This window comes from Aquarana catesbeiana, linkage group LG01 (assembly GCF_042186555.1).
Source record: "Aquarana catesbeiana isolate 2022-GZ linkage group LG01, ASM4218655v1, whole genome shotgun sequence".
In the NCBI taxonomy this organism is placed as follows: domain Eukaryota; kingdom Metazoa; phylum Chordata; class Amphibia; order Anura; family Ranidae; genus Aquarana; species Aquarana catesbeiana.
In genome coordinates, this window is record NC_133324.1 from 6,518,128 (window position 1) to 6,590,216 (window position 72,089).

At 44.6% G+C, this 72,089-nt stretch overlaps 3 protein-coding genes and 1 pseudogene across 3 annotated transcripts; 2 read left to right on the forward strand and 2 right to left on the reverse strand.

Moving 5' to 3' along the window:
- The first annotated feature begins 2,680 nt into the window (after positions 1-2,680).
- On the forward strand, positions 2,681-8,183 carry LOC141124154 (chymotrypsin A-like). Its single transcript, XM_073612228.1, has 7 exons — positions 2,681-2,732; positions 3,401-3,504; positions 4,695-4,774; positions 5,580-5,658; positions 6,735-6,915; positions 7,083-7,216; positions 8,022-8,183. Exons 1-7 carry the CDS (start codon positions 2,681-2,683, stop codon positions 8,181-8,183), a joined length of 792 nt encoding a protein of 263 aa, XP_073468329.1.
- A 6,829-nt stretch (positions 8,184-15,012) lies between these two features.
- Positions 15,013-20,311, reverse strand: LOC141129920 (chymotrypsin A-like). The gene is made up of 7 exons (XM_073617953.1): positions 20,260-20,311; positions 19,492-19,595; positions 18,222-18,301; positions 17,530-17,608; positions 16,278-16,458; positions 15,977-16,110; positions 15,013-15,174 (listed from the first exon to the last, which is right to left on the reverse strand). The coding sequence occupies exons 1-7, from the start codon at positions 20,309-20,311 to the stop codon at positions 15,013-15,015; spliced, it is 792 nt and encodes a 263-aa protein (XP_073474054.1).
- A 13,701-nt stretch (positions 20,312-34,012) lies between these two features.
- LOC141129931 (chymotrypsinogen A-like) lies at positions 34,013-40,761 on the reverse strand. The gene is made up of 7 exons (XM_073617961.1): positions 40,707-40,761; positions 40,159-40,262; positions 38,937-39,016; positions 38,280-38,358; positions 37,255-37,435; positions 36,111-36,244; positions 34,013-34,174 (listed from the first exon to the last, which is right to left on the reverse strand). Exons 1-7 carry the CDS (start codon positions 40,759-40,761, stop codon positions 34,013-34,015), a joined length of 795 nt encoding a protein of 264 aa, XP_073474062.1.
- Positions 40,762-47,261: 6,500 nt separating this feature from the next.
- On the forward strand, positions 47,262-58,776 carry LOC141124120 (chymotrypsin A-like; annotated as a pseudogene).
- The last annotated feature ends 13,313 nt before the right edge of the window (positions 58,777-72,089 follow it).

Genomic DNA, 72,089 nt, shown 5'->3' on the forward strand with positions numbered 1-72,089 from the left:
CTAGGTGTCATTAGTCCCAGGGACCTAGGTCACCTTTCTCTGAGTTTGGCTGGACCTCAGAGCGAGTCTCTCATTCCGATTGTTCGAGAGACATATTCCGTTGTATGCCAGGAGTACTTACAGGGTGATCTCCAGCACGACAGTGCCTGCATAGTTCTGGTGTAACATCACTCAGCAGAGATAATGGAGATGGGAGACAGCAGTGCAGGACATGTGAAGCTTTTACTGATCACTAATAAATGAAGCTACTGACTACTAACTACAAATGTTATTGGGCCACCAATATGTAGGTAGCAATCTCTACTGACCACCAACATGTAGGGGGCAAACTCCACTGGCCACCAATATGTAGGGTCAATCTATCACTGACCATTGACATGTAAGGGGCAATCTCTAATGACCAGCAGTATGTAGGGGTCACTGGCCACAAATATTTAGGGGGCATTCTCCACTGGCTATCAACATGTAGGGGACAATTTTCGCTCGCCACCAGAATGTAGAGGGCAATCACCACTGACCACTATTGACATTCATATGTTCACGCTATCGTTCAATTTGTTCTTTTTTTATGTAGGATAATATATATTGTGCAGGATGCAAGGGGTTGGTCCTGAATGGGAGATACATTTTGGAGTACTAAGGGATTCTCACCCATGGTGGACGATGGGTTCTGAGGAAGTCCACTCGGAGAGGAAAGGACTAGCTTACATTTCCCTCAAATTGGGTAAGTCCTTATTTAATACCTGGAATTTGGAGGCTCAGAGATACTTTTCGGTAGGAAAGAGTTTCCAAAGCCTGATTGCAGGGACTTAGCCCCAAAAAGGTTAACCTGCCATCAGAAGAGGCCTGAAAAGGAACATGAAGGGGTCAGCACCTGTCTGTGAGGTGGAGTGGAGAAGCTCACAGCAGTGAGGAAGTGTAGACTGTCTTGTTATCAAGTCATTGTTTGTTAAGCTCCCGAGACTTTTCCCGTACGCTGAAAAAAATGGGAACCCCAAACCCTGGTGTAGGACTGGTATAGCGGAGGTGAGCCATAGTGTTGTTTTTCAAAAACTTTCAGAATTATGAACTGCTTGTGTTTACTTTTGTTGACAAAAGCTGTTTTGTTTGAGTGAACTTTTAAAATAATAAAGAGTGTATTACTTTTACAAGTGGCTCCATATATTACAATATATATATACGCATTTAAACACCTTCCATAAGTGTGCATTTAGCTGGTTGTCAATTAAGGGTCCATTAACAAAGCAAAGCAGTGTGCTGCAGCTCATGCATTATTCTGTGTGTGGAAGCATGTTTTTACATACAGTATTTGCCAAATTATTCAGCCCAAAGCTCAAAAAATAGGTGCCATCTCCATGTTGAATATTAGAGTTCTATTCAACAAATGCTGGCTTGTACCATTATGTAAAAACAAGTGATAAAAAATATATAGCGCTAATAATAATGAACCAGTCAAAGGTAATATTCACTGAAACAAAAACGTGAGTGTGACTATTATAGCACAATAAACTGATGAAGTTCAATAGTATCCCAATGGGTGAAAATGAAATGATGATACCATAATGGCAAGTGTATAGAGTGAGTCCAACCAGAGTAGAGAATCTTCACATCTGTGTGTCAATGGTAATACGATCTTGAATGAAAAACTGATGAAATATGCTTACCAGAAATGGTGGATTCGGATGCCGGTGACACCAAATTGAACAGGCTCAGAGATCCACACTGGACATGGTGGGTCATGAAACCCCGGATCTCCAGGGGAATCTTCCCTCTGCTATCCTGGTCACTACTGCCAATCCAAAACGCCAAGTGGAAGTCCCAGCCACATGGAGGTCTCAGAGGAAAGGATGGTTCTCAAAAAAACATATATGGAAGCGCCAATAGTGCAGATCAAAAGGTGTTTTATTGGATGACACCAATAGTCAAAAACAGTTTAAAATAGCGTGATCACATAAAAGCTTTAAAATCAAGTGTAGGGAAGAGTGTAGCTCTCCCCACACGTTTCGTCCAATTGGACTTCATTAGGGGCATTTTATCACATGTTTTTGAATAATTGTCGTATTCGTATGTAGCTGCTTTTCTCTTACGTTTTGGGTTAGTGCAGTGTTATATATATATTTTGTACCATTATGTCCCTTTCTTCTATTGTGTCCTGAAGCTTCTTCTAGAAAGGTGGGTTCCCCACATTTGCTGAGCCGAAGTGGAGGGGAGAATCCCATGGTCTATGACAGATTTTGACCTAACTGATATGGGGTCCTTAGGAGACATGTGGGGAGCATTGGGGAGAACTTAGAATCCAACATATGTGTATTTTTAGTGGTGAAAACTTTACATTTTGGGAACAAAATATTCATTGATTTTTTGAGATGTTCCTCATCATAAATAAAATTCACTCTTTAGGTAATGTGGAGTAAATGACGTACTCTGATACATGGACTAATTATAGATTCCATCACTCAGCGAGAGTCTGGATAAGTGACGTTCTCCTATAACACCTGTTTCTTCATATCTTTTCCTCCAGCCCACGTCAGTGGAATATACGCAATTGCTAAAGGTTTCCTGATAAGGAGGTCTAAAATTGTCCTAATAACAAGCCTGGAGCTCTCCCCTGATTGGCCGGCTGAGCGTATATAAGCTGAACAGACCTTACAATCGTCCTCTTACTCAAGAATATCAGAAAATGACAACACTGTGGGTCCTGTCCTGCCTGGTCCTGCTCAGCGGAGCCTATGGTGAGTACATGTACTGGATGTTTGTGGCACATTGTGATATATCTAATTTATATCAGTTTTTTGCACATACATATGAAATTTTCTAGACACATACATTCATAGAGCGTATGTAAAATAAAGTACATTGATCTGATTATATGGGCGGCTTTTGGTAATCTCCATCTTATCGCCTAGCCCTGAAAATTTTGTTACTTTTTTGAATAGATAAAAACAAGTACAAATATAAAAAAAAAATGAAAATCTGCCTTATTGAAGACCATATGTAGACAAAGTGCAAAGACAATAAAAAGAGACTAAGGCTAGGTTTCCACTAGTGCGACTTTTCATGCGATTTGGGACTGAAAAGTCGCATGACAAGTCGTACCCCATGATTTCCAAAGGGTACCGTTCATATCTGTGCGGCTTCAAGTCGTAGCGACTTCAGAGTAGTCCCTGTACTACTTTGGTCCCGCTTTGATGCGACTTGAGATCCATAGACCTCAAGAATTCACAGGCACTGCTTCAAGTCGCGGCAAAAAATCGCGGTAAAGCCACGGCAAAAACGCACAACTTTGGGGGCGCAATAGTGGAAACATAGCCCTAATGACCATACATATTTTGTGTTGTATTATATGGTGCTGTGTAACAATGTATTACTGGCAGTTATAATAAGAATTTGTATTTCTCAGGTTGCGGTGTTCCCGCCATCAGGCCTCTTATCTCTGGCTACGCCAGGGTTGTGAACGGTGAAAACGCCGTCTCTGGTTCTTGGCCATGGCAGGTGTCTCTTCAGGTACGATCGTTTCTTACCACATTTTTATTTTAAATCATAACATTTCTGGGTTTAATGTCATCTCTAGAGGTCAGTCACCATAGAATGCCATCCATTGTGTACAAACACGTGCCCCCCCCCCCACCCCTCAGATCTAGGATTTTCTGTGGACACAATTTAGAATTTTGCTGAATGAACCTTCTACTTGTCAATTTGAAATTTGAAAGATTTGACAGAACACAGGCCTCTTGGAAAAGGAAAGTGAGAGAAGCCAGGGGGTAGGGCACAACCATCTTCGAGAAGCAAAAGGCGAAGATTAAGTGATAAAGATGTGTCCCACCAAAAAACATTATGGAGGAGAAAATTGTATTGAAAAGGCTCTATCAGCCGATCAGCAGGTGAGGGGGAAGGCAGATGCCAGCCAAACATCATAGGGGGAGGGTATGCCGAAGGTCCCCCCTTCTATTCCCAAGAGCAAAACCTCTCCAAAATGGACCTATATTTCAAAAGAAAGAAGTCTACAATCTTGCTGGCATGGATAAATAATAGCAATAGAAGGGCTGAAGGTGCTGTTTTTGGTTTCTTCCAGTGTTATTATTATTATTATACAGGATTTATTTAGCGCCAATAGTTTACATAGCGCTTTACAACTTGAGGGTAGACAGTACAAATACAATACACTTTAATACAGTGGGAATCAGAGGGCCCTGCTCCTTAGAGCTTACAATCTAAGAGGGAAGGTCAAGAGATACAAGAGTTAATAACTGTGGGGTGATGTGCTGATTGAGAGGATAAATGTACAGTTGTTAGGTGGGGGCCGGATAGGCTTCTCTAAAAAGAGATGAGTTTTCAGGGATCGTCTGAAAGTGGATAAAGTAGGAGAAAATCGGACGGATTGGGGTAGAGCATTCCAGAGGATGGGAGAGGCTCTGGAGAAGTCCTGAAGGCGAGCATGGGATGAGGTGACAAGGGAGTTTGAGAGCAGGAGGCCTTAGGAGGAGCGAAGAGAACGATTAGGTTGGTATTTTGAGACTAGGTTAGAGATGTAGCTGGGGGCATGTCTGACTGGCAATTATTCTGACACTAAACGTTGGTTGCCCGCCTCTGTAACTATCACATTGTTCACTTTTCCATGTGGAGGGGGGCATCTTCATGGGGTAGGTGAAGTGATCTGTATATAAAGCAATGACCTCATGACTCTTCTTCTACAGAACAGCACTGGATTCCACTACTGTGGTGGCTCCATCATCAACGATCTCTGGGTTGTCACCGCTGCCCACTGCCCAGTCAGGTAAGTCTCAAATGATAATATGCTACTACAAGGTCAGCATTCACTGGTCATCTGCTTATCAAGAGCTCTAGTTTATAGACCACATGCATCGCAAATAAAGAGCCAATTATCCAACTGTCCATACAGAGCCTCTGGTTTATAGACCAGATACATCCTAAATATAGAGCCATTTATCCAACTGCCCATCCAGAGCCTCTGGTTTATAGACCGGATACATCCTAAATATAGAACCATTTATCCAACTGTCCATCCAGAGCCTCTGGTTTATAGACCAGATACATCCTAAATATAGAGCCATTTATCCAACTGTCCATCCAGAGCCTCTGGTTTATAGACCGGATACATCCTAAATATAGAACCATTTATCCAACTGTCCATCCAGAGCCTCTGGTTTATAGACCAGATACATCCTAAATATAGAGCCATTTATCCAACTGTCCATCCAGAGCCTCTGGTTTATAGACCTGATACATCTTAAATATAGAACCATTTATCCAACTGTCCATTCAGAGCCTCTGGTTTATAGATCAGATACAATATAGAGCCATATATCCAATTCACAACTGACTGTTATCTTTCCTGTTTTCAAAATGTAGAAGGTAGGGGTTGTAGAAAGTAGAGAGATGTAGATAGTATGGGCTGTATAGTTTTGGACCCTTGACTAAAGTACTGTGTAGAAATGACCTTTCACTGCCGGACGTGTAAAATGTTCCCCATGTATGGAGAGAATGAGGTTGAGTCTGAAAACCATAGTCACGACACCCAACTGTTTACCAATGACCTGCCATGTTTCTCTTCCATCCAGATCTTCCCACCGCGTGGTCCTGGGTGAATTCGACCATTCCTCCAATGCTGAGCCCATACAAGTCAAGTCCGTTGGCAGAGTAAGTTCTTATTACTAAAGGAGAACTCTAGTTTTTTATGGGTTTTAGATGTGAGAAGGTCATCAACGTGTCTTCTAAGCTTTCTTCCTATGTAGAGATTATAGTGATATACGTATGGGTGGGCAGACTTATTTCTTATTACATTTAAAGGCTGTATTCCTGCATGGTCATGGTACAAATATTGGGACTTGCAATATTGACAAGTCTAACATGGGAGAATTTTTTTAAATGACCATTTTTAGAAAACAATGAACAAATAAATACATAAGTTAAATTTAATTAAAAAGACCCGAGTAGGGAAAACAGAATTTTTGCATGTACTGGGGTCCTCTGATTTGCCAAAAGAGGGGTCATCTAGACACAAGTTGTGCGCTCCGAGACTAAAAGCGGCCTTATAAATGGGGCTTTGTTTGCTCCTGAGTCCCGAAAACCATTAAAGCTGGCCTTCTCTTCAGTTTTTACTGAAATTGGTTACTCTAAATTTCACCGAGCATTGTGAGTTTCTCCCAATGTGCATTAGATGCTGCAGCAAGTGGGATAGAGCCCGCCCTTTTTCCTGGCTGGAGGACGTCCATCATCATCTAACCCAGGAGTAGGAAACTGTGGATCTCTAGTTGTAGTAAAACTACAAATCCCATCATGCCTCAGCCTCTGGTAGTCAGAGTACCGCAATGCTTCATGGGATTTAAAGTTTCACCAAAGCTGGAGTGCTGAGATTGCCTACCCCTGTGCTCTTTTATTTTTTTTAAAGCAGTGGTGTGGCCAAAGTAACTGCTTACTGTAAATTGTTGGCTAGCTGAGATTCCTCCGATTTACAAGTGACATGGTGTTTTGGCACTTCCATCACTTTATTAGACCTGGGACTTTTTTCAGCTTCCCTCAACTTAAAATGACATATGATGGCGGTTTAAGGTGGAGACAACTCTCAGTATAATGTAATAGGAGAAAAAAATACGAAAAGTAAGAAGAACAAACTACAAACTGAGAAGATACAGAGGGACATTTATTACAAGCTCTGTAGTAGATTCTGATTTAAAATCAATAAAAACATTAATCCTTACTATGACTTTTCTCAGTTCTTCAGTCACCCCCAGTACAACGCCCAGACTGATGTCAATGACATCGCCCTGATCAAGCTTTCCAGTCCCGCCACCCTCAATGACCGCGTGTCCCCCGTGTGTCTTGCTGCTTCCTCTGATGTCTTCAATGGAGGGGAAAGATGCGTCACCACCGGATGGGGATACACCAATGCTGCCAGTAAGAGAATTAGACGTTCTTCAAAAATGTAAAGCTTTAACTGATTAACTCTTGGGCATACAAATGTGGTCTTCTACAGAGGGCTGTACATAAAGATATCTAGAGCTTATATACATTAGTAGCTGTCTGTCTTTTATGTTAATCCTTCTTCTCCCTTTCTATCTCAGCATTGGCCTCTCCAGATAAACTCCAGCAGGTGTCTCTTCCTCTTCTGACCAACACTCAGTGCCAGAGATACTTTGGAAGCAAAATTCAAGCCTCCATGATCTGCGCTGGTGCCTCTGGTGCCTCCTCTTGCATGGTACGATAATTTTCAGATTTTCTTTTGACCAGTATTAGCTTTTTTTTTTTTTTTTTTTAGCCAACTTTTTAAACAGAGCTATAGCTTTTGGATCCAAACATCTCTAAGTTTGGTCACTTCGTATGGGGCAGAACAGCTTATGTAGCCTAACCTTCATTAATTTGTTAATGAATTTTTGTTTGAAAATATACAGTTGTTAGGTGAGGGCAGGATAGGCTTCTCTGAAGAGGAGGGTTTTCAGGGATCATCTAAAAGCTAACAGAGTAGGAGATAGACAGACAGATTAGGGGTAAGGTGTTCCATAGGATGGGAGAGGCTCTGGAAAAGTCCTGGAGGCGAGCATGGGAGGAGGTGACGAGGGAGCTAGAGAGCAGGAGGTCCTGGGAGGAACGAAGAGAACGGTTAGGTTGGTATTTTGAGACTAGGCTAGTGGTGTAGCTGGGGGCCGAGTTGTGGATGGCTTTGTAAGTTGTTGTTAGTATTTTGAATTTAATTTGTTGGGTGAGTGGAAGGTGACGGAGGGATTGACAGAGAGGAGTAGCAGGCATGGAGCCGTTGGTAAGGTGGATGAGTTTGGCAGCAGCATTCATGATGGACTGAAGGGGGGGTAGCTTATTTAAAGGTCAGCCAATGAGAAGGGAGTTGCAGTAGTCAAGGTGAAAGATGACTAGGGAGTGAATTAAGAACTTTGCGGTGTCAGTGGTTAGAAAGGGGTGTATTTTGGAGATGTTGCAGAGGTTGAGGCGGCACATACATTCATCACAATGAGAACTCCTCCATCATTTCTGTTTTTGTTCCTTTTCAGGGGGACTCTGGTGGACCCCTTGTGTGCCAGAGAAACGGAGCCTGGACCCTGACCGGTATTGTGTCCTTTGGACTCGGCACCTGCTCTCCATATTTTCCCGGAGTCTACGCCCGCGTCTCCTCCCTCACATCCTGGGTGGACCAGACTGTTGCCGCCAACTAAATGTCATCCATTGTCCTTCTGATACTCAATAAAGTAACTTTTATATTAATATATGTCTGTGGGGTTTTCTTTCGGATTCATACATTCACAAAATAAACAAGAAAACATAATAAACAAATCATATAAATTAGATGTGTAAAAGGTTTCATATCTATTTCTTGAGGTGGTGACAATTTGTGAGTCTTCTCTTCTGTTCCATTCACAGCTTGTCTCTTCCCCACTTCCACATTTTACTTCTGCACCCCATCTACATCTCAGCCCATCCCCCCACAACTCTCTTGCTTCTGCACTAATTTCCCCCTCCACAGCTCTCATTTTGCACAACCTGACAGCCCCGGCTCTCATCTCTGAAATAATCCTCCCCTCTTCTCAGTTCCTCAGTTCTCACCTCTGCACAAATCCCCCCAGCTATTACCCCCCACAACCTGCTGTCAGGTCACCTGAGTCCAGGTGACAGGTGCACTCCGCAGGAGTCAGGAGTGCACCGCTAAGGTAGTGGACCCTGGGGCTGACTGCTGCGGATTGAACTCTGGGAGGTTCATGAAGCAGGTCTACTGGAGCACCAACAGAGATCCCACTGGGAGCTAGAGCATAGATTCCCCAGGGCGTGGAGTCTAAGAGCCAGCAGGTGTTCACCAGAGCCTCTAGTGGTGAGGATGGACTGCGCTGCAGTCTGACTCCAGGTCGCGGCCCCCCAGGGTATCACTCATGCTCACGGGAGACTACAGGACAAAGAGGAAGGAAGCAGCAGGCTGGAACAACAAGGATAGTAAATGGATAAGCCAAAGTTCAGGGCAACTAGTAGACAAGGATAAACATAGAACAAGCCAAAGGTCAGGGTCACAAGCAGACAGGGATAGTCCAGAACAGGCCAAGATCGGTAACTGGAATCAGACTTAGGAGACACAGCAAGTTGCACATGAAAGCTAAACACACAATGGTTGATCAGCCAGGTTGGCTTGCAATCCCCAGGTTAATATAGTGTTCCTAATTAGGGATGAGCTTCGAGTTCGAGTCAAACTCATGTTCCACTCGAGCATCAGCTGTTCACCAGTTCGCCGAACAGCGAACAATTTAGGGTGTTCGTGGCAAATTCGAAAGCCCCTTTAAAAGTCTATGGGAGAAATCAAAAGTGCTAATTTTAAAGGCTTATATGCATGGTATTGTCATAAAAAGTGTTTGGGGACCTGGGTCCTGCCCCAGGGGACATGTATCAATGCAAAAAAAAGTTTTAAAAACGGCCGTTTTTTTCGGGAGCAGTGATTTTAATAATGCTTAAAGTGAAACAATAAAAGTGTAATATTCCTTTAAATTTTGTACCTGGGGGGTGTCTATAGTACGCCTGTAAAGGGGGCGCATGTTTCCCGTGTTTAGGACAGTCTGACAGCAAAATGACATTTCAAAGGAAAAAAAGTCATTTATAACTACTCGCGGCTATTAATGAATTGCCGGTCCGACAATACACATAAAAATTCATTGATAAAAATGGCATGGGAATTCCCCACAGGGGAACCCCGAACCAAAATTTAAAAAAAAAACGGCGTGGGGGTCCCCCTAAATTCCATACCAGGCCCTTCAGGTCTGGTATGGATATTAAGGGGAACCCCGAACCAAAATGTAAACAAAAAAATGGCGTGGGGGTCCCCCTCAGAATCCATACCAGACCCTTCAGGTCTGGTGTGGATTTTTAAGGGGAATCCCGCGCCAAAATTTAAAAAAAAATGGCGTGGGGTCCCCTCAAAATCTATACCAGACCCTTGAGGTCTAATATGGATTTAAGGGGAACCCCGCGCCAAAATTAAAAAAAAAATGGCGTGGGGTCCCCCCAAAAATCCATACCAGACCCTTATCCAAGCACGCAACCTGGCAGGCCACAGGAAAAGAGGTGGGGATGAGAGAGCGCCCCCCTGAACCATACCAGGCCACATACCCTCAACATTGGGAGGGTGCTTTGGGGTCCCCCCCAAAGCACCATGTCCCCATGTTGATGGGGACAAGGGCCTCATCCCCACAACCTTTGCCCCGTGGTTGTGGGGTCTCTGGGCGGGGGGCTTATCGGAATCTGGAAGCTCCCTTTAACAAGGGGACCCCAGATCTCGCCCCCCATGTGAAATGGTAAGGGGGTACAAAATTACCCCTACCATTTCACAAAAAACTGTCAAAAATGTTAAAAATGACAAGCGACAGTTTTTGACAATTCTTTTATTTAAAGTCTTCTTCTTTCCATGTATATATATATATATATATATATATATATAGGGAAATATCAAATATGATAATAAATAAATTATGTGAAATTATATATACATAGTACACACAGTAAGCTTTAGGAGGAAATAAATAAGAATTATGAATTATTGCATTTTTGGACCTCGACCTCTACCATGAGAATAATAAAATACACGCTAGGAACTTTTTCAAACCTACAGCAGGAAACTCTCTGTTACATTATAAGAGCTGTAATTCCAAAAAATGGAAAGACAATATCCCTAAGGGTCAATTTTTTCGATTACGGAGAAATTGTACCAAAATATCAGACTATCCAGAACAAAGTCATTTACTTAAAAACAAACTCAAAGATAAAGGCTACCCTGAATCATTAGTGGACCAGGCCCAACAATATTCTCTACAGCATACACCTTCGGCCCATCACAAAAATGATGAGAGTTTTAATCAATCTGGACGCTTCATTACTAGGTTCCATACCAATTTCTCTAAAATGGAAGCCATCTTCAAGAAGTACTGGCCAATCCTTCTTGAGGATCCATACTTAAAACCGGTTTTGCCCGATTACCCTAGAATTACATATAGAAAGGCTCCCAACATTAAAAACAAAATTGCACCAGCACAGGCCTATATGATTCCACTTAAGGGCATGTTCCAGTGCAAAAAAAGCAATGTGAAAAACCTGTAGCTTTGTCAAACATGGAAAAAAAAGATTTTTCCACAAAAGGCAAAACGTAGACGTTGGGCGATTTTTACAATTGTGGTTGTGACTTCGTGGAGTATGGCCCCAGTTGTCCTCGCAATCTTATGTCTGTGGGGCGCACTATACGGCCCCCTAAGACAAAGATTTGGCGAACACAGGAGAAAAATAGAAGGCGGTAGGGACAAACGTAGTGCCCCACGCCATTTTTTGTGAACATCACGCCAAATCGACGGAAGGTCTGGAAGTATGGGTCATAGAGCAAATACCTAAGAATCTTCCAGTAGCGGAGAGATTCTATAGGCTATGTCAATCAGAAACCTTCTGGATTTATTCCTTAGACACTTTAAACCCGGGTGGGATTAATGAAGAGTTAGAAATATCTACTATCCTGTAAAGATAAAAAATATTGGTCTTCGCTTTTATATCCTGCTTATAATTTACAAATCATTCATCTTAACACAAACAAATACCCCTGCTTACCCAAAATAAGTAATGAATTTTATTGATGTCATTTTAGTGATCTATCACCTTTAGTGGCTCTATTTATTATGTGAATGCACGTATACATGTGTTTATACATACATATATATATATATATATATGTCTAAATTGATCATATTTTTTATAACATTTTTTAACACCTTCATAATTCTTATTTATTTCCTCCTAAAGCTTACTGTGTGTACTATATACATATAATTTCACATAATTTATTTATTACTCATATTTGATATTTCCATACATATATCTATCGCCATCTTAGGGCCATGCAGTCAGCCGACCCTGACCTTCCCTTGGGCAGACACGTAGCCCAGGTACATGGTGGCACGTGTCCCAAAGTTTCGGTACTAGTATTGGATCGCCTGCACCCAAGTTCCCGAGGGGGGAGATCTGAACAAGATCCTCCTACAGCGGGAACTCCGCTGGATATCCAATCTTGACGCGACAACGTCACCGGGCCTAAACGAAGCTTTTAATTTGAAACCTTTTCTTCCTGGTTTTTCTACAGGAGGCTATGACAAGGAACTATAGAACAACTACATGCTATCACATTAGCAGTTATTCCTTCTCTTCTCCTCCTTTCATCTGGTTCCCCTCTGCTTTCACATATCCCTTCCCTGTCCTACTATTGTAATTTATTTTCATCAAGTTTTCTAGTAGTTTGATTTTGGGTTCACATTGATGTCCATCCTGGATATAGCCACACTGCTCTCTGATCAAGTGGATATGTAGTAAACAAAATGTACTCACTCCAATTATTATCAAACTCATTTGTTTGTCTTCAATTTACATTTGTACTGTAATATCTACAGGAATCATGCATGTCTGTTTTTTGCTTTTTCATTCTCAGGGACTACTATACGTATTGTTACTGTAAAGATGGAACTCCCACGTCCGGACGGTCTGTAATATATCGACCCAATCTCCTTAATAATTAATAACATCAATCAAATTGAGTTTATTTTTTTTTATTATGCTTTTACATCATTTTTCTTTTCTTCTTCCCCCTTCTTTATTTTTTTATGGCTTTGATTGCTGTCCTCCCTGGGCTGGCTCGTCGGTGCTCCCCGACACGGAAAGGCCTCTGATTCCCCTCTATGGGGACGGAGGCATTTCCTCAGCAGCACTGGTGCGCCCGCGCCCGACACCATGTCCCGCGCGATAGGTGTTTTTTCCGTCTCCACCCAGCCAGGCCGCTCCCTCTCCGTGTCGGCGGCCTCCGTCGACGGGTGACGTCACCGCGCCTGTGGACGCGCTGGCGTCGAGCGTCGCTCAGGCCGAGGAGCCACAATGGGCGGACATCACACTGTGTTGCATACACAGCTGGTGTCTCTTCCAGCACTTTCTGCTCGGCTCTAGGTTGTTTTTCAAAGCTAGGCTTATCATTACCACCTGAGTTTGCTCCACCCTACAAGCCAGGGATTGGTTTGTAAACTCCACACCTTGCCACACACAAGGCATATAATACCAACTCCATACACACTCTCCTCTGCTACACAGCTGAGAGGAGCGTACCTTCCCTGCTTGCCGCCTCGGTGGGGACTAGCACCAAGGTCGAAAATCTGCAAAGCACCCCAGATTCTCCCCCCCCCCCTCCTCCGTCTCACCCATTTAACAACAACAACATCTACTGCCTGAGTTCTTGATCAGACAATTTAACCCCTTGGACCCAAGGAGGTGGGAGTCCATCTCTTAACATACCTTTGTACAATGTTCACAGTGAAGAGACAAATGTTCTGTGAGTATATTGATATATTTATATATTCATGCCTGTTCTGGTTGAGATTCCTTGCTGTCCCTATGTCTTGTTTGGAATATAACAGTCTCTCAAATTATCAGACAGAATTGTTTTATATTATATGTTGGTGCTAAATACGTCTATTGATATACATTTATATATTTTTTTTTCTCTTTAGAAATATATCAAAACTGCTTTTTCGAAACTCCCGAAGAAGGAAATATACATTATAGAAGAAACTGAGTCTTTCTATATTATTCCGAAACATGTAGAGTGTTCTGTGTTGCCTTATCTTCACCCCAGTGGGTTGATCTCTCAATCCGCTGGGATGACTTACTACAAAACTATAGCAGTTAGATTACAATTGCTTATTGTCTCGTTCATTTTTTTTGATTTTATACTAATTCTATGTTATAGATATTTTTTATATACCTTGCAATTAATAAAAACTTTGTGATAAATTTTTAAACAATACTTTTTGTATTTGATCTTTGCACCATTCATTCATTTTCCGGTGATACACTACCCATAATATCCCACCTGGGGCACATTCTTTCTTTGGGTTTCTCTGAACACCCTAAATTGTTTGCTGTTAGGCAAACTGGCGAACAGCCGATGTTCGAGTGGAACATGAGTTTGACTCGAACTCGAAGCTCATCCCTAATTAGGAACACTATATTAACCTGGGCATTGCAAGCCAAGCTGCCTGATCAACCATTGTGTGTTTAGCTTTCGCGTGCTACTTGCTGTATTTCCTACGGCTGGTTCGAATTACCGATCTTGGCCTGTTCTGGACTATCCCTGTCTGCTTGTGACCCTGACCTTTGGTCTGTTCTATGTTTATCCTTGTCTACTAGTCGCCCCAACCTTGGCTTATCCCTTTACTATCCTTGCTGTTCCCGCCTGCTGCTTCCTTCCTCTTTGTCCTGTAGTCTACCGTGAGCGTGAGCTGTGAGACCCTGGGGGGGCCGCGACCTGGAGTCAGACTGCAGCGCAGTCCATCCTCACCACTAGAGGCTCTGGTGAACACCTGCTGGCTCTTAGACTCCACGCCCTGGGGAATCTATGCTCTAGCTCCCACTGGGATCTCTGTTGGTGCTCCAGTAGACCTGCTTCATGAACCACCCAGAGTTCAATCTGCAGCAGTCAGCCCCAGGGTCCACTACCTTAGCGGTGCACTCCTGACTCCTACGGAGTGCACCTGTCACCTGGACTCAGGTGACCTGACAGCAGGTTGCGGGAGGTAAGAGCTGGGGGGATTTGTGCAGAGGTGATAACTGAGGAACTGAGAAGAGGGGAGGATTATTTCAGAGATGAGAGCCGGGGGCTGTCAGGTTGTGCAAAATGAGAGCTGTGGGGGGGGGAAATTAGTGCAGAAACAAGAGAGTTGTGGGGGGATGGGCTGAGATGTAGATGGGGTGCAGAAGTAGAATGTGGAAGTGGGGAAGAGACAAGCTGTGAATGGAACAGAAGAGAAGACTCACAAATTGTCACTGCTTTAAGAATTAGATTTGAAACCTTTTATACATCTAATTTATATGATGTGTTGATTATGTTTTCTTGTTTTTTTTTGTGAATGTATGAATCCGAAAGAAAACCCCACAGACATATATTAATATAAAAGTTACTTTATTGAGTATCAGAAGGACAATGGATGACATTTAGTTGGCGGCAACAGTCTGGTCCACCCAGGATCTGAGGGAGGTGACGCGGGCGTAGACTCCGGGAAAATATGGAGAGCAGGTGCCGAGTCCAAAGGACACAACACCGGTCAGGGTCCAGGCTCCGTTCCTCTGGCACACAAGGGGTCCACCAGAGTCACCCTGAAAAGGAACAAAAACGGAAATGATGGAGGAGTTCTCATTGTGATGAATGTATGTGCCGCCTCAACCTCTGCAACATCTCCAAAATACACCCCTTTCTAACCACTGACACCACAAAGCTCTTAATTCACTCCCTAGTCATCTTCCACCTTGACTACTGCAACTCCCTTCTCATTGGCTTACCTTTAAATAGGCTACCCCCCCCTTCAGTCCATCATGAATGCTGCTGCCAGACTCATCCACCTTACCTACGGCTCCATGCCTGCTACTCCTCTCTGTCAATCCCTCCGTCGCCTTTCGCTCACCCAACAAATTAAATTCAAAATACTAACAACAACTTACAAAGCCATCCACAACTCGGCCCCCAGCTACACCACTAGCCTAGTCTCAAAATACCAACCTAACCGTTCTCTTCGTTCCTCCCAGGACCTCCTGCTCTCTAGCTCCCTCGTCACCTCTTCCCATGCTCGCCTCCAGGACTTTTCCAGAGCCTCTCCCATCCTATGGAACACCTTACCCCTAATCTGTCTGTTTATCTCCGACTCTGTTAGCTTTTAGACGATCCCTGAAAACCCTCCTCTTCAGAGAAGCCTAAACTGCCCTCACCTAACAACTGTATATTTTCAAACAAAAATTCATTAACAAATTAATGAAGGTTAGGCTACATAAGCTGTTCTGCCCCATACGAAGTGACCCAACTTAGAGATGTTTGGATCCAAAAGCTATAGTTCTGTTAAAAAAGTTGTCTAAAAAAAAAAAAAAAGCTAATACTGGTCAAAAGAAAATCTGAAAATGATCGTACCATGCAAGAGGAGGCACCAGAGGCACCAGCGCAGATCATGGAGGCTTGAATTTTGCTTCCAAAGTATCTCTGGCACTGAGTGTTGGTCAGAAGAGGAAGAGACACCTGCTGGAGTTTATCTGGAGAGGCCAATGCTGAGATAGAAAGGGAGAAGAAGGATTAACATAAAAGACAGACAGCTACTAATGTATATAAGCTCTAAATGTGTTTATGTACAGCCCCCTGTAGAAGACCACATTTGTATTCCCAAGAGTTAATCAGTTAAAGCTTTACATTTTTGAAGAACGTCTAATTCTCTTACTGGCAGCATTGGTGTATCCCCATCCGGTGGTGACGCATCTTTCCCCTCCATTGAAGACTTCAGAGGAAGCAGCAAGACACACGGGGGACACGCGGTCATTGAGGGTGGCGGGACTGGAAAGCTTGATCAGGGCGATGTCATTGACATCAGTCTGGGCGTTGTACTGGGGGTGACTGAAGAACTGAGAAAAGTCATAGTAAGGATTAATGTTTTTATGGATTTTAAATCAGAATCTACTACAGAGCTTGTAATAAATGTCCCTTTGTATCTTCTCAGTTTGTAGATTATTCTGCTTACTCTTCGTATTTTTTTCTCCTATTACATTATACTGAGAGTTGTCTCCACCTCAAACTGCCATCATATGTCATTTTAAGTTGAGCTGAAAAAGCCCCCAATCTAAAAAAGTGATGGAAGTGCCAAAACTCCATGTCACTTGTAAATCAGAGGAATCTCAGCTAGCTGACAATTTACAGTAAGCAGTTACTTTGGCCACACCACTGCTTTAAACAAAAATAAAAGAGCACAGGGGTAGGCAACCTCAGCACTCCAGCTTTGTCGAAACTTTAAATCCCATGAAGCATTGAGGTACTCTGACTACCAGAGGCTGAGGCATGATGGGATTTGTAGTTTTACTACAACTAGAGATCCATAGTTTCCTACTCCTGGGTTAGATGATGATGGACGTCCTCCAACCAGGAAAAAGGGCCGGCTCTATCCCACTTGCTGCAGCATCTAATGCACATTGGGAGAAACTCACAATGCTCGGTGAAATCAGAGTAACCAGTTCCAGTAAAAACTGAAGGGAAGGCCAGCTTTAATGGTTTTCGGGACTCAGGAGCAAACAAAGCCCCATTTATAAGGCCACTTTTAGTCTTGAAACGCACACCTTGTGTCTAGATGACCCCTCTTTTGGCAAATAATAGGACCCCAGTACATGCAGAAATTCTGTTTTCCCTACTCGGGTCTTTTTAATTAAATTTAACTTTTGGATTTTTTTGTTCAGTTTTTTCTAAAAATGGTAATTTAAAAAAATTCTCCCATGTTAGACTTGTCAATATTGCAAGTCCCAATATTTGTACCATGACCATGCAGGAATACAGCCTTTAAATGTAATAAGAAATAAGTCTGCCCACCCATACGTATATCACTATAATCTCTACATAGGAAGAAAGCTTAGAAGACACGTTGATGACCTTCTCACATCTAAAACCCATAAAAAAACGAGAGTTCTCCTTTAGTAATAAGAACTTACTCCGCCGACGGACTTGACTTGTATGGGCTCAGCATTGGAGGAATGGTCGAATTCACCCAGGACCACGCGGTGGGAAGATCTGGATGGAAGAGAAACATCGCAGGTCATTGGTAAACAGTTGGGTGTCGTGACTATGGTTTTCAGACTCAACCTTATTCTCTCCATACATGGGGAACATTTTACACGTCCGGCAGTGAAAGGTAATTTCTACACAGTACTTTAGTCAAGGGTCCAAAACTATACAGCCCATACTATCTACATCTCTCTACTTTCTACAACCCCTACCGTCTACATTTTGAAAACAAGAGAGATAACAGTCAGTTGTGAATTGGATATATGGCTCTATATTGTATCGGGTCTATAAACCAGAGGCTCTGGATGGACAGTTGGATAAATGGTTCTATATTTAGGATGTATCTGGTCTATAAACCAGAGGCTCTGGGTGGACAGTTGGATAAATGGCTCTATATTTAGGATGCATCTGGTCTATAAACCAGAGGCTCTGGATGGACAGTTGGATAAATGGTTCTATATTTAGGATGTATCTGGTCTATAAACCAGAGGCTCTGGATGGACAGTTGGATAATTGGCTCTTTATTTGCGATGCATGTGGTCTATAAACTAGAGCTCTTGATAAGCAGATGACCAGTGAATGCTGACCTTGTAGTAGCATATTATCATTTGAGACTTACCTGACTGGGCAGTGGGCAGCGGTGACAACCCAGAGATCGTTGATGATGGAGCCACCACAGTAGTGGAATCCAGTGCTGTTCTGTAGAAGAAGAGTCATGTGGTCATTGCTTTATATACAGATCACTTCACCTACCCCATGAAGACCCCCCCATGGAAAACTGAACAATGTGATAGTTACAGAGGCGGGCAACCAACGTTTAGTGTCAGAGTAATTGCCAGTCAGACATGCCCCCAGCTACATCTCTAACCTAGTCTCAAAATACCAACCTAATCGTTCTCTTCGCTCCTCCTAAGGCCTCCTGCTCTCAAACTCACTTGTCACCTCATCCCATGCTCGCCTTCAGGACTTCTCCAGAGCCTCTCCCATCCTCTGGAATGCTCTACCCCAATCCGTCCGATTTTCTCCTACTTTATCCACTTTCAGACGATCCCTGAAAACTCATCTCTTCAGAGAAGCCTATCCGGCCCCCACCTAACAACTGTACATATATCCTCTCAATCAGCACATCACCCCACAGTTATTACCTCTTGTATCTCTTGACCTTCCCTCTTAGATTGTAAGCTCTAAGGAGCAGGGCCCTCTGATTCCTTCTGTATAAAAGTGTATTGTATTTGTACTGTCTACCCTCAAGTTGTAAAGCGCTACGTAAACTGTTGACCCTAAATAAATCCTGTATAATAATAATAATAATAATAATAACACTGGAAGAAACCAAAAACAGTACCTTCAGCCCTTCTATTGCTATTATTTATCCATGCCAGCAAGATTGTAGACTTCTTTCTTTTAAAATATAGGTCCATTTTAGAGAGGTTTTGCTGTTGGGAATAGAAGGGGGGACCTTCGGCATACCCTCCCCCTATGATGTTTGGCTGGCATCTGCCTTCCCCCTCACCTGCTGATTGGCTGATAGAGTCTTTTCAATACAATTTTCTCCTCCATAATGTTTTCTGGTGGGACACATCTTTATCACGTATTCTTCACCTTTTGCTTCTCGAAGATGGTTGTGCCCTACCCCCTGGCTTCTCTCACTTTCCTTTTCCAAGAGGCCTGTGTTCTGTCAAATCTTTCAAATTTCAAATTGACAAGTAGAAGGTTCAGTCAGCAAAATTCTAAATTGTGTCCACAGAAAATCCTAGATCTGAGGGGTGGGGGAGGGGCACGTGTTTGTACACAATGGATGGCATTCTATGGTGACTGATCTCTAGAGACGACATTAAACCCAGAAATGTTAAGATTTAAAATAAAAATGTGGTAAGAAACGATCGTACCTGAAGAGACACCTGCCATGGCCAAGAACCAGAGACGGCGTTTTCACCGTTCACAACCCTGGCATAGCCGGAGATAAGAGGCCTGATGGCGGGAACACCGCAACCTGAGAAATACACATTCTTATTATAACTGCCAGTAATACATTGTTACACACCACCATATAATACAACACAAAATATGTATGGTCATTAGGGCTATGTTTCCACTATTGCGCCCCCAGTTGCGCGATTTTGCCGCAATTTTACCACTTTTTTTGCCACGACTTGAAGCAGTGCCTGTGTATTCTTGAGGTCTATGGACCTCAAGTTGCCTCAAAGTGGGACCAAAGTAGTGCAGGGACTACTTTGAAGTCGCTGCGACTTGAAGCCGCACAGATATGAACGGTACTCATTGGAAATCATGGGGTACGACTTGTCATGCGACTTTTCAGTCCCAAATCGCATGAAAAGTCGCACTAGTGGAAACCTAGCCTTAGTCTCTTTTTATTGTCTTTGCACTTTGTCTACATACGGTCTTCAATAAGGCAGATTTTCATTTTCTTTAATATTTGTACTTGTTTTTATCTATTCAAAAAAGTAACAAAATGATCAGGGCTAGGCGATAAGATGGAGATTGCCAAAAGTCGCCCATATAATCAGATCAATGTTCTTTATTTTACATACGCTCTATGAATGTATGTGTCTAGAAAATTTCATATGTATGTGTCAAAAACTGATATAAATTAGATATATCACAATGTGCCACAAACATCCAGTACATGTACTCACCATAGGCTCCGCTGAGCAGGACCAGGCAGGACAGGACCCACAGTGTTGTCATTTTCTGATATTCTTGAGTAAGAGAACGATTGTAAGGTCTGTTCAGCTTATATACGCTCAGCCGGCCAATCAGGGGAGAGCTCCAGGCTTGTTATTAGGACAATTTTAGACCTCCTTATCAGGGAAACTTTAGCAATTGCGTATATTCCACCGACGTGGGCTGGAGGAAAGATATGAAGAAACAGGTGTTACAGGAGAACGTCACTTATCAGGACTCTCGCTGAGTGATGGAATCTACAATTAGTCTGTGTATTGCAGTACGTCATTTACTCCATATTACCTAAAGAGTGAATTTTATTTATGATGAGGAACATATAAAAAAATCAATGGATATTTTGTTCCCAAAATGTAAAGTTTTAACCACTAAAAACACACATATGTTGGGATCAAAGATCTCACCAATGCTCCCCACATGTCTCCTAAGGACCCCATATCAGTTAGGTCAAAATCTGCCATAGACCATGGAATTCTCCCCTCCACTTCGGCTCAGCAAATGTGGGGATCCCACCTTTCTAGAAGAAGCTTCAGGACACAATAGAAGAAAGGGACATAATGGTACAAGCCAGCATTTGTTGAATAGAACTCTGAGATTCAACATGGAGATGGCACCTATTTTTTGAGCTTTGGGCTGAATAATTTGGCAAATACTGTATGTAAAAACATGCTTCCACACACAGAATAATGCATGAGCTGCAGCACACTGCTTTGCTTTGTTAATGGACTCTTAATTGACAACCAGCTAAATGCACACTTATGGGAAGTGTTTAAATGCGTATATATATATATATATATATATATATATATATATATATATATATATATATATATATATATTGTAATATATGGAGCCACTTGTAAAAGTAATACACTCTTTATTATTTTAAAAGTTCACTCAAACAAAACAGCTTTTGTCAACAAAAGTAAACACAAACAGTTCATAATTCTGAAAGTTTTTGAAAAACAACACTATGGCTCACCGCCACTATACCAGTCCTACACCAGGGTTTGGGGTTCCCATTTTTTTCAGCGTACAGGAAAAGCCTCAGGAGCTTAACAAACAATGACTTGATAACAAGACAGTCCACAATTCCTCACTGCTTTGAGCTTCTCCACTCCACCTCACAGACAGGTGCTGACCCCTTCATGTTCCTTTTCAGGCCTCTTCTGATGACAGGATAACCCTTTTGGGGCTAAGTCCCTGCAACTCTTTCCTACCGAAAAGTATCTCTGAGCCTCCAAATTCCAGGTATTAAATAAGGACTTACCCATTCTGAGGGAACTGTAAGCTAGTCCTTTCCTCTCCGAGTGGACTTCCTCAGAACCCATCGTCCACCATGGGTGAGAACCCCTTAGTACTCCAAAATGTATCTCCCATTCAGGACCAACCCCTTGCATCCTGCACAATATATATTATCCTACATAAAAAAAGAACAAATTGAACGATAGCGTGAACATATGAATGTCAATAGTGGTCAGTGGTGATTGCCCTCTATATTCTGGTGGCGAGCGAAAATTGTCCCCTACATGTTGATAGCCAGTGAAGATTGCCCCTACATGTTGGTGACCAGTGGAGATTGCCCCCTACATATTTGTGGCCAGTGACCCCTACATACTGCTGGTCATTAGAGATTGCCCCTTACATGTCAATGGTCAGTGATAGATTGACCCTACATGTTGGTGGCCAGTGGAGTTTGCCCCCTACATGTTGGTGGTCAGTGGAGATTGCTACTTACATATTGGTGGACCAATAACATTTGTAGTTAGTAGTCAGTAGCTTCATTTATTAGTGATCAGTAAAAGCTTCACATGTCCAGCACTGCTGTCTTCATCTCCATTATCTCTACTGAGTGATGTTACACCAGAACTATGCAGGCACTGTCGTGCTGGAGATCACCCTGTAAGTACTCCTGGCATACAACAGAGTATGTCTCTCGAACAATCGGAATGAGAGACTCGCTCTGAGGTCCAGCCAAACTCAGAGAAAGGTGACCTAGGTGCCTGGGACTAAAGATACCTAGGTCTGGAACATCTTGTAATATGTACAAATACAGTATTTATGAGCTCAGGTGGGTCCATGCTTGCCTGTCACACCAGCTACTCACTGCAAAGTCTACAACAAAACAAAGACAGATAATGGCCCAAATTGACATTGGATTCATGAAACCCCATTAACATTCAGCAGGTTACATCTAGACAGCTTAAACCTCTAGATCTTGGTTTAATCTTAGAGCTTTAGTCAAGTAAATGCTGGTTTGTGCTATTATTTCCCTTTGTTATGTTGCATGCTGGAAATTCTTCTACAAGAAGGTGAGAAGTGTGAGGGGGAGTCCATGGCCCATGAAGGATTTTGGTTCAACTAAAAAAGAATTGGTTATAGAGTCCTTAGAATGTGAGATGCGCTGCTGAGATCTTGGAATCCAAGACCTGTGTGTGTTTAGTGGTGAAAATTCTGTTTTGTAGAACCACAATATTCATCAATTTTGGAGATGTTCCCCATCATAAATAAAATCCACTCTTTAGGTAATATGGAGTGAATGACGTACTCTGACACATGGACTAATTATAGATTTCATCGCTCAGCGAGAGCCTTGGTAGGTGACGTTCTCCTGTAACACCTGCTTCCTCACATCTTTTCCTCCAGCCTAAGTTGGTGGAATATCTGGATTTGCTAAAGGTTTGCTGATAAGGAGGTCTAAAGCTGTCCTAATAACAAGCCTGCTTCCCACTGCCCAGTCTGGTGAGTCTTATGTGATAATATTGTACTACAAAGTCAGTGTTCACTGCAGTGCTTCACTGGTCATCATTCCAACCAGAGCCTCTGGTTTATAGACCAGATACGTCCTAAATATGGAACTATTTATCCAACTGTCCATCCAGAGCCTTTGGTTTATAGACCAGATACATCCTAAATATAGAAACATTCATCCAACTGTCCATCCAGAGCCTCTGGTGTATAGATCAGAAACATCCTAAATATAGAACCATTTATCCAACTGTCCATCCAGAGCCTCTGGTGTATAGATCAGAAACATCCTAAATATTGAACCATTTATCCAACTGTCCATCCAGAGCTTCTAGTTTATAGACCAGATACATTCTAAATATAGAGCTATTTATCCAACTGTCCATCCAGAGCCTCTGGTATATAGACCGGATACATCCTAAATATAGAACCATTTATCCAACTGTCCATCCAGAGCCTCTAGTTTTTGGACTGGATACATCCTAAATATAGAACCATTTATCCAACTGTCCATCCAGAGCCTCTGGTTTATAGACCGGATACATTCTAAATATAGAGCTATTTATCCAACTGTCCATCCAGAGCTTCTGGTTTATAAACTGAATACTATCTAAATATAGAACCATTTATCCAACTGTCCATCCAGAGCTTCTGGTTTATAACCGGATACCTTCTAAATATAGAACCATTTATCCAACTGTCCATCCAGAGCCTCTGGTTTATAGACCAGATCCATTCTAAATATAGAAACATTTATCCAACTGTCCATCCAGAGAATAAGGTTGAGCTTAAAAAACAGAGTTACCATGACACCGAACCGTTTCCCAATGACCTGCCATGTTTGTCTTCCATCCAGATCTTCACATCGTGTGGTCCCGAGTGAATTTGACTTTTCCTCCAATGCCGAGCCCATCCAGGTCAAATCCAATGGCAGAGTAAGTTCTTATTACTGAAGAAGAACTCTAATTTTTTTAAGAGTTTTAGACGTGAGAAGGTGATCAGTGTCATCAATGTGTCTTCTAAGCTTTCTTCCTATGTAGAGATTGTAGTGATATATGTATGGGTGAGCAGATTTATTTCTTATTACATATAAAGGCCGTGCTCCCTCCATGGTCATGGCACACATATAGGGACTTGTAGTAGTCACAGAACAGACATAGGATGGAGTTCAGAAGATCCTACAAGACATTTCTTCCTCTCTAACAAAACTTTATTTTAGGAAAACAAACAAATAGTCCCGAAACACGAGAGGTAATACAGCTGACCTCCAGCCTTCCCTTCAGTCTTGAACAGTTCTTCAGACTCCTCTCTTGTTCTGAAATTGCTTACCCTGATCTATCTACACACTGCGAGCTTTACACAATATGCATTAGAAGCAGCAACAAGTCAGGTGGAACCTGCCTCATTTCCTGGCTGTAGGTTGTCCACCATCATCTAGCGCCGGGGTAGGCAAACTTGGATCTCTAGCTGTGGTGAAACTACAAATCCCATCATGCCTCAGCTTCTGGGATTCATGTTTGTGTCTGCCAGAGTCTTGAAATGCCTCATGGGATTTGTAGTTTCTCCACAGCTGGAGTGGCCAAGGATGCCTACCCCTGTGTGCTTTTTTGGTAGTGGTTTGTCCAAAGTAACTGCTTGGGCCCCTAAATTGTCAGCTGAGATTCCTGCGGCACTTCCATCACGTTTTAGACCGAGAACTTTTTCTGCTTCCCTCAACTTAAAATACACATATGATGTCGGTTTAAGGTGGAGACAACTGTCAATATAATGGTAATAGGAGAATAAAACACGACAAGTAAGCAGATTAAACTACAAACTGAGGAGATTCATTAATCTTTATTATAACTTTTCTCAGTTCTTCAGTCCCCCCCTAGTACAACGCCCCAACCGCTGACAGTGACATCGCCCTGATCAAGCTTTCCAGTCCTGTCACCCTCAATGACCGCGTTTCCCCCGTATGTCTTTCTGCTTCCTCTGATGTCTTCATAGAAGGAGAAAGCTGCATCACCAGCAGATGGGGATGCATCAATGGTGTTAGTAAGTGAATTAGATGTTCTATAAAAATACAAAGTATAAACCAGTTAAAGTCCTTGGACTTACAAGGTATGCCCTAAAAATCTTTGTCTAAGATTGTAGGACATACCTCATATGCTTTGGTCCTCTTCTGCTGTGGTCATCCCGCAGCTTGCTTTGTACGTCAGGAGCTTAGACAATGGCTCCTGTGTAAGCTATGCCTGAAAACTATTTACAGGCATCATTGATGACATGCTATGGTTACAATGTAAAAGTATATGATTTAAAAATAATAAGATTGTTTCTATTGAATAAATTTTAACCCTTAGTGAACCAACCTCATTTACCCCTTTTTTCCTTTAAAGTGTATTCCAAGCCAAAGTACTTTTTTTTTGTTGTTGTTTTAGATATAGTGGGATTTTTTGTTGTCGGAAAGGTTTTCCTTTAATGTACTGATACCTCTAACTGAGGAATCCTTTGTAAAAGTAAAGGAAATCCCTCTTAGAGATTGGTGACACATGTCCTTCTGAAAAGATTCTGCTCACCTGCTGTTCCAGTGATATCACTAACATTTTGGATTTCCCATTATCATTTGTCCCAATGGCCACCAAGACCAACTGAGATGATGAATCTCCCCAGAGAGGAGAAAGACAGCAATTGACTTGGTTGCCCCCTGTACTGGTGGGCTAGTGGTTGGTCACTCAGTGGTACGGCAGACAGCAATTGCCTTGGTGGCCCCCTGTACTAGTGGGTTGGTGGTTGGTCACTCGCTGGTATGGCAGACAGCAATGGCCTTGGTGGCCCCCTGTACTAGTGGGTTGGTGGTTGGTCACTCACTGGTATGGCAGACAGCAATGGCCTTGGTGGCCCCCTGTACTAGTGAGCTAGTGATTGGTCACTCGTTGGTACAGCAGACAGAAATTGCCTTGGTGGCCCCCTGTACTGGTGGGCTAGTGGATGGTCACTCTGTGGTACGACTCATTATCATACATGTACAATTATTTTTCCCAATTTCCTTTTCAGTCACTGGGGGCCTAGTTATGAAGACTGACATAATAGTAACTAGGGATGAGCTCCGGCGTGTTCGCATGGCGCACGTGCCGAGCCCGCCAGGAAGTCGGCACGGCGCAGCGCTAATCACAAGCAGTGAGACATTTCCCGATCTCTGCAGCCGCACATCGGGAAATGTCTCACTGCTTGTGATTAGCGCTGCCCCGTGCCGACTTCCTGGCGGGCTCGGCACGTGCGCCATGCGAACACGCCGGAGCTCATCCCTAATAGTAACATTTCTCTTGGCCTGCATTCCACTTTTTATCTCTCCAGATTATAAACATTTGACTCAGAAATCACCAACAAACTGGTGACATGCAGGAACGCCATTAAATACCTTGTCTTATGCCAGTTTTTTTTGGAAGAATAAATTATTATTTGCCATTTTTTGAAAAAGAACAGAGAAGTTACACAGAGAAGCTTCATAAATTGGAAAAACTGTCCAGTAAAAATGGGGTAAAAAAAAGATATCAGTTTCAGTCTGGTATGGACAGACATCACAATGATATGGCCACATTGTGGTCTTCTATGGAGAGCTATACATGAAGATGTCTAGAGGTTATATATGTTAATTGCTGTCCATCTTTTGTGTTAATCCATCTTCTCCCTTTCTCTCTCAGCACTAGCTAAGCCAGATAAACTCCAGCAGGTGGCTCTTCCTCTTCTGACCAACACTGACTGCCAGAGATACTTTATACCCAGAATCTAGACCTCCATAATCTGCATGGTGTCTTCAGTGCCTTCTCCTGCAAGGTATGATGAGCTACAGACTTTCTATCGATCAGAGCTATCTCTCTTCAGTCATCTTGTTGGTCAGAACAATAGCTTATGGGTCCAAACATCTCTAAGTCGGGTCGCTTTATATGAGGCAGAACTGTGTATGTAGCTTTCACAATTATACATAGAGTATTATATATATTATTATATGATTAAGTATTAAATGAATCATAATGAGTAAAGATGAGTGAATAATGAATGATTTGCACCACCATTGATGGTCCTGTGTTCTGTTTCATATGGTGGATTATCTTCGGCATATCACTGTTGTTGTTGAATCTAACTGGTGAGGGGTTCTTTTAGACCCTTCAGCGGTTCATATATGTGTTTCATGATTTTTTTAAGTTCTCCTCTGAGACCTATTGAGTTTGTTTTGTTAAAGAACTTTGTATATAAGATAGCACCACGCTTGGCCTTGTGGTTGAGCAGTGCCATCACGGTATAGATGACCCTATGTGGATCAGGATAAATCCAAGAATTGGCAATTATGTTATAAAGCCATCTTAAAGTTTGTTAGTCTATATGAAGATGGGGAGGATTAAAAGCCCTGTCAAGTTTTTTCTGCTATCCAATGGCTCCCTTCATGAAATCTCCCCTCACCGTATTCCACCAAAACCAATATAATATTTAATACCGATTACAGCTGTGGCGCCACAATTACAAAGAGGTGCATCTGTTGCATGTATAGAACATGCTGCAGCTAAAATTTAATTTCTAAAGAAAAAAAAAACTAGTAAAATCACATTTAAATTGTCTCACAGTTGCAATTGCCATCACCCGGCTGTTTACAAAAAAAGAAAAAACGGCATGGGGATCCCCCTCAAAATCCATACCAAACCCTTATCTGAGGTTGTAGCCTGGCAGGTCAGGAAAAGAGAGGAATTAGTGAGCGCACCCCCACTTCCTGAACCATACCAGGCTGCATGCTGTCAACACAGGGGGGTGCTTTGGGGGGGCATCTTGTCCCCATGTTGATGTGGACAAGGGTCTCTTCCCCACAACCCTGGGTGGTGTTTGTAGGGGTCTGCGGTGGGGGGCTTATTGGAATCTGGACCCGGCCCCCCCCATGTGACCCTGCCCCCAGACCCTGCCCCCCCCATGTGAATGAGTAGGGAGTACCCCCACCCATTCACCAAAAAAGTGTCATAAAGTAACAAAAACACAGAGACAGTTTTTGACAATTCCTTTATCAAAAAATAAAAAATTAAAAAACAATGTCCATAATCCATCGTCAATCACGACACCCGTCGCACGTGCAAAGAAAAAAAATCCCCCTGCCCTCAGATCCCCACAACCACAGCCCAGGGTTGTGGGGAAGAGATCCCTTTCCCCATCGACATGGGGACAAGGTGCTTTGGGGTGGGAGGGGCAGAGCAAAGCACCCATCCCTCCATGTTGAGGGGCCGGGTTTTCTTCAGGAGGGAGGGGGCTGCTTGCTCGCCCCTCCTTTCTTGGCCCGCCAGGCTGCTTGTTCAGATAAGGGTCTGGTAGGGATTTCGGGGGGGGGACTCTTCCCGGCTCTGCTCCTTAACAACCAGCTTTTATTGTACCCTGATTGGGCAAAGCTTTGCCCAATCAGGGTGCAGAATGTACTGTGTAGGGCGCAGTGCATTGTAGGGTGTTCGGTGGGGCGAACACCCGCCGAACGTCCTGCAAGTTTGGATGTTCCCCGAACAGGACTGTAGTGATGTAATAGTGGGTAGATTATTATTAAGTAATTACCGAACCATTCACCCAACACCACTGGGCAGCAACAAGAGTCTGGGAGACCAAGAGAGGGTCTGGGAGACTGAGGAAGCTTAGGAGGCCAGAAAGTCCAGAGAGTGGGAGACAATTCATTAAAATGACAGCTGATTACTGGGTCACTCTTCCATAATTCCTCTTTTTACTCCTTTTCAGGGTGACTCTGGTGGACCCCTTGTGTGCCAGAGGAATGGAATCTGGACCCTGGCCGGAATTGTATCTGCAGGAAGCCCGACCTGTTCTCCATCTTCTCCCGGAGTCTACGCCCGCGTCACCACCCTCAGATCCTGGGTGGACCAGACTGTGGCCGCTAACTAAATACCATCCATTGTTTTTCTGCTACTCAATAAAGTAACTTTTGCATCATTATGTGGTTGTAGTCTCCCCTTGAGTCAAAAATTCACAAATTATACAAGAAAACATATGAAACAAATTAAATAAATTAGATGTTTGAAAAGTTTCAAATCTTTCCATTACTGAAGGTGGTGACAGTGTGTGAGCTCCCCCCTCCCCATATTCCATTGTGTGTAACCAGCCCACCCCTCCCCCTTGTACACCCCTATGGAGCAGAGCAATTTTTACATACTTGTATCTGCTATGGGTCTGTTTATATGTCAAAAACAACGTAAATATATTTTTTAATGCAGAGCTGGTAGATTTCTAATCTACCGCTTATATGTAAATTTAGTGGGTCATCTGTTCTGTACATAGTTCAAATTTTATCTATCGTCAAATTAGCCTCTGTTCCAGCATTGGCTGTGTTGCGTGCAGTTCCACACTGTTGCCTGTAGGTGTCGTTGTCACCATAGGTCAGTGTTGGAACGCAACAAGCTGAAGTGTATTGAGTGCTCTTCTTTCCCAGAGGTAACTCGGCAGAGGTGGTCCACTGCTATGCATTCTGGGAGAGAGTATTTAAGGGACAGGCGCCATGTGCTAAGGGCCAGTTCTACCTCGTGGCCCTCCAGGCTGGAGGGCTGCGATGCTGCAGCCGGGCAAGTAGGCCCAGAAGCCTGTCTGGGGCCTACTACTACAGAGATGGTCCTGTGCTGTCTGTCCTGCGGGAAGAAGCTGGACAATTGAGAAGACCAAGGGGAGGACCCATCTTGGAGAGGACCGTGCGGAATGCTGGTCTCAAGTGGGGCCTGGTGACTCAATTGGAGGATGCATCTTAACCTAATCTATTGCACAAGTACTGCCGGGTCGGCTTAAAGGTTCTGGTACTGTGTTGCTGTTTATCTAAAACTACTACGTCCTGTGGCATAGGATCGTACAGTTCAATTGTTCTTCTCAAGTCTGTGGCAGAGACTTTTTGTTTGTGCTACGCTCCGGCTGCTAGGTCAGTGAGAGAGGCCTATCCGGGCGGGCAAAGATTTAATCTTGGACTGAAGGTACATTCGTCCCCGAGATTTCAACTCCTCAATGATTCAAAGAAAAGGTATTTGAACTTTCCTGCAACTCCTCTTCTACCTCTTTCCTGCTACTTCTTCAAGTTATTTCCCATTAAAGTGGATGTAAACCCAATGTCATCCTTTCTAAACTACTGCCATAGGAGTTATCTATAAGGATATACATGCCTCCTGCATGTATCTTTACCTGTCAAATGTCTCCCCTCTGTCTGTTATTAGACCCAAAAAACTGCAGATTCTGTGGGCGGGGTCTGTTGTCTGGAGCTCGGTGGGTGGAGTTGTGATGTCAGTAGACTCTCCGCCCACCTCTACACTCCCCTTGTCTCTTGTTTCTTGTCCCTTGTTTCTCCTATGTATTTCTAAGACTAAACTTCTGCTGAACTTCTGCTATGATCTCTAACATCCAGTGAAAAGACAGGAAAGTAACCACATGACTTCAGCATGCCAAATCATGCTGAGGTGTGGAACAGCCAATCCTTGCAGAGCTGCTGAAGAAAGGAGTGGGGGAGGGAATTAAAAAATAATGCCTGTCTCTTAGGCTAGTGCACGAGATATGTAAATCACCTGTCACTCAAGGGGGAGGATTTGACAAAGTTTTTCTCAGTTTGTCAAGAATTGTCTCACTGAACAATAAAAGGGGATTGCTCAGAGATGGATTAACTCTGTGTGGCAAGACTGGGCTCAAATGATAGCAAATCGTATACTCTACAGTATGATATATAAAAAAAAAAAAAAAAAAAAAAAAAATTTCAGGTTTACATTCACTTTAAAGCATTGGAAAAGTACTAAAGTGACTGGTGCCTACATTGTCAGATACAAAGCTCAACATGGACTCTAAGTTCTGGTATTGGTGAAGCTACGGGTAAAGAGGTGACGGTAACAGCCCGATTTAAATCAGCAGCTCCTTCGGGGGTAAGTGCTATATTAAGGACAAGCCTTTTTATTTTTGTGATATTTTCATGGAAAAATTTTAAGCACGTAAGGGTGGGAATGGGAGGGGAAAATAGTCCACAGGCGTGAAGCTTTATTGAAAGGACAAAAGCACAAAAAGGAGAGCAGGGCAAGGGGAAATCTTCTTCAGACATCTCTTTCCATCTAAGTCCAAAAGGTTATAGTCTCTGGTCAGACTGTGGACCAGTCCTTTGGCAGTCCTCAATGGACATTCTCTCCCTCTGGTGGATGAGGTGCGTTCTGGCACACCACAAAGCATTATTAAATATCCTACAGAATAGTCCATTCAGCACCACGATGGTTGTCTGTAGTACAAAAACTTTGAGCTCTGGTTCCTGGGTCCTTATCAGGTCCAGGACAAATGATCACCCCCAGAAAACATGCAGTGTAGGTTCTTTGTGGATGATACAAAGGGGTAATGTCTTTATCTGGCATGCATAGTGTCTGTAGTGACAACCCCACTTGGATCGCTGTGCATGTCAGATCTTTGTGCCTGTTGTTGAGTCTCTTTGAAGAAGCATTTCTCCAGACCACCTTGCAAGTGGCTAGAGGTAGGCCATGAACAGACTCCACTGTGTCCTCGTCATTGATCATCTTGTAGAGAGTCATTGGTTTCTACAGGTCAGGCTTATTCCTGCTAGCATTTGCTTCAAAGAGTGCCCAGTTGTAGGGGATGGAGCTGTCCCATTTGTCCCATCCAAGGGACCTCCAAAGAGGCCAGAGGATAAGCAGGACATGGAGCTTCCACCAGAGACCACTGTTCGATCAATCAAAGTTCCATGCAGTTGCAAGTGAAGAAAACCTTCAGTTGAGTATTAATGTCGGACACACTGTTACCACCTTTGAAGGGCTTCTTGAACATGACTGCCTACTTTACTCTGACCATTTTGGAGTCCCAGGTGGAGTAAAACACTGATCTGGTTATGGCCTTGCAGGTGTTGACTTCACGAGGGTCAGACCTGGGCGAGGTAAGGCAACACTGGGAGGATCTCACTGCAGAGTACCAGTGTCTTTCCCTCAATGGTAAGCTCTCTGAGGCTCCAGAGTCCAAATGTATTTCTGCTTCATCTCAGCCGGTCTCTCCTTCCAAGACTTCAGGGCTTCACTGGCAAGTTACTTTTTCACCAGGAAATTGTATATTGGCACCTTTGCTTTGGACACAGATGATGGAAACAGCAAACATCTTTGCAACAAATCTTTAAAGCCTTCATTACAAAGGTCAGAATTTATGAAACCGACAGTAACTAGATTGAAATTTTTTCAAAGGAATGGCCTTCATTTTTTAACAATGAAGGACAAATTTGAAGATTTGTGTTATGCTGTGATGAAAAAAGGTTCCTATATAAAGCTATGTGTGTTGTGGTGTGTTGGAAGATCTGTAAAAATGACTGGGCAGCCTGATTGCACATTGATATGTAAAATGATGAAGGTTAATGAGTGGGTGATAACACACTGCAAGGCATTGAACAGAAGTGAGGAGGACCTTAAAGTATAATTAGACCTTTGTGACACTGGGCCCTACTGTTTGAATATTGCTGTCATGGTGGTCTAGTCTAGATCTGCAGAATACAAAGTAAGGTTCATATGGACACAGCGTAAAAATTGTTTCTACAATTTCCCCTGGACACCAAGCTAAATACAAACATTCTTGACTGGGCAATGAAAGCTTCCAGAACCTGTACACACATAATAGAGCAAAGCTGATTATATCGCAAGCTAGGAAAAGGAACAAAAGAAGGAACTGTGTGTTGCTATTAAAAGTGAAGCTGGTGTTCTGCTCATCACTGAAATTCAGGCGAGGAGACTCGCGCTGGAGCGGAGGTCACTGCCGCTCTGAGAGGTAAGTCCCCTCGGTTGCACCCCCCACCCCCCTGCACGCGTGGATCATGGCTCTGGCACCCCCCTCGGGTGCCAGAACCGCAATCTGCTCACGGGGAGTGCCAGAGCCACGATCTCTGCGTGGGGGGTGAGGGGGATACACCCAGAGCCGCAAAACCCCACAAGTGGAGGGGGTCGGTGGGCACAGTGGCTGAATTTGATGGGCACAGGTGGCTGCATTTGATGGGCACAAGTGGCTGCATTTGATGGGCACAAGTGGCTGCATTTGATGGGCAAGTGGCTGCATATAGCGGGCACAAGTGGCTGCATTTGATGGGCAAAAGTAGCTGCATTTGATGTGCACAGGTGGCTGCATTTGATTGGCACAGGTGGCTGCATTTGGTGGGCACAGGTGGCTGCATATGATGGGCACAAGTGGCTGAATTTGATGGGCACAATAGCTGCGTTTGATGGGCACAAGTGGCTGCATTTGATGGGCAAGTGGCTGCATATGATGGGCACAGTGGCTGTGTTTGATGGGCACAAGTGGCTGCATTTGATGGGCACAAGTGGCTGCATTTGATGGGCACAATGGCTGCATTTGATGGGCACAAGTGGCTGCATATGATGGGAACAAGTGGCTGCATTTGATGGGCACAATGGCTGCATTTGATGGGCACAAGTGGCTGCATATGATGGGCACAAGTGGCTGCATATGATGGGCACAAGTGGATGCATTTGATGGGCACAAGTGGCTGCATATGACGGGCACAAGTGGCTGCATTTGATGGGCACAATGGCTGCATTTGATGGGCACAAGTGGCTGCATATGATGGGAACAAGTGGCTGCGTTTGATGGGCACAATGGCTGCATTTGATAGGCACAGTGAGGCTGCAATTGATGGGGGGGTTCGGTGTTTTTCAGTTTGTTTGCGCCCCCCAAAAAAATTTGGAGCACCAGCCACCACTGTGCAGGAGTAAAATGTGGAAGTTGGGGAGAGATAAACTATGAATGGAACAGAATCATAAACTGTCACCACCTTAAGAAATGTAAAGATTTTATACGTTTTAATCATCTCATTTATATCATTTGTTTAATATGTTTTGTTGTTTATTTTGTGAATGAATCTCAAGAAAATCCCAAGACATATTAGGATGCAAAAGTTACTTTATTGAGTATCAGAAGGACGTTGGATGGTATTTAGTTGGCGGCAACAGTCTGGTCCACCCAGGATCTGAGGGCGGTGACGCGGGCGTAGACTCCGGGAGAAGATGGAGAGCAGGAAGAGCTGCCAAAGGAGACAACACCGGCCAGGGTCCAGGCTCCGTTCCTCTGGCACACAAGAGGTCCACCAGAGTCACCCTGAAAAGAAGCAAAATGAAGAATTACAGAAGAGTTCTCAAGTAATCACTTGCTGACATAACAACACTTATGCGCTACGGCAAAGAGTTTGTACTTGATCACTCTCGCGCCGCATGTATGCATCCATGGACGTCTAAAATTTCTGTTCTGAAAGTACACTTGCTGTGTGCTCACACATTGACTGGGCTTTCACAGAAAGCTCCTCTTCTCTAGTTATGATCGGGAGCTCCTGAGACTGGCTCATGATCAGGTGACTATTGTGACAGCCAATCACATGGTGGTTAGTCAAGTGGTTAGTAATTCCTTCCTGTCTCCGAAGGCATAAATGCCCAGTTTAAGGGATGCACGGCTGGGTGTCAATGGGGTTAATGTAGCCAAAACTATGGAGCCATGACATATTATTATCTACTTACAATAGGACATAACTTCTACCTGAGTGTGGATTCTATTCAGTATATAAAGAAATTGAACCAGTTTTTGGATCATGAGACCCAGAGCAATGTAGTCCCAATGTTATTCGTTTGATGTTAACATACATTTGAAAGAAAAGCCGTAATTTGTGAAATATTTTATTGGTTCTGGCAGAAAGCGAGGGGGAGATTTTATGAAGGGAGCCAGTGGATAGCAGTAGAATTTTGACAAGGCTTATGATCCTTTCCATCTCTATATAGACTAATACAATTGTTGGATACGCACTGTAAGATAGCCTGGATGGATGACATCATTTCCAATTTTTGGACTTTTTATGGTCCACGTAAGGTCCTCTACACCATGGTGGCACTGCTCAACCACAAGGCCAAGCTTGGTGCCAATCTATATAAAGTATTCTTTGACAAAAGAAACTCAACGGGTCTCAGAAGAGAACTTGAACTTTGGAACAAATCATGAAACACATATATGAACTAATAATGGGTCCAAAAGAACTCCTCACCAGTTATTTTCAACAACAGTGATGTGCAGAAGATAATTTATTATATGAAACAGAACACAGGACCATTAATGGTGGAACAAATCATTCAGTTTTCACTAATTAGGTTTAATTTTATACCTAATCATCTAATATACAAAGACAAGTGTGTCTTGCCTACAGTCAAGCATGGTGGTGGGAGTGTCATGGTCTGGGGCTGCATGAGTGCTGCCGGCACTGGGGAGCTACAGTTCATTGAGGGAACCATGAATGCCAACATGTACTGTGACATAGTGAAGCAGAGCATGATCCCCTCCCTTCGGAGAATGGGCAGATAACGACCCCAAACACACCTCCAAGACGACCATTGCCTTGCTAAAGAAGCTGTGGGTAAATATGATGGACTGGCCAAGCATGTCTCCAGACCTAAACCCTATTGAACATTTGTGGGGCATCCTCAAACGGAAAGTGGAGGAGCGCAAGGTCTCTAACATCCACCAGCTCGGTGATGTCGTCATGGAGGAGTGGAAGAGGACTCCAATGGCAACCTGTGAAGCTCTGGTGAACTCCATGCCCAAGAGGGTTAAGGCAGTGCTGGAAAATAATGGTGGCCACACAAAATATTGACACTTTGGGCCCAATTTGGACATTTTCACTTAGGGGTGTACTCACCTTTGTTGCCAGCAGTTTAGACATTAATGGCTGTGTGTTGAGTTATTTTGAGGGGACAGCAAATTTACACTGTTATACAAGCTGTACACTCACTACTTTACATTGTAACAAAGTGTAATTTCTTCACATGAAAAGATAGAATAAAATATTTAGAAAAATGTGAGGGGTGTACTCACTTTTGTGGGATACTGTATATGTATAATAATCTATGTATGATTGTTAGGCTACACAGACTGTTCTGCCTCATATAAAGCGACCCACTTTGAAATAGTTTGGACCCCTAGGCTATTGTTCTGTTCAATGAGATAACTACAGAGAGCTAACACTGGTCAATAGAAAGTCTGTAGATCATCGTACCATGCAGGAGGAGGCACCGGAGGCACCAGCGCAGATCATGGAGGCCTGGATTTTGGTTGAAAAGTATCTCTGGCAGTCAGCATTGGCCAGAAGAGGAAGAGACACCTGCTGGAGTTTAGCTGGCTTGGCTTGTGCTAAGGGAGAAAGTAAGAAGATGGATTAACATAAAGGATGAACAGCAACTAACATATTTAAACTCTAGACATCTCTATGTACAGCCCTCTGTAGAAGACCATATTATGGTCTTTTTGTTGTGATTGTTGTTCATACCAGACCGACAGCCAACCAAAGAAGACCGTATTATGGCCATATCATTATCATGCCTGTCCATACCAGACTGACAGTCAACCAAAGAAGACCATATTGTGCCATTTCATTGCGATTCCTGCCAATACCCAACTAAAACTGATATTTTGCTTTGTTTCTCTTGGAAATGTCTGATGGTTTTTCCAACTTATGACACTTCTCTTAGCACATGTGAGGGACCCAAGAAGAGGAGGATCCGGGCTGCTCTGAGCAAATGCACTGCACAAACCCTCCCCTCAGCTCATTTTTCCTATTTGTTTGTGTGTTTTTGAGCTTCTTTGAGCTTTTTCATGCTCTTTTGCTCTTTTTCATGCATTTTCGTGCATTTTTGGGCACGTAGATGTCTTTTCTGCTCAAAAGCTCCTGTCAAAAATGTTTGGTGGGTTTTTTTTTTTCTGCCTTTAAGGAGCCTATGCCTGTAAAACTTCTGAAAAAGCCATAGTGTGCATTGGCACATTGGCTAACAAGGATGGGAGTTTCCAGGCAGAAAAAAAAAGAGAGCTCAAAAAAGCTCAAAAGCCTGTAGGAGCCGCTTCTTTGAGCTGCAGTGTGCATGAGCCCTAATAATTCGTCTTTGATGCTTGTAACAATTTGCAGGCATCACTTACATAGGATCCACTGCCTCAGCTACCCGGTGTACAAAGAATGATCCTGATCCCAAAATAATTGTTGAGTCTCACCAACTAGAGCTTCAGGATGACCACAACAGGAGAAGAGGACCAAAGCAGATGAGGTATGCCCTACAATCTTACATGATGATTTTTAGAACATACTTTATATGCCCAAGGCTTTAACTGATTAATACTTTGTATGTTTGAAGAACACCTAATCTTCTTACTGGCGGCATTGGTGTATCCCCATCCGGTGGTGACGCATCTTTCTCCTCCATTGAAAACTTCAGAGGAAGCAGCAAGACACACGGGAGACACGCGGACATCGAGGGTGGCAGGACTGGAAAGCTTGATCAGAGCGATGTCATTGACCTTGGTCTGGGTGCTGTACTGGGGGTGTCTGAAGAACTGAAAAAAGTTACAATAAGGATTCATGTTTTCATAGATTTTAATACATCAGGGTCTACTACTGAACTTATCAGTATGTAGTTTGAGCCAGACTCTGGGGAAAAGAGAGAGGGGGGGGAATTCAACATTTCAGGGGTGTTAGAACCTCCTTTCTTAATAACCTCCTACTTTTTTGAGGAAGGGAGTGCTTACACACCCCCCGAAACGTTGGGTTCTTCCACCTCCTCCTCTCTCTTTTTTGACCAGGGTCTGGTTCAGCTATTCTTTCCATTACTCTATTCTGGGTACTGAATTTCTTCATGTATTTCTAAACATCAGCTGCTATATGATTTAGGTGGTGCTCATTGTACCTATATACATACAGTACATGGATTTTGGTGATCATGGTACATGGTGATCATATCCCCCAAATGTATTTATACATGGTGATCATATCCCCCCTTATGTCTTTATACATGGTGATCATATCCCCCCTTATGTCTTTATACATGGTGATCATATCCCCCCTTATGTCTTTATACATGGTGATCATATCCCCCCTTATGTCTTTATACATGGAGATCATATCCCCCTTATGTCTTTATACATGGTGATCATATCCCCCTTATGTATTTATACATGGTGATCATATCCCCCCTTAATCTCCTCTTCTCCAGAGAGAATAAATTCAGTTCCTCTAATCTTTCCTCATAGCTGAGCTCCTCCATGCCTCTTATCAGTTTGGTTGCCCTTCTCTGCACTTTCTCCAGTTCCCCGATATCCTTTTTGAGAACTGGTGCCCAAAACCCGATCTGCATATTCCAGATGAGGTCTTACTAATGATTCACTAATAAAAAAAACTTACTCTGCCGATGGACTTGACCTGGATGGGCTCAGCATTGGAGGACTGGTCGAATTCACCCAGGACCACACGGTGGGAAGTTCTGGATGAAAGACAAACATGGCAGGTCATTGGTAAATGGTTGGGTGCCATGATGACGATGGTTTTCAATCTCAACCTTATTCTCTCCATACATGGGGAAATTTTACATATCTGGCAGTGAAAGGTCAATTCTTCACAGTAATTTAGTAAAGGGTACAAGACTATGTTATCCTTGCTATATACATCGCTCTACTTTCTACAAATCCTACCTTCCACATCTGGAAATAAAGAGAGTTAACAGTTAGTTGTAAATGATATAAAAGGATCTATATAGTTTCCGGTCTGTAAACCAGAGGCTCTGGATGGACAGTTGGATAAATGGTTCTATATTTAGGATGTATCTGGTCTATAAACCAGAGGCTCTGGATGGACAGTTGGATAAATGGTTCTATATTTAGGATGTATCCGGTCTATAAACCAGAGGCTCTGGATGGACAGTTGGATAAATGGTTCTATATTTATTATGTATCCGGTCTATAAACCAGAGGCTCTGAACGGACAGATTACCAGTAAAGCATTACAGTGAATAAAGACTTTGCAGTAGAATATTATTATTATATTATATCATTTAAGACTCACGTGACTCCGCAGTGGGCAGCAGTGACAACCCAGAGACTGTTGATGATGGAGCCGCCACAGTAGTGGAATCCAGTGCTATCCTATAGAAAAAGAGTCATAAGGCCATTGCTTTATATACAGAACATTTCACCTACCCCCATGAAGATTCTTATCCCCACATTGGAAAATGTAACATTTTGTAGCTATAGTCACAGAGACGGACCACCTAAGCTTAGTGCCAGGAAGCTTTACAAAGTTGCCTAAAACTCCCAATATTCATTAAAGGACAAAACCAGATGTAAGATGACAGGCAGATATATAATATTGTCACATAGTATTTAAAGCTGACCTCCAGGCAGATATAAAATACTCTAATTAATGCAGTGCTGTATTTATTAATTCATCATTAAATGCATTTTTTTAGAAGCTCCTGAATGTGACCTCATATCAGCTTTTATCAGTCTTCCTAGAAGAGGTCAATCATGTGTAATAGAAGAGTCTAAGTATTTATCTTTCCTGGAAAAAATACTGGTCCATTTTCCCTTCAATCCTTCTCATTGGGCTTCTCCTGGAGAAGAGGACCATCCATTCTGGACTCTGACATTCCCTTCAGCTTCGGATCACATGACTAATTGTCTAGGCAGTCAGATATGCTGCTAACACTGGAAGAAACCTAAAGCAGCACCTTCAGCCCTCCTATTGTTATTATTTATCCATGCCAGCAAGACTGTAGATGTTTCTTTATTGGAATCTAGGTCCATTTTAGAGAGGTTCTGCCCTTGGGGATAGAAAGGGGGGGAGCCTCTTCACATACCCTCCCCCTCTGATGTTTGATTGGCATCTACAGGCACCTTCTCCAGTCACCTACTGATCAGCTACTAGATGCTTCTAAGTGCCATCTTCTGCGCCTTGATGTTCTTTAGTGGGACACATCTTCTCACCTACCCGTCCCCTCTTTGCTTTTCCAAAAGAGGTTGTCACCTACCTCTGCCTTCTTCCACTTTGCATTTCTAAAAGGGCTGCGTTACGTTAAATGTTTCCATTTGGAATTGAAATCTAAAACATTCAGTCAGTGAAAATTTTAAAGCTTTGTCCATAGGAAGTCCTAGATCTGAGGGATGGTGGAGGGGCATGTGTTTTTACACAATGGGTGGCATTCTGAGCTTACCCTAGAAATAACATTAAACCCAGAAATGTTACAATTTAAAGAACAAGATAAAAATGTGGTAAGAAATGGTCGTACCTGAAGAGACACCTGCCATGGCCAAGAACCAGAGACGGCGTTTTCACCGTTCACAACCCTGGCGTAGCCGGAGATAAGAGGCCTGATGGCGGGAACACCGCAACCTGAGAAATACAAATTCTTATTATAACTGCCAGTAATACATTGTTACACACCACCATATAATACAACACAACGTCTGTTTGGTCATTAAGTCTCAGTTATCGTCTTTGCACTTTGTCCACATATGATCGATAATAAGGCGGATTTTTTACTTTTTTTTTCCATTAAAAAAATGATAAAATAATCAGAGCCAGGCTATCCCAACCATATATTGTTCAGGAGTTTGTTTCATTGTCTTATCCATAGTGGATGTGATCAATAAAATGGAGATTGCCAAAAGTCTTCCATACAATTAGATCAATGTACTACGTTATATAAGCTCTATGAGTGTATGTCTAGAATATTTCATTGGTATAGTATGTGTAAAAAAAAATATATATATATATATATTTATTTATATATACACAGTATATTACAATGTACTACAAACATTTATGTATACTCACCATAGGCTCCGCTGAGCAGGACCAGGCAGGACAGGAGGACCCACAGTGTTGCCATCTTCTGCTTTTCTTGGATATGAGGACGACTGTAAGGTCTGTTCAGCTTATATACGCTCAGTCAGCCAATCAGGGGAGAGCTCCAGGCTTGTTATTAGGACAATTTTAGCCCTCCTTATCAGGAAACCTTTGCCAAATCCGGATATCCCGCCAACGTGGGCTGGAGGAAAAGATAGGAAGAAACAGGTGTTACAGGAGAACGTCACTTGTCAAGACTCTCGCTGAGTGATGAATTCTATAATTATTCCATGTATCAGAGTACGTCATTTACTCCATATTACCTAAAGAGTGGATTTTATTTTTGATAAGGAACATCTCAAAAAATCAATGGAATATCTTGGTTCTACAGTACAGAACTTTTACCACTAAACACTCACATTTCCAAGATATCACCAACGCTTCTCACTTGTCTTCTAAGCACTCCATAACCACTTGCCTTTTAGTTAGGCCAAAATCCATCATTAAGAGCTCCCCTCCTCCACTTTTCACCATTATTTACAAGAAGTTCCAGCATACAACATAACAAAGGGAAGTAAATGGCACAAACCAGCATTTGTTGAATAAAACTCCAAGATTCAACCAAGACCTAGATGTTTAAGCTTTCTGGTTGTAACCTGCTGAATGTCAAAGGAGAGCTTTGTGAATCTAATGCCAATTTGTGACATTATCTCACTTTGTTTTGTTGTGGACTTTGCAGTGAAGAGCTGGCGTGAAAGGCAAGCATGGACCCACCTGGACTCATGACTGCCATTCATATTATTAGATGCTCCAGGCATAGGTGTCACTCGTTCCAGGCACCTAGGTCACTTAATCCATAACAAGAAAAGATGGCCAATCTGCGTACTCTCCAATGGAAATCTTTATTGGCTACATATCAAAAGACAAAGTGTATACTCTGCTAACACATTTAGGCTACAACTTCCTTCCTCATAGCATGAGGAAGATTTGCATCAGAGAGTAAACCGAGTGGCCCATGCACGCTTCTCTGAGCATCTCGCTTCTAGCTTCAGCCCCCTGGGATCGGACCTCAGTCCCTGTTATAATGCACAGGACCAGAGGGTCGGACCCAAGAAGAAAGACCCACCATGAAAAGTTAACTCTCCCGGCTGGAGCGGCACTAAACTAACCTGTTTACAGGCTGCTCATTAAAAATGATCGGGCTGCCTTAATACACATTGAGATGTAAAATAATGCAAGTTAAGGTCATTGCAGTGATGCACGTGGGGAATGTAAATGGAACCCCAACCCTCATTAAAAAATCACGTGTGCAGTGATGTGTGCTATGATAAAATAGCACCTACTTTTTCCTGACGTTGGAGTGAATGGGCTGGCAATCATCAGCATGCCAAAACACAGACCGATGCAAAATAATAAAGCAATTTTACAAATAAAAAGAACATAATGAACAATAGCCTGATCATAGGAATGGTTTGGATCATTCAACAATGAACATATGAATGGTTAAAAAAAGTCACTGCTGGCCAGTGGTGATTGCCCCCTACATGTTGGTGGTCAATGGCCTGTAAAATATTGCATGTGGGTGCCCTTATAACATTTGTGGTTAGTAATCAGTGCCCCCAATTTGTTGGAGGTCAGTGGGGGGGCTTCGCAGTTCCAGTGTTGCAGTCCCCTTCATCTCTGCTGAGTGATGTCCCACCAGAATTACGTAGGCACTGCAGAGCTGGAGAACACTCTGTATGTGTCTTCTGGCATATAACAGAGTATGTCCCTCTAACAATCAGAGTGAAATAATATTTCCGAGGTCTACCTAGACCACCATTTCCCCACTGCCACATCCACACCAAAAAAAAAAGAAAAACAACGGCACAAATTGGCATAAGATTTTCAAAACTTTCTACTGACGTTCAGTAGGTTGCATCAGGAAAGCTTGAAACCTCTAGGTCTTGGTTAAATCTCATGCTGCGTACACACGAGCGGAATGTCCGTCAGAAAAAGTCAGATGGGAGATTTTTGCATCGTATATTCCGACCGTGTGTATGCCCCTTCAGACTTCCTCCATCAAAAATTCAGACGGACTTAGATAGAGAACATGTTCTAAATTTTTCCAATGGAACCAATTCCTATCGGGAAAACCGCTCGTCTGTATGCTGTTCAGACGGACCAAAAACAACTCACGCTCTGAAGCAAGTACGAGACGGAAGCTATTGGCTACTGGCTATTGAACTTCCTTTTTCTAGTCCCGTCGTTACGTGTTGTACGTCACATCGTTCTGGACGGTCGGACTTTGGTGTGACCGTGTGTATGCAAGACAGCTTGAGCGGAATTCAGTCGGAACTCCGTCGGAGAAACCTTCAGAGTTTATTCCGATGGCAAAACCGGTCGTGTGTACAGGGCATTAGAGTTTATCTATATAAATGCTGGTGTGTGCCATTATTTCTCCTTGTTTTGTCATGTGCTGGAGCTTCTTCTCAATAGAGGTGAGATCTACAAACTGCAGAGATGCCACCTCATCCCTTTAAAACTGAACACCTTTGAATTACACGGGTTCTGAGGCTACTTAAATGCAGATAAGGCACCGAGTGAGTTAAATTACCACCTTAATCAGCCACATAACCCGTGTAATTAATATGTGTTCGGGTTTAAAGGGATGAGGTGGCAACCATAACAAACTGTTGAGCTGAGGTGGAGGAGGGGAGCCCATGGTCTATGATGGATTTGTCCCAACTGAAAAAGAATTCCTTATTAGAAGACATGTTGGAAGCGTTGGGTAGATCCTGGAATCCAAGACCTGTGTGTGTTTAGTGGTGAAAAGTTTGTATTTTGGAACCACAATATTTATTGAGTTTTGAGATGTTCCACATCATAAATAAAATCCACTCCTTATGTAATATGGTGGAAAAAGGTGTGCTCTGATACCTCAACTAATTATAGATTTCATCACTCAGCGAGAGTCTTGATAAGTGACGTTCTCCTGTAACACCTGTTTCCTCGTATCTTTTTCTTCAGCCCAAGTTGGTGGAATATCCGGATTTGTTAAAAGTTTCCTGATAAGAAGGGCTAAAATTATCTTAATAACAAGCCTGGAGCTCTCACCCGATTGGCTGACTGAGCGTATATATGCTGAACAGACCTTACAATCATCCTCATATCCATGAAAAGCAGAAAATGTCAATCCTTCGGGTCAGGCCCCATCGATTAGGGGCGCACAGGCGCAGTCCCCCCCCATCCATGCGTCCGGCCCCCTAATCTACATGCAGGGTGCTGGATGCATGGATTACAATGGGGGTGTGTGGTTTCTTTTAACCACTTCAATGCCGGGCATTTAGACACCTTCCTGCCCAGGCCAATTTTCAGCTTTCAGCGCTGTCATGCGACATGTACCCAAACTAAATTTTTATCATTTTGTTCCCACAAATAGAGCTTTCTTTTGAAGGTATTTGATCACCTCTGTGTTTTTTATTTTTTGCGCAACAAATAAAAAAAGATCGAAAATTTCTTTGTTTCTGATAAAAATTTTTGTAAATAAGTAAGTTTTCTCCTTCAATGACGGGCACTGATAAGGCGGCACTGATGGGCACCGATGAGGTGGCACCAATGTGATGGCACTGATGAGGTGGCACTGAAGGGCACTGACGGGCACTGATGACAGGCACTGATAGGCGACACTGATGGGCACTGATAGGTGGCACTGATGGGCACTGATAGGTGGCACCAATGAGGTGGCACTGATGAGGTGGCACTGATGGGCACTGATGGGCACTGATAGGTGGCACTGGTATGCGGCACAGATGGGCACACATAGGCGGCACTGACGGGCACTGATGGGCACTGATAGGCGGAACTGATGGGCACTGATAGGTGGCACTGATAAGGAATGATAGGTGGCACTGGTATGCGGCACAGATTTTCACTCATAGGCGGCACAGATTTTCACTCATAGGCGGCACTGATGGGCACTCATAGGCGGCACTGATGGGTACTTAAGCAAACTCCTGAACAATATATGGCCGGGATAGCCTGGCTCTGATTATTTTATTTTATTTTTATTAAATAGATGAAAACAAGTAAAAAAAAAAAAAATTCTGCCTTATTACCGATCATATGTAGATAAAGTGCAAAGACGATAAAAAGAGACTTAAAAGCCAAGCAGACGTTGTGTTGTATTATATGGTGGTGTGTAACAATGTATTACTGGCAGTTATAATAAGAATGTGTTTTTCTCAGGTTACATAGTTACATAGTAGGTGAGGATGAAAAAAGACACAAGTCCATCAAGTCCAACCTATGTGTGTGATTATGTGTCAGTATTACATTGTATATCTCTGTATGTTGCGGTGTTCCCGCCATCAGGCCCTTCATCTCCGGCTACGCCAGGGTCGTAAACGGTGAAAACACCTTCTCTGGTTCTTGGCCATGGCAGGTGTCTATTCAGGTATGATCGGGTACAATCGTTTCTTACCACACTTTTTTTTTTGTTGTTGTTGTCTACGCCAGTGTTTCTCAACTCCAGTCCTCAAGGCGCCCCAACAGGTCATGTTTTCAGGCTCGCCATTATTTTGCACAGGTGATTTGATCAGTTTCATTGCCTTGGCAATTACCACAGCCGTTTCATCAGAGGGAAATCCTGAAAACATGACCTGTTGGGGCGCCTTGAGGACTGGAGTTGAGAAACACTGGTCTACGCTATAACATTTGGAGGTTAATGTAATTTCTAGAGGTCTGTCAGCTAAAAAATGCCACCTATAGTGTACAAACACATGCCCCTCCCCCCATCCCCACAGATCTAGGGCTTCCTGCGGACATCATTTAGAATTTCACTGACTGAATGTTCTAGTTGTCAATTCTTAATTGAGAGATTTAGTGTTGCACGGCCCTCTTAGAAAAGCAAAGTGGGAGGAGTCAGGGGTAGGTGAAAATCCTCTTCAAAAAGTAAAGGTGAGGCGGGGGGGGGTAGAGAAGAAGATGTGTCCCAGCAAAGAACATTAAGGAGCAGAAGATGGCACTTAGAAGCACCTAGTTGCTGATCATCAGGTGATCAGAGAAGGTAGATGCCGGCCAGACATTAGAGGGGAGGGGGGTTTGTGGAGAGGTTTCCCACTTTTACCCCCAAGGGATAGATGAAAAGGGAGGCCCGGAATGATAATGGAAGTATGGAATGGTATGGTAATGAAGGGCTGGGCATGACAAGGTGGAACAGGAGACAACTTAGGGTTAAAGTAAATGGAAGTAAGAGGGAGGAGATTGAAGTTAACTTAGGGGGTGGAGAGATATAAAAGGAATAGGCGGGGTTTGGGCAGGAGCAGTGTGAAGAGACAGACAAAGGGGAAGTTGGACACAGACACAGTGGGAGAGAAGCAGTTTTTGCAGCCGCATGGCAGACATAGATTTGATTCTAGCATGGCTGCGAACGGCAGCGGCTACGAGAGGGCAGGACTGGCTACAGGCACAGGTAGCGGCATTGGTTTTGGGTGAGGCTGGGGGGGGTCCGGCATGGGGGGGAAGCGACGCCACGCGCCAGGCGGTCTCGCCCGCCTGAGCGTTTTTCACTAGGCCCCTCAAGCCGAACAGCTCGCCCTAGTAGGAGCCCGGGAACTGACCCGTCGGCTCCCCCAGCAAAACGGGTGGCCGGCGCCACCCCTGGGGGGACCGGACGGAATCCTCAGCAACGGCGGAGCTCGAGGGGGCGGGGCTTCGGGCCGTAATGGCGCCCGAGCATCGCCACCCAAAAGACAGGACAGCGGTAGCACGATCCCCCCCCCCGCAGCACAGGCATCTGCTAGGGGGGAGATCCGACGGGGGAGGAGCGGGGTGCGGCTGGAGGTCAGCAACCTGACGTTGCTGGCAGCCCTTCAGTGTCAAGCAGAAGATTGGAGCCAGGAGAAGACAGAAGGAGAGGACCAGAGGACAGCAGAGGAGCCAGCAGTGAGGGACAGCAGGGCACGGCAGCCGGTGGTTGCATAGAGAGGGGGAGAACAGCCACAAGACGGGAATCCACAGCCTCCAGGGTGCCTGGGAGGTTACTCACGCCGATGCTCCAGGGCACGGAGGTACGGTCAGAAGGAGAATTGTCAGGATCGGATGAGGACGTGCGCCAGGATATCGCGACATCTGGAGCGCCCGGTGCAGCGGCGATGGGGAGCAGACCCAGTCAGCCTGTTAAGTCACATGTTTTACCTGATCTTGTTATTAATGATGATGGTGGTAATTTGTTAGGTATGGGGGATAGGGGGGCCACGAGGTCTCCTGGGGGAGCTGTGGGGACCACGGCAAGGGGACCGCCTGGCCTAGGGGGGACGGGCATTCAGCCTGTCACCTCTGGGACAGGGGGACCGTTGCAGGAGTTACTGGGGGGATTAAGGGATTTGGTTCAGCGATTTGCAACCAACCAGACAGCGCCAGCAATAGTGGCACCGTGGGTTGGAGGACAGGTTGAGAAGTCGGGTACTGGGGGGACCCCTGGGACAGGGGGTGAAGCTTTTGCCACATCAGACGCAGGGGTGTCGGGAAATACCACCACGGGGGAATCTGCGGGGGAAGGATATGGTCAGGATAGCAGATGCAGCGAAATGCGAAGTCTATGTCTGCTATGAGGGCCCGCTGGGAGCACATTTAAAACAAGAAGTTCGGGCAAAAATCGTAAAAGGTGAGTATGTTGAAATTTTCTCCTTGTTACCGTTGGAGAAGTTCAACTAAGACAGGGTGAAGCTGGACGATTCCAAAAAAGAGGACGAGGAGAAGCGGAGGTATTGGTTGATCCCTAGGACTTTTGGGAATTGGTTACAGGCATTCGCCATTATGGCGAGTGTAATAGGCGAGAAGAACCCGGAGCATTGCTCGGCGTTGTTTTCCTACTTGGATGCCATAGGTGAGGCACATAGGGTGTATGGGGGCACTGCGTGGCTTCGTTATGACGAGCAATTTAGGCAACGGAGGGCGGTTAGGCCAGCCCTTAGGTGGGACCATAAGGATATCAGCTTATGGATGTGCTTGATGTCTTCCGCCAGGGTACCAAACCAGCCTTTTCATGGGGGGGGGCGGGGGATCGTCTACCTCTGGACTCCCGGCCAGGAAAAAATTTAGGGTGTGTTGGCAGTTTAACGAAGGACCCTGCAAGTTTGGGGGATCCTGTCGTTTTAAACATGAATGTACAGGATGTGGGGGAAACCACGCTTTGTCACGCTGCTTCAAAAAAGGAAAGAAGCCAGGGGAGCCTGCTCAGAAGAGGGACAACGCCGGTGATGGAGGTAAGGATGCGGCCTTTCTTAAATAGGTATCCGGATAAAGAGGCAGCGAAGGTGTTGGGGGAGGGTTTTTCAGTCGGATTCAGAATTCCATGCTCTCTGGCAGCTATACCTACGATGGCCAAGAATTTACGGTCAGCATTGCAGAATCCTGGGGTGGTTTCAGAGAAACTTGCCAAGGAGGTTGCGTTGGGGCGCATGAGTGGGCCTTTTGCAACTAAGCCGCTACAGGATTTGGTCATGTCACCGTTGGGAGAGGTGCCTAAGAAGGAACCAAATAAGTTTTCACCACCTCTCGTTTCCAAAAGGGGCATCGGTGAACGACGGTATCAATACTGAGGATTGTACAGTGTCGTACACAGGGGGCGCTCATGGCAAAATTGGACATTGGGTCGGCATTCCGTTTGCTCTCAGTACATCCGGACAGTTTTTGGCTGTTAGGTTGCTGTTGGCAGGGGGAATTTTACGTCGATCGGTGTCTGCCAATGGGTTGCTCTATATCTTGTGCCAAGTTTGAATTGTTTAGCTCGTTTCTCGAATGGGTGATTAGGGACGTGCCAGGGCTGGATTCGGTGATACATTACCTTGATGACTTTCTCTGCGTAGGGCCTCGTTCGTCTAAGGAGTGTGCGATTCTGTTGGCAACCCTGCAACACATTGCGGGTAAGTTTGGGGTACCATTGGCAGCAGATAAAACGGAGGGCCCGACGACAGTGTTGAGTTTTTTGGGCATTGAAATAGATACCGGTGCGATGGAGTGTAGGTTGCCAGGGGATAAGGTGACTGGGTTAAAAATGGATGTCAGGGACATGATGGAGAAAAGGAAAGTGCAGCTGCAGCAATTACAATCCCTATTAGGTAAGTTGAATTTTGCGTGTCGCATTATTCCAATGGGTAGGGTTTTTTGCCGATGGTTGTCGGCTGCTACAGCTGGGATATATAGTCTCTGACCCATTTTATTAGGCTTACCAGGGAACATAGGGAGGACTTGAAGGTGTGGCACACGTTCCTGGAAAGCTACAATGGACGTTCGGTGTGGATGGAAGGACCGGTAAGTAATTGCGACATGGATTTGGTGACAGACACGGCGGGCTCTATGGGGTACGGGGCTTTTTTCCAAGGGCAGTGGAGTGCGGAGGCATGGCCGGAATTTTGGGTGGAGGCGGGATTTACTCGGAATTTTAGTGCTATTGGAATTATTCCCGGTGGTATTGGCAGTAGAATTGTGGGGGGAGAGGTGGCGGAACTTGAAAATACGCTTGAATTGTGACAATATGGGGGTGGTTCAGGTCGTCAATCGGCTATCGGCATCATCCCAGCCGGTAATACAGTTGTTGCGCCACCTGGTGTTGAGGTGTTTACAACTTAATGTTTTTCTATATGCTGTTCATATCTCGGGTGTTGATAATACGTTGGCTGACTCCTTGTCTCGGTTCCAGTGGGACAGATTCAGGGAGCTGGCGCCTGCTGCGGAAGCAGAGTGGATTCCTTGTCCGGGGTGGCTTTGGGAGATGGTATCGGAAACGCCGCAGGATGGATCAGGAAATCGGTGAGTGGGGCGACATGGGCGGCATATAGTAAAGTGTGGTCAGAATGGGCTACATTTACACAGCTGGCGGATGCCGGGCTGGGAGGGCTGGACTTGAGGTTGTTGGTAGTGTATTTTGTGTCGCGACATATGGAGGGAGGTGGTTCGGTGTCCGCAATTGAGCGGAAGTTGGCGGGGTTGGCCTTTTTATTTAAGCTGCAGGGCTTGACTGATTTTACCAAGGATTTCTGGGTAAAACAGGCCCTAAAAGGTTATAGGAAGAGTCATGCAAAGAAGGATTTGAGGAGGCCGGTGTCTTTTGCAATGTTGCAGGTAATGTGTAATAAACTAGGTGGGGTATGTAAGTAGGGTTATGAAGTAATTTTGTTCAAAGTAGTTTTTTCTATTGCGTTTTTTGGAGTGTTTTGGGTGGGTGAGTTGGTGAGTCCAGCAAAGCAAGTAGCAGGGGGTTTGAGGATGCAGGATGTGGAAGTAAAACGGGATAAGGTGTTGCTAAAACTATGCAGGTCCAAGACAGACCAGGCTGGAAAAGGGGTAAAAGTGCAGCTGTTGAGGTTACCAGGGTCGGGAATTTGCCCGGTTCAAGTGGTTGAGGAATTTTTGCTAAGTCGTCCGGTTGGGGATGGGCCGTTGTTTGTGCATGAGGATGGGACTTTTTTATCCAAGTTTCAGTTTGTTGCAGTGTTTCGGAAATGCATTGGGGCAGCAGGGTTGGATAGTAGGCAATTCGCCTCACACTCCTTCCACATCGGGCGGCTACTGAGGCTGCCAGTTGTGGGTTGGATGAGGCAGCAATTAAGAGGATTGGGAGGTGGGAATCCAGGAGGTTTCAGTCCTATGTGTGACCTCATTTGTCATCTGATGATGTATAAAAAAAAACCAAAAAAATAACAAAACAATTTACTGGAAAGAGGATATATTATAATGACATGTATGTTACTAAAGGGGTAGGGGAAGTTCAGATGTTTCAATTTGTTTTCTGTTGTGTTATGTCTTTACAGATGGGGGTCAACCACGCCTCGTCTGGATCTTAGGGCACTCTTATGTTTTTTGGGGTGCGAAAAGGGGGGACGTCAGACCAGACGGCAGGCAACTAGGGATTTCCAGAAAGGAGGCGTGCATTCGCTGGTTAGGATTTCCAGGGATGGGGTGGGGTAGAGTTGTTCCGGAGGTTGAACGCTACGTTCGACTTGATCGCCCCCTGGACGTTTTAGTTTTACATGCAGGAGGCAATGATCTGGGGGTCCGATCTACCAGGGAACTGGTGTCGGCCGTTAAGTGCAATTTTTTGGCACTTCGGGTGGCCTTCCCGGGCATGATAATAGTATGGTCTGACATAGTGGCACGGACGTCATGGCGCATGGCGCGATCGGTAACCAGGATCAACAAAGCACAAATCAAAGTGAACAAAGCGGTGGGTAAATTTGTTATTAGCAACGGGGGATTGGTAGTGAGGCACACGGAGTTGGAGGTTAACGTGGGGATGTACCTAAGGGGAGATGGGGTGCACCTTACCGCAGTAGGCATTGATCTTTGGCCACTCGGCCTTCAAGATGGCATTGAGAGGGCATTGCGGGTGTGGAGGTGCCCTTAAGGCTAAGGGGTCCTCCTTGCGGGCTGTGGCGACATCTTTGGTATCTGATGGTGGTACAAAATAAACAGAGGTGATGGTAAATGGTGGGGGGCTTTTAGTATTACCCCTATTGCCCCTCTGGTGTGTTCTTACAGCGGAAGGCTAGGCTGGAAGACAAATGTTTACACTGCGGGAAGGGTGTTGTCACCGAGCTGTTTAATACGGCTGGAGGCCTGGTATGGTAAAATATGGTACCGCAGTGTAATGGCGATGGAGAAGTTTTGAAATGGAGGATGTGAAGTTCGGAGTGCCATCAGAAGACCAAAGATTGGGAGGTGTCAGAACTGCAGCTGGAGTGACGAGGTTGCCTACCCCTGGATTAGCACATTCTCCGCCTGACTGTGTCCCTGGTCCAAAACTTTCATCGCTCCGACTTAGAAAAAGGTTCCTGTATGACTTTGGGGGCGACTTGCATAGACTTGCATAGACTTCTATACAGAAGTCGTTTTGCAAGTCGCCCCGGCAGTCGTGTGCAGGTCGCCTCGGTGAGGCGACCTGCAAGTCGTGCCGCCTCTGGTGTGAACCGAGGCTCACTCACTGGATTTTAGTTCTTTCAATCATGGAGGATCAGCCTCATATGTGGACATTGCCTAGAGAGGTCTGCATGCAAATACAGCCTGCTTAGGAACACACACTTCCGCAAACTGACACCCGCCATCGAGGCATTTTGATATTAACATAACTCCTTTTTTAGACCGGGGACATTTTCAGCTTTGCTCAACCTAAAATAACATATGAAGGTGGAGACAACTCTCAGTATAATATCTACATGCGAATAAAAGATAAGAAGTAAGCGGGTTAAACTACAAACTGGGAAGATACGGAGGGACATTTATCAAGTTCAGTAGAAGATTCTGATTTATCAAAATCTATAAAAACATTAATCTTTATTATAACTTTTCTCAGTTCTTCGGACACCCCCAGTTCAGCGAGCAGACTATCGCCAATGACATCGCCCTTTCCAGTCCCGCCACCCTCAATGACCGCGTGTCCCCCGTGTGTCTTGCTGCTTCTTCTGATGTCTTCAATGGAGGGGAAAGATGCGTCAACACCGGACGGGGATACACCAATGCCGCCAGTAAGAGAATTAGATGTTTTTCATGAACACAAAGTATTTACCCGTTAAAGCCCTTTGAGATACAAGGTACGCCCTAAAAATCTTCTAAGTTAGAAGGACATACCTCATATGCTTTGGTCCCCTTCTCCTGCTGTGGCAGCTCTAGTTGGTGCCCCTTTGGAAGATTCCACTCACCTCATGGTCCAGTGACAACCTGAACATTTTGGGTTTCCTGAACATTATCTGTCCCAATGGCCACCAAGGGAAATTGAGATGATGAATCTCCCCAGTGGGGGCACAGACTGGAATTGCCCTTAATGACCTCCTGTGTTGGTGGGCTAGTGATGAATGCCTTTTGTTCCACAATGATATGGCTGTAACGTGGTCTTCTGCATTTGGCTCTCAGTCTGGCTGTGAATGAGCATCACAATGATATGGCATAATGTGGTCTCCTATAGTTGGTTGTCTGTCTGGTATGACTAGTCATCACAATGATAATGGTTATTACGTGGTCTTCTATGGAGGTCTGTACAGAGATGTCTGGAGCTTAAATATAAGTTGCTGTCCATCTCTTATGTTAATCCGTCTTCTCCCTTTCTCTCTCTCAGCACAAGCCTCCCCAGCTAAACTCCAGCAGGTGGCTCTTCCTCTTCTGACCAACACTGAGTGCCAGAGATACTTTTCAACTAGAATCCAGACCTCCATGATCTGCGCTGGTGCCTCTGGTGCCACCTCCTGCAAGGTATAATGACCTACAGGCTACCGACTGACCAGTGTTAGCTTTTATTTTAGCTAACATGTTAGACAGAACAATAGCTTATGGATCCAAAAAGTTGGGTCACTTTATACGAAGCAGGACAGTCTATGTAGCCTAATAATTGTACATAGCATATTATATATACATTATTTGGAATTATTACATTCATCCTAATGAGTAGTGACAAGTGAATACTTAATGACTGGCTTCACCATTTATGGTCCTGTGTTCTGTTTCATATATGGTGGATTATCTTCTCCATATCACTATTGTTGAAACCAACTGGTGGTGGTGGGGGGCTCTTATGAACCCCTTAACAGTTCATATGTGGGTGGCTTTCATATTATGTTCCAGAGTTCAAGCTCTCCTCCTCCAAGACCCAATGGCATTTTTGACAGGAATATGTAAGATAACACAGAGCCTGACCTTGACGATCTTATATGGACTATAACAAAGTCCGCAACTGGGCAATGACGTCCTAAGGCCATCTTATGCCCTGTACACACGAGCGGACTTTTCGACCGGACTGGTCCGACGGACCGAATCCGGCGGACAATCCGACCGTGTGTGGGCTTCATCGGACCTTCAGCTGACCTTTTCTGTCGAAAATCTGACGGACTTTTGGTTTGGAACATGTTTCAAATCTTTCCGCCGGAGCTCCGCCGGACCCAGTTCCTATCGAGAAATCCGCTCGTCTGTATTCTAGTCCGACGGACGAAAACCGACGCTAGGGCAGCTATGGGCTACTGGCTATCAACTTCCTTGTTTTAGTCCGGTTGTACGTCATCACGTACCAATCCGTTGGACTTTGGTGTGATCGTGTGTAGGCAAGTCCGTTCGTTGGAGAGTCCGTCGAAAGTCCGTTGTAACTCCGCCGAAAGTCCGTCGGAAAGACCGTCGGACCTTTGTTGCCGAAAAGTCCGCCCGTGTGGACAGGGCATTAAAGTGTATATAGAACAATGCTTTTTTTTTTAGTTTCTTAGTCTGTATAGAATTGGGAAGGATTAGAAGCCCGCCGCGAGTTTGATCGCGGGTCCTGCGGACCCAATGTCTGTGGGGATACCCGCGATCATCTCACGGTGAGGAAGAACGGGGGAAATACTGATGTAAACAAGCATCTCCCCGTTCTGCCTAGTGACAGGACACTGATCACCGCTCCCTGTAATAGGGAGAGGTGATCTGTGTCGTGTCACACACAGCCCCTCCCCCCCACAGTTAGAATCACTCCCTAGGACACACTTAACCCCTACAGCGCCCCCCAGTGGTTAACCCCTTCCCTGCCAGTAACATTTACACAGGAATCAATGCATTTTTAATCGCACTGATCGCTGTATAAATGCGAATGGTCCCAAAATAGCCCTAAAAGTGTCCGATGTGTCCGCCATAATGTCGCAGCCACGATAAAATTCGCAGATCGCCGCCATTACTAGTTAAAAAAAAATATTAATAAAAATGCCATAAAACTATCCCCTATTTTGTAGACGCTATAACTTTTGCGCAAACCAATCAATAAACGCTTATTGCGTTTTTTTTTTACCAAAAATATGTATAAGAGTACGTATCGTCCTAAACTGAGGAAAAATTTTGTTTTTTTATATATTTTTTGGGGATATTTATTATAGCAAAAAGTAAAAAATAATGCATTTTTTTTCAAAATTGTCGCTATTTATTTTGTTTATAGCGCAAAAAATAAAAACCGCAAAGGTGATCAAATACCACCAAAAGAAAGCTCTATTTGTGGGGAAAAAAAGACGTCAATTTTGTTTGGGTGCAACGTCGCACGACCGCGCAATTGCCAGTTAAAGCGACGCGGATCCGAATCGCAAAATGTGCTCTGGTCTTTGGGCAGCCAAATGGTCCGGGGCTTAAGTAGTTAACCTGCCAGCCATCATATGACGTCCTTGATTTTGAGTGGGTATATCTGAATGACGGGTGCACCTCCAGGCATCATTCAGGTATCGGCTTTTTCAGCTGGCGATTCCCTACACCATAAGAATGATCATAGTGGCTGTCCTGCCATTTGATCATTCCTACGGGCGGCGAGTGGGGACGCCCCCCCCTCCCACCGCCCTTCGGTGCTTCTACCAACTCTCGGCTTGAGTCAGAGACAGGATCCGCTGGCCCCGGAAGTTGACCATAGAGATTTCGGCAGACCAGATGGTCGCCAGAGTCTCTATGATCGTTCGTAGGCCAGGCGTGATGTTATGACGTCACTCCCGGCCTCTGCATTCAAACAAACGGCGCCGCCTCGGCTGGGAATCTGAGATCGTTTTTTTTTTTTTTTTTAATTTCAGTCTTCCCAGCCTAGAGGTGAGATGTGGGGTCTTATTGACCTCCATATCTCACTGTAAAGAGGACCAATCGCGCCATATTCCTATTACAAGGGATGTTTACATTCCTTGTAATAGGAATAAAAGTGATAAAAAAAAATGTAAAAATAAAAAGTGTAAAAAACAAAAAAACAAACAAAACAAAACCTAAAATTAACAATAAAAAAAAAAAAATTTTTTTTACCAGGCTCTTTACCACGTGATCGGCCGTATCCAATCACGGCTGATCACAATATCAATAGGAAGAGCCGTTGATCGGCTTTTCCTCACTCGCGTCTGACAGACGCGTGTAGAGGAGAGCCGATCGACGGCTCTTCTGACAGGGGGGGTCTGCGCTGATTGTTTATCAGTGCAGCTCCCCTTCACACTGGACCACCAGGAATCGCCACTAGGACCACCAGGGAAGGGGGCAACATGTGGATGGCCAGGTATGTACCCTATGGCCATCCAAACGTGCCCAATCTGTGCCAATCAGTGCCCCCAAATGGGCACTGATTGGCACCATTATATTTCAGTTCTGCCCAGCAATGCCACCAATCAGTGTCATCAGTGCCACCTGTCAGTGCCCATCGGTGCCACCTGTCAGTGCCCATCTGTGCCCATCAGTGCCCATCAGTGCCCACCTATCAGTGCCCATCAGTGCCCACCTGTGCCAGCTATCAGTGCCACCCATACGTACCCATCAGTGCCACCCATAAGTACCAATCAATGCCACCTACAAGTGCTCATCAGTGCTGCCTATGAGTGCCCATCAGTGACATCTATTGTGCCCATCAGTGCCGCCTATGAGTGCCCATTGGTGCCAACTATTATTGCCCATCAGTGCCACCTATGAGTGCCCATTGGTGCCATCTATGAGTGCCCATCAGTGCCTGCAATGAGTTCCCATTGGTGCCAACTATGAGTGCCCATCAGTGCCGCATACCAGTGCCACCTATTAGTGCCCATTAGTGCCACCTATCAGTGCCCATCAGTGCTGCCTATCAGTGCCTATCAGTGCCCATCATCAGTGCCCATCAGTGCCACCTCATCAGTGCAACCTCATTGGTGCCACCTCATCGGTGCCCATCAGTGCCGCCGTATCAGTGCCCGTCAGTGCAGCCATATCAGTGCCCGTCATTGAAGAAGAAAATGTACTTATTTACAAAAAATTTTAACAGAAACAAATAAAAACGTATTTTTTTTTCATAATTTTCGGTCTTTTTTTATTTGTTGCGCAAAAAATAAAAACCACAGAGGTGATCAAATACCACCAAAAGAAAGCTCTATTTGTGGGAACAAAATGATGAAAAACGTAGTTTGAGTACAGTGTTGTATGACCGCGCCATTGTCATTCAAATTGCGACAGCGCTGAAAGCTGGCCTGGGCAGGAAGGTGTCTAAGTGAGTGGTATTGAAGTGGTTAAGTACCGAAGTTTGGCGCCATTCCACGCACGTGCGCAATTTTGAAGCGTGACATGTTAGGTATCTATTTACTTGGCGCAACTTCATCTTTCACATTATGCAAAAAAATTGGGCTAACTTTACTGTTTTGTCCCCCCCCCCCCAAAAAAAAACGCGTTCGAAAAATTGCTGCGCAAATAACGTACCGAGATAAAAAAGTTGCAACGACCGCCATTGTATCCTCTAGGGTCTTTGGTTAAAAAAAACATATATATATATATACAATGTTTGGGGGTTCCATGTAATTTTCTAGCAAAAAAATTATGATTTTTACACGTGGGAGAGAAATGCCAGAATTGGCCTGGGTGGCAAGTGGTTAAGATTTTCTTATTTTTTTAGTGAACACATAGACATATACAAAAAAAAAAGACAAAAAATCATATCTCAAAAAAAAAAAATAGCAAGCCAAAAGCAACGGCAAGATAGACAAGAAAAAAAAAATTAAACATTATAACACTCAGCAAACACCCAACGTTGTCTATGGACCTAATTTTAATAGCCTGAATGATACAGCTGTTTCCACGAAGGCCTGTAATCTAGCTCAATACTAGACTCAAATGGGCTGACCATGGTGACCAAACTAGGTCAAACCTCTAATGCCGCGTACACACGAGCGATTTTTGCCGTCGGAATAAACTCTGAAGGTTTCTCCGACAAATTTCCGACAGAATTCCGCTCAAGCGGTCTTGCCTACACACGGTCACATCAAATTCCGACCGTCCAGAACGCGGTAACGTACAGCACGTACGACGGGACTAGAAAAAGGAAGTTCAATAGCCAGTAGCCAATAGCTTCCGTCTCGTACTTGCTTCAGAGCATGCGTCGTTTTTGGTCCGTCGAAACAGCATACAGACGAGCGGGTTTCCCGACAGAAATTAGTTCCGTCGGAAAAATTTAGAACACGTTCTCTACCTAAGTCCATCTGAATTTTCGATGGAGAAAGTCCGATGGGGCATGCACACGGTCGGAATATACAATGAAAAGCTCCCATCTGACTTTTTCTGATGGACATTCCGCTCGTGTGTACGCGGCATTAGATGAATTTCATGGAAGGGAAAATAAGTCTCTCATAGGAAATGCACTTATTGAGATCAAATGTCCAGTGGGATATGGTCTGAGGATACGGGAGAAGTCCACTTATGGTCAATTTGTCTTTGAGGATACGGATGTTTGATCTCAATAAGTTTACTACACATTAAGTATGGAGATATTTCCAAGATGGTCCAAATACTGGTTCCATTTGTTTATATGCTGAGTTGAATCCACACTCAGGTCGGAGTTTGTCCTGCTAACTGGTAAGATAGTTTATCAGATAAGAGAGATAATATTATTCGATGACTTTATAGTGCTGTCTACATGTGTCCATTCCAGCCCAACCATCAGATCCTTTCATCTGGGATGGGGGGGGGGGGCAGGCAGGACTGCCCAATTTACGTGATCAATGTGAATGGCTGGCACAGTCGTCACATGATTGGGAGCCAGTCTTGCCAGCTCCCGATCATTACTAGGGACCGGGCAACTTGGTCACTGTGTTGGGAGCACAGGTCTATGGACACATATGTAGTGTGTGTGTGTGAGTGTCAAATCTCACATTCTGCTTCCAGAAGACATGCATTATGTGGGTGGCAAGGGGTTTAAAAAATTATAGATAATTTATTGAGAACTCTTCTTTATTGTTTTTGCTTCTTTTCAGCGTGATTCCGGTGGGCCCCTCGTGTGCTAGAGGAACGGAGCCTGGACCCTGGCCGGCGTGGTGTCCTGGGGCAGCCATACCTGCTCTCCATCTTCTCCAGCTGTCTACGCCCGCGTCTCCACCCTCAGATCCTGGGTGGACCAGACTGTTGCCGCCAACTAAACACCATCAGATGTCCTTCTGATACTCAATAAAGTAACTTTTATAATAATATATGGCTGTGGATTTTCTTAAGATTCATAAATTCACAGAAAAAAAAAAAGTATTATCCGTTTTCTGCACCCACAGTACATTTACTGCGAGAGGGCGACATGCTGGAGACACCGCAACGTACCGGTAGGTCATGGTGCGCCCTCTGGAGATCCCCTGATCAATCATAGCCAATCAATGATTCCAATGTGAGCAAAACTGTTATGAAAGGCTTCCATTCAAGACAGCTTTCTTACTATTGTGACGCTGTGATTGACCCACAGCTATCAAATGGTACCTGGCACCCTGTACTATGTGATTCGCTGTAGCCAATCGCAGCCTCACAATAGCAAGCTGTCATGACTGTTATAAGCTATAACAGAAAAAAAAAAAGCCCTGATCAACCCCCCCAGAGTAGTACAATGTCACTATGGTGACACTGCACTACTCTGATGAAAAAAAAAAGTTAGTAAAAAAAAAACCAAAAAACATGTGTAATAAATTATTTACATTTTTTTACATACTATCACCAGTCAGTATCCCTGATCACCACCACACCAGTCATATGATGGAAAAAATGACAGCTTCATCAGTTGCTGCTCATCAGTGCTGCCCATCATTGCCCATAAGTACCGCATATCAGTGCCCATATTTTTGCACCTATCAGTGCCCATCAGTGCCACCTATCAGTGCTAATCTTTGCCACAAATCAGCACCACCTTTAGGTGCCCATCAGTGGGGCATATTAGGGCCTCCTCATCAGTGCCCAAACGTGCCACCTATCAGTGCCCATCAGTGCAGCATATTAGGGCCTCTTCATCAGCGCCGCCTCATCAGTGCCCATCAGTGCCACCTATCAGTGCCCATTAGTGCAGCATATTAGGGCCTCCTCATTAGTGCCCATCAGTGCAGCATATTAGGGCCTCCTTATCAGTGCCGCCTCATGAATGCCTGTCAGTGCCACCCATCAGTGCCCATCAGTGTGACATATTAGGGCCTCCTCATCAGTGCCCGTCAGTGCTCATCAGTGCGGCATATTAGGGCCTCCTCATTAGTGCCCATCAGTGCAGCATACTAGGGCCTCCTCATCAGTGCCGCCTCATCTGTGCTTATCAGTGCCACCTATCAGTGCTCATCAGTGCGGCATATTAGGGCCTCCTCATCAGTACCACCTTATCAGTGCCCATTAGTGTGGTATATTAGGGCCTCCTCATCAGTGCCGCCTCATCAGTGCCCATCAGTACTGCCTCATCAGTGCCCATCAGTGCCCCCTATCAGTGCCCATTAGTGCAGCATATTAGGGCCTCCTCATCAGTGCCCGTCAGTGCAGCATATTAGGGCCTCCTCATCAGTGCCCCCCCATCAGTGCCCATCAGAGCCATCTATCAGTGCCCATTAGTGCAACATATTAGGCCCTCCTTATCAGTGCCCATCAGTGCAGCATATTGGGGGCCTCCTCATCAGTGCCACCTCATCAGTGCGTGTCAGTGCCACCTATCAGTGTGACATATTAGGGCCTCCTCATCAGTACCTGTCAGTGCCGCCTATCAGTGCCCATCAGTGCGGCATATTAGGGCCTCCTCATCAGTACCGGCTCATCAACGCACATCAGTGAAGGAGAAAAATTTACTACCAATAACTAAGAAAAAGTTTTTTTTCCACAGGGGACATGTATCAATAATACTAATTGAATTTTTATTAAAGTTTACAAAAATACAAGTTTTGCATGGTAAAGGCAGTAAGAAAACAATAGGATCTCAAAAAACATGGAGAATTACAAATCCCAAGAGACTTAATGGTAATCCTCATACAAAGTATTAACATACACAAGCATAACCACATGAAGAACAGATATCAAACCACAAAAAGGAGAGCAGTAATGGAAAAAAAATCCCAGGAAAGGGGAGGCCCAAAGGATAATGTAGCAGATCCAACGGAAGGGGAAACTCAAGTAATTGTTGGAGCAGAGACATTACTATAGACAGAAAAGGCACAATAAGCGATGGCATAGAGGGGAGAGTGAAGGATCCTGACCAGGTAACACTTCTTGTGTTTTGTACCAAAACTGTAAAATTTTAAAGACTGGCTCTCCGCGCCACACATCTGGATATTTTAGAAGATGAGGACCATATCTTGTCCCAGCAGGGGACAGTGATGGGAAGCTGGACAATAGATGTCAATTTTTGGATATTTCTGGATATTTTAGACGATGAGGACCACATCTTGTCCCAGCAGGGGACAGTAATGGGACGCTGGACAATAGATGTCAATTTTTGGATATTTCTGGATATTTTAGACGTTGAGAACCACATTTTGTCCCAGCAGGGGAGAGTGATGGGACGCTGGACAATAGATGTCAATTTTTGGATATTTCTGGATATTTTAGACAATGAGGACCACATCTTGTCCCAGCAGGGGAGAGTGATGGGACGCTGGACAATAGATGTCAATTTTTGGATATTTCTGGATATTTTAGATGTTGAGGACCATATCTTGTCCCAGCAGAGAGAGGGGAGTGATGGGACGCTGGACAATAGATGTCAATTTTTGGATATTTCTGGATATTTTAGACAATGAGGACCACATCTTGTCCCAGCAGGGGAGAGTGATGGGACGCTGGACAATAGATGTCAATTTTTGGATATTTCTGGATATTTAAGATGTTGAGGACCATATCTTGTCCCAGCAGAGAGAGGAGAGTGATGGGACGCTAGACAATAGATGTCAATTTTTGCATATACTGTAGGCATGGAGGTCCTCAGTGAGTGGAGAGGCCTCGTTGAGTAAATGATAGATAGAGGAATTTAAATGTAATTGGAGTGGTCCTTGGGGGCAGATATATTTAAAGGCAGTTGGTTTTAGGCAATGTAAGGGACAGGGAGAGAGTGGAGAGATAATGTTTAATTTGAAGGTAAGAATAAAGCATATTAAATTGGTGAACTCCTTACTGGACAACTCCCACCAGTTCCAGGAGACTTGAGAACCCTGGGCCAACTATGTAGGAATTCACAAACCCCCCTGGTTTCTCCCAATCCTAAGTGTTACCAATGGTGCTCTGGTGGCTCAGCCTCTTCTTTCCTGTCCTCCTTTTTCCTCCAATCCGCTTTCGGACCTGGTCTTTTTTCCTTCCTACCCTCACCCTACTGGATCCTCTACCCCATATTGCAGTTCTGTTCTTGATACACGATGATACTTCTTTCTCCATGAGACACTTCTATTACTATGCTCCTCAAATCCTAAAGCAGACTAGGGGCATAGCACAATCTCTTATTTCTCATTTTGTTTACCTTGTTTGATCCATATGCTAGAGAACCTTCAGTGGATGCTACCGAGGTTCAATCCACTGAAGGTTCTCTAGCATATGGATCAAACAAGGCAAACAAAATAAGAAATAAGGGATTGTACTATGCCCCTAGTCTGCTTTAGGATTTAAGGAGCATAGTAGACCACTCTTCTCTCGGTGTGCACTTGGTGGTCTTGGTCACTCTCTTGGTCTCCTCAGTCCTAAGTCTGTGATATATACCAAATGCCGGCTCCTCAAATCCCTAGTCACTGGCATATTGCTCCAGTTATAGTCTCTCAGTCAGTCTCTTTGGATGTTATCTTGATGTTCTTTATGTCATCGCATCTGTTTATGGGGAACTGTGTCAAATGATTTTGCAAAATCCAGATACACCACATCTACGGGCCTTCCTTTATCTAGATGGCAACTCACTTCCTCATAGAAGGTTAGTAGATTGGTTTGGCAAGAACGATTCTTCATGAATCCATGCTGATTACTGCTAATGATACCGTTCTCATTACTAAAATCTTGTATATAGTCCCTTATCATCCCCTCCAAGAGTTTACATACTATTGATGTTAGGCTAACTGGTCTGTAATTCCCAGGGATGTATTTTGGGCCCTTTTTAAATATTGGTGCTACATTGGCTTTTCTCCAATCAGCTGGTACCATTCGAGTCAGTAGACCGTCAGTAAAAAATAGGAACGGTGGTCTGGCAATTACTTGACTGAGTTCCCTAAGTACCCTCGGATGCAAGCCATCTGGTCCCGGTGATTTATTAATGTTAAGTTTCTCAAGTCTAATTTTAATTCTGTCCTCTGTTAGCCATGGAGGTGCTTCCTGTGTTGTGTCATGAGGATAAACACTGCAGTTTTGGTTACTGAAGCTCCCCAATTCCCTCGTGAAGACTGAAGAGAAGAATAAATTCAATACCTTCGCCATCTCCCCATCTTTGTAACCAGATGTCCTTCCTCATTCTTTATGGGGCCAATATGGTCTGTCCTCCCTCTTTTACTGTTTACATACTTAAAGAATTTCTTGGGATTTTTTTTGCTCTCCTCCGCTATGTGTCTTTCATGTTCTATCTTAGCCGTCCTAATTGTACCCTTACATTTCTTGTTGCATTCTTTATAAAGTCTGAATGCTGATGATGATCCCTCAGCCTTGTTTTTTTTGAAGGCCTTCTCCTTTGCTTTTATATGCATTTTTACATTGAAGTTAAGTCACCCAGGAATTTTGTTCGCTCTTTTAAATTTATTACCCAATGGGATACATTGGCTAATGACTTTATTTAATATGCTCTTAAAAGCAAACCCATCTCTCCTCCGTGTTCTCCAACGGAATTCCGCTCAAGCTGTCTTGCATACACACGGTCGCACCAAAGTCCGACCGTCCAGAACGAGGTGACGTACAACAAGTACGACGGGACTAGAAAAAGGAAGTTCAATAGCCAGTAGCTTACATCTCGTATTTACTTCAGAGCATGTGTTGTTTTTGGTCCGTCGGAACAGCATACAGACAAGCGGTTTTCCCGATAGGAATTGGTTCTGTTGGAAATATTTAGAACATGTTCCATTTCTAGGTCCATCAGAATTTTCGAATAAAAAAAGTCTGGTGCGGCATACACACGATCGGAATAGACAATGAAAAGCTTCCGTCTGACTTTTTCTGTCGGACATTCCACCCGTTTGTACGCGGCATTACTCTCTGGATTTCCTGTTGCCAAACCTCTACATGAACTTGACCATTCTTATTGATATCTCGGTTGTACCTGATTACTCTGTATCTGACATGGCTTGTCTGACTCTACACCAGTCTCCTCCCTTTGCTACAGCCTCCATGTACCTGCATCTGCAGTACCCGACACCATCAATTTACCTGCATCCACAGCACTGCTGCATCCACGAGTGCCTGCATCCACAGCCACAAACCGCAACTCCACTACCGCTGCTGGCGTCTACTAGTGTCCCCCTACTACAGAAAACACCACAGGCACTGCTACCCCACCGCGCTCTTGCGGCTGCTGTTGCAATCTCAGTGATCCCTGAACCGGGGCTGTATGAGAGGCCCTCCTCTGCTCGTCAGGCTCTACAAGAAAGGTACGTGACAGATTGGACAAAGGCACCCTGCCTTTGGTCAATTATGGCTCTCGCAGCAGAGTGTGCTGTGATCGGCAGGTCAGGTGCATGCTTTGGCCAATCATCAGACGTCAATGCACTGCAATCTCACATTGCATTATTGGGCGTTCTGCGGCGCTCAAATTTACCGAAAACGCCCCATATGTTTGGTTTGTTTGCCCCATATGTTTGTTCAAGTCGAGCTTACGTTCGACTCAAACCACGGGCTCATCCCTACTCCACAGCTTCCACTTCTGAGCAAATCACCTCCCCTTCACAGCTCCCACCTATGAACAAATCACCACCCCCTTCACAACTCCCCCTCTGAACAAATCACCACCCCTTCACAGCTCCACCTCTGAGCAAATCACCACCCCTTCACAGCTCCCACCTCTGAGCAAATCACCACCTCTCTCACAGCTCCACTATGAACAAATCACCACCCCCTTCACAACTCCCCCTCTGAACAAATCACCACCCCTTCACAGCTCCACCTCTGAGCATATCACCACCCCCTTCACAGCTCCACCTCTGAGCAAATCATCACCCCACTTCACAGCTACACCTCTGAGCAAATTTCCACCTCTTCGAAGCTCTGACCTCTGAATAGATCTCCACCACCTTCACCACTCTCACCTCTGAGCAAATCACCACCCCCTTCACAGCTCCACCTCTGAACATGTCACCACCCCCTTCACAGTTCCACCTCTGAGCATATCACCACCCCCTTCACAGCTCCACCTATAAGCAAATCACCACCCCCTTCACTGCTCCACCTCTGAACATATCACCACCCCCTTCACAGCTCTCACCATGAGCAGATCACCACCCCCTCCACAGCTCCACCTACGAGCAAATCATCACCCCTCCACAGGTCCACCTCTGAACATATCACCACCCCCTTCACAGCCCCACCTCTCAACATATCACCACCCCTTCACAGCTCCACCTCTGAACATATCACCACCCCCTTCACAGCTCTCACCATGAGCAGATCACCACCCCCTCCACAGCTCCACCTACGAGCAAATCATCACCCCTTCACAGGTCCACCTCTGAACATATCACCACCCCCTTCACAGCCCCACCTCTCAACATATCACCACCCCTTCACAGCTCCACCTCTGAACATATCACCACCCCCTTCACAGCTCCACCTCTGAGCAAATCATCACCCCACTTCACAGCTCCACCTCTGAGCAAATCTCCACCTCTTCGAAGCTCTGACCTCTGAACAGATCTCCACCACCTTCACCACTCTCACCTCTGAGCAAATCACCACCCCCTTCACAACTCCACCTCTGAACATTTCACCACTCCCTTCACCGGTCCACCTCTGAGCAAATCACCACCCCCTTCACAGCTCCACTTCTGAGCAAATCACCACCCCCTTCACAGCTCCACCTCTGAACATATCACCACCCCCTTCACAGCTCCACCTCTGCGCATATATCTACCCCCTTCACAGCTCCACCTATAAGCAAATCACCACTCCCTTCACAGCTCCACCTATGAGCAAATCACCACCCCCTCCACAGGTCTACCTCTGAACATATCACCACCCCCTTCACAGCTCCACCCCTGAACATATCACCACCCCCTTCACAACTCCACCTCTGAATATATCACCACCCCCTTCACAGCTCCACCTCTGAACATATCTCCACCCCCTTCACAGCTACACCTCTGAGCAAATCCCCACCCCCTCCACAGCTCCACCTCTGAACATATCACCACCCCCTTCACAGCTCCACCTCTGAACATATCACTTCCCCCTTCACAGCTCCACCTCTGAATAAATCACCACCCCCTTCACAGCTCCACCTCTGAATATATCACCACTCCCTTCACAGCTCTCACCTCTGAGCAAATCACCATCCCCTCCACAGCTCCACCTCTGAACAAATCACCACCCCCTTTACAGCTCTCACCTCTGCACAACCTGCCCCCTTCCCTCTACATTTGTCACTCTTTTAAAATCTCCCATCAGCTCTCATATTTGCACAAATCCCCCTCCTTTCCCAGTGCTCAAATCTGCACAGACCCCCTCTCTCCTCTGCCCAGAACCTCCAACGTGGACAGCTCCACCTATCAAAACTGTGGCACAGAGCTAAGGAGGAGTTTAAGAGCACTTTCCTCAGCTCTTTACTGCATGTCTAACATGTGGCAGACAGGGACAGAAGCCACATTCCCGAATCACATAAAAAAATGGTAGCAGTGGTGGTGTCAGGACCTGGGGCACCCACCAACAGATGTTGGGCTGTCCTGGGTGACCAGTGCTAGCACACAGACAACTTCCTCTGCCTCCTTCTGTGTTTGGTGACAGGTTGGAGAGGACAGGGCTGCCAGAGGTTGCAGAACAGAGTTCCACCACATTCCTGCTGAAAAAAAAGTCCTACTGAGCATCATTGAGCGAGTTCTTCTCTCTAATCAGTGTAGTGATCATCCCTGAAGGGGCTGCTGGAAAGAGACAGGTTCTCCCTAAGCAGTGTGGGGCCACCAGTCACACCAGCGCATAACCATTAGAACTCAGTCTAGGGCAGTGTTTCTCAACTCCAGTCCTCAAGGCGCCCCAACAGGTCATGTTTTCAGGATTTCCCTCAGATGAAATAGCTGTGGTAATTACTAAGGCAGTGAAACTGATCACATCACCTGTGCAAAATAATGGAAAGCCTGAAAACATGACCTGTTGGGGCGCCTTGAGGACTGGAGTTGAGAAACACTGGTCTAGGGGATGTCTTTTTAGTATTTATTGCTGAAGAACTTTGACAGGAGATGTCTTTAGGGTCCTGGAATGCTCCAAAGCAATCATCAACAACAGCAAAAATACAAGAATCTCTTTAGTCTCCCACTAGCAGCTTCTCTGGAGGTAGCTAGGGATGGTCAGCATATCTGAGGCCCCACAGCTGTAGACTATGGAGCTGCCATTAGCAACTGCTTTCCTTTCGCTTCTACACAACTATCAGTACAGTCTTTACTCACAGGGTCCTAGGAGATATCTGCCACCCATTCTCCATGGGTAGATTCTTATTGAGAGTCCTTCTTCATACCTGGAATCTGAAATAGTGTCCTTCAGCAGGTCTCCCCTTTTTCAGCTGTCCTCCTCAGACCCATAACACAGCAAATGCTGAGGCCCAAACGGTGGGCAATACTTCTTCTAGGGGTAGCAGCACCAGGGGTACTGGAACCCTCCCCGATGAGGAAAAAACAATCTGCCCAGGGCTCCTACATGTTTAACACTTCTCCAGCCACCTTCCGGATGCTCCAGGGATTAGCCAGGGTGTGATAAATATTCAGCTGATCATTTGGATCTCCCTCCTTATACTGTGGAAGCTTCTGGCAGAGGTAGGGTGAAGCAATCAAACACATAGCTCAGGTACCCTGAGTAGGATCCAAATATCCACTCCACTCATTAAAATAGAGGCAAAAACTGCATTTACCTTACAGCTTAACAGGGGGGGGGGGGGGGCACTGCAGCTGCAATTCCCTTGAAGGGCACTCAAATGACATAGAATTCCCCCATTAAAAGACTCCCAAGTTAAAGTGGTTCTAAAAGCTAAAGGTTTTTTTTACCTTCATGCATTCTATGCATACTCACTAAGCTCTCACGCATCTCTCCCTCCTCATTGGCTGAGACACAGCAGTGGGAGCCGTTGGCAAACACAGCCAGAAGGAGGGGGTGGGGGTGTCATGTACCTGGTCTGATAAGGATTTAACGAGAGGGCTTCACTTGCAGCTAAGTGCCAAGCACCCGTGAAGGTGGGAACAGGGAGTGCTAGGCTCAAAGGAAAAGAGGATTGAACAGAGCTCTGTGATATGTTCAAAGCTTGGGAGATTTTTTTTTGCTTTATACTTCTCCACAACTTTATCCCTGACCTGTCTGGTGTGTTCCTTGGCCTTCATCATGCTATTTGTTCACTAAAGTTCTCTGACAAACCTCTGAGGGCTTCACAGAACAGCTGCATTCACACTGAGATTAAATTACACACAGGTGGACTCTATTTACTAATTAGGTGACCTCTGAAGGCAATTGGTTCCACTAGATTTTAGTTGGGGGTATCAGAGTAAAGGGAGCTGAATACAAATGTCCCCCCCCCCCACACTTTTCACATATTTATTTGTAAAAAAAAATTGAAAGCCATTTATCATTTTCCTTCCAGTTCACAATTATGTGACACTTTGTGTTGGTCTATCACATAAAATCCCATATCACATAAAATTATGTTTTTGGTTGTAACATGAAAAAATGTGGGGAATGTCAAGAGGTATGAATACTTTTTTATAAATTCTTTATTTTCTGCCAATCATATATCACATGCCACATGGAACATATTCTTTTAAACATCATATCAGCATATACATATTCTTTCTATCATAATATAGCTTTTTCACTCATTTCCTTACCAATTGGTTCTGAGTCTCTTCTATTCCAAGGGCAAGCATATAATTCCCCCTTTTTCATTTCCCTTAACCCCATTACCCCCCCCCCCCCACCCCACCAGTACAAGGAAAAAAAAAAAAAAAAAAAAAAGTTATTTACCCCACCCCCCCGAAAAGGGGGGGGGAGGGGGGAGCCCCTCTCCTCAGGTCCATTTGATCTTATCTGTCCCCCTTCTCCTGTTCTCTAATTCTATACTCTACTAGGGGAGACCAAATCATCCGATATTTCTCATCTTGTTCTTTCAGCATCATCGTCAAGTTTTCCATTTGTTGAATTTCTGTGATTCTAGCCCACCACTGTAATTTAGTCGGGGGGACTGTACTCTTCCACAGAGCCGGGATACACGCCCTTGCGGCGGTGAGAAGGTGTTTAAGCAGGGACTTCCTATATTTTTCCACCGATAGGGGAACATCATTTAATAGAAATGCAACCGGGTTACACCCAAGAGACACACCTGTAATGTCCTTAATCGTTTCCTCAACTGTTTCCCAGAAGCCCTTAATATCCTCACATTCCCAGAATATATGTGTCATTGTTCCCACCCCCCTCTTACAGCGCCAGCATCTATCTGATACTTGTGGATACATTTTTTGAAGAGCTGCTGGTGTTCTATACCATCTGGTAAGGATTTTATATCCTCCCTCTTGATATCTGCTGGCAATTGATGTTTTATGTACTGATTTTAATATTTTCGTCTTCTGCTTTTGAGTAAACATTACTCCTAACTCTCTCTCCCAGGCTTGCATAAAGTTGAACTCCTGTGGCACTTCCAGGCTTGTTAATATTTCATAGAAATATGATAAGGAATGCCTGATGTTTTCACCATTTAGACCAGTGGTTCTCAACCTTCCTAGTGCCGTGACCCCTTGATAAAATTTCCCAAGTTGTGGGGACCCCTAACAGTAAAATTATTTTTGCTGGTCGCGTTTGCTGGCACAGTGGCGGCGTTTGCTGGCACAGTGGCAACAATTGATGGGCACAGTGGCTGCACAGTGGGACGTTTGCTGGCACAGTGGCTGCGTTTGGCACAGTGGTAACAATTAAAGGGCACAGTGGCTGCGTTTGATGGCACAGGTGGCAACGTTTGCTGGCACCATGGCGACAATTTATGGGCACAGTGGCTGCGTTTGGCACAGTGGCAACAATTAAAGGGGTCAGTGGCTGCATTTGATGGCACAGTAGCTGCGTTTGATGGCACAGTGGCAACGTTTGCTGGCACAGTGGCAACGTTTGCTGGCACAGTGGCCACAATTGATGGGCACAGTGGCTGCCCTTGGCACAGTGGCAACAATTAAAGGGCACAGTGGCTGCGTTTGATGGCACAGTGGCGGCATTTGCTGGCACAGTGGCGACAATTGTTGGGCACAGTGGCTGTGTTTGATGGCACAGTGGCGACAATTGATGGGCACAGTGGCGACGTTTGCTGGCACAGTGGCGACAATTAATGGGCACAGTGGCTGCGTTTGGCACAGTGGCAACAATTAAAGGGCACAGTTCCTGCGTTTGATGGCACAGTGGAAGCGTTTGCTGGCACAGTGGCGACAATTGATGGGCACAGTGGCTGCATTTGATGGCACAGTGGCGGCGTTTGCTGGCACAGTGGCGACAATTGATGGGCACAATGGCTGCATTTGATGGCACAGTGGCGGCGTTTGCTGGCACAGTGGCGACAATTGATGGGCACAGTGGCTGCATTTGATGGCACAGTTGCAGCGTTTTAATGGGGGTTTTTTTCTGATTGTTTCAGTTTGTTTGCGCCCCCACCACTGATTTATATATAAACGTTGCGGTTGATTCCTCAAAAGTGGTTATTCCGTGCCAGTGCTAGATACACAAAGTGTATAGCTTCCAAACATGTATCTAGCACTGGCACGGAATAACTACTTTTGAGGAACCAACTGGGACGTATATATATATATATATACGACGTGTATATATATAAGAACACCTGTGACTTCTGGTAAGTCAGACACACAGGAAAAGCTGACAAGACAACATTTTTTTTATTATGGAGATTATATATATATATATATATATATATATATATATATATATATATATATATATATCTCCATAATAAAAAAAATGTTGTCTTGTCAGCTTTTCCTGTGTGTCTGACTTACCAGAAGTCACAGGTGTTCTTATATATATACACGTCGTATATATATATATATATACGTCCCAGTTGGTTCCTCAAAAGTAGTTATTCCGTGCCAGTGCTAGATACATGTTTGGAAGCTATACACTTTGTGTATCTAGCACTGGCACGGAATAACCACTTTTGAGGAATCAACCGCAACGTTTATATATAAATCAGTGGTGGGGGCGCAAACAAACTGAAACAATCAGAAAAAAACCCCCATTAAAACGCTGCAACTGTGCCATCACATGCAGCCACTGTGCCCATAAATATATATATATATATATATCTCCATAATAAAAAAAATGTCTTGTCAGCTTTTCCTGTGTGTCTGACTTACCAGAAATCACAGGTGTTCTTCTTCTTCAGCAAGTTTCGTTGCCTCCCTCTTGGTACACTCGTCCGCAGCAAGCGGATTTCGGTGGGTGTACAAAGATGTCCGCTTGCCGACTTCTAAGTCTAAGCCTTACTGCGGACGAGAGTACCAAGATGGCGGCGACGGAACGTCACTTCCGTGTAGTCCCTCCTCTCCAGGAAGTGACATCTCGCTGGCCGAGACGGACGGACTCAGGCAGTAACTTCGGGTCTGTCTCGGCCAGCATTCGCGACCCCCTGGAGAATGGGCAATCGACCCCCCAGGGGGTCGCGACCCCCCAGGGGGTCGCGACCCCCAGGTTGAGAACCGCTGATTTAGACAGATCCGTTCAAATCTAGTCAGTTCCCGTATTACTGAAAATTTTTTATTTTTTGAACGGATATACGCTCCTAACTGCATAGCCCTAAAATAATCCAAGTCTTCTGTCACCTCTCCCTCTATCTCGCATCTTGTCATCAGGCGGCAGTCCCTGGAAAAGTCTATCAGCCTATTTTTCCCTTTGTGTTTTATTACTTCGTACCTCCGATCGATCAAACCTGGTAAGAAGTCTGGGGCACCCAATACCGGGGTCATTGGACTCGGAATTGGTGAAAGATCTGTTTTTTTGAAGATCATGTAAATAGAGCAAATAGTTGCCCCTGTTAACGGGTGTTTTTTCACTATGGTGGGCAATTCTGATTTTTTAATCCATGCTAATCCTTCCAGTGGAATTTTAGACGTCGCCTGCTCTAACTGTATGTGCGGTTTCCTTACCGAAGCGCACCATTCCACCACTCTCGCTAGTTGGAGGGCTTCCCAGTAAAGTACTGGGTCTGGGAGACCAATACCTCCTTTCCCTTTTGGGAGTACTAGGATATTTCTCCTTACCCTTGCTGGTTTGCCTGCCCATATAAACCTTAAAAACCCTGATCTAAGGTCCTTTAGAAAGTTTGATGGGATCTTTATTGGTAAAGTTTGAAACAGATAGAGAATTCTGGGCATCACATTCATCTTTATAATGTTTGTCCTTCCAAACCAGGTGAAGATATCCCTATCCCATCTTCTAAAGTCTTGTTTAATTTGTCTTGACAGCGGGGCATAGTTTAGTTCAAACATTCTACTAAGCTTCTTTGGGATTTTA

Coding starts and splice junctions, on each gene's coding strand:
- LOC141129920 (XM_073617953.1), bottom strand. CDS start 20,311: ATGACAACACTGTGGGTCCTGTCCTGCCTGGTCCTGCTCAGCGGAGCC. Junction 18,302..19,491: donor CATGGCAGGTGTCTCTTCAG/GTACGATCGTTT, acceptor CTTCTTCTACAG/AACAGCACTGGATTCCACTA. Junction 16,111..16,277: donor GGGATACACCAATGCTGCCA/GTAAGAGAATTA, acceptor TTTCTATCTCAG/CATTGGCCTCTCCAGATAAA.
- LOC141124154 (XM_073612228.1), top strand. CDS start 2,681: ATGACAACACTGTGGGTCCTGTCCTGCCTGGTCCTGCTCAGCGGAGCC. Junction 3,505..4,694: donor CATGGCAGGTGTCTCTTCAG/GTACGATCGTTT, acceptor CTTCTTCTACAG/AACAGCACTGGATTCCACTA. Junction 7,217..8,021: donor CTGGTGCCTCCTCTTGCATG/GTACGATAATTT, acceptor GTTCCTTTTCAG/GGGGACTCTGGTGGACCCCT.
- LOC141129931 (XM_073617961.1), bottom strand. CDS start 40,761: ATGGCAACACTGTGGGTCCTCCTGTCCTGCCTGGTCCTGCTCAGCGGA. Junction 39,017..40,158: donor CATGGCAGGTGTCTCTTCAG/GTACGACCATTT, acceptor CTTTTTCTATAG/GATAGCACTGGATTCCACTA. Junction 34,175..36,110: donor CCGGTGCCTCCTCCTGCATG/GTACGATGATCT, acceptor GCTTCTTTTCAG/GGTGACTCTGGTGGACCTCT.